The sequence below is a fragment of the Arachis hypogaea genome, chromosome 13 (genome assembly GCF_003086295.3).
Source record: "Arachis hypogaea cultivar Tifrunner chromosome 13, arahy.Tifrunner.gnm2.J5K5, whole genome shotgun sequence".
Lineage (NCBI taxonomy): Eukaryota > Viridiplantae > Streptophyta > Magnoliopsida > Fabales > Fabaceae > Arachis > Arachis hypogaea.
In genome coordinates this window covers 45,669,137-45,741,225 of record NC_092048.1, presented here as the reverse complement: position 1 = coordinate 45,741,225, position 72,089 = coordinate 45,669,137, and the positions used below count along the sequence as shown (strand labels likewise).

General features: G+C 36.9%; 1 protein-coding gene and 2 non-coding genes across 3 annotated transcripts; 2 read left to right on the top strand and 1 right to left on the bottom strand.

Moving 5' to 3' along the window:
• Positions 1–11,360: 11,360 nt before the first annotated feature.
• Positions 11,361–11,750, top strand: LOC112733951 (uncharacterized). Its single transcript, XM_025783093.1, has one exon. The coding sequence runs from the start codon at positions 11,361–11,363 to the stop codon at positions 11,748–11,750; it is 390 nt and encodes a 129-aa protein (XP_025638878.1).
• A 7,905-nt stretch (positions 11,751–19,655) lies between these two features.
• Positions 19,656–19,759, top strand: LOC112739513 (small nucleolar RNA R71). The gene has a single exon (XR_003170448.1). It is a non-coding gene; the product is annotated as a small nucleolar RNA R71 (small nucleolar RNA).
• A 22,866-nt stretch (positions 19,760–42,625) lies between these two features.
• LOC112738794 (small nucleolar RNA R71) lies at positions 42,626–42,733 on the bottom strand. Its single transcript, XR_003169744.1, has one exon. It is a non-coding gene; the product is annotated as a small nucleolar RNA R71 (small nucleolar RNA).
• Between the last annotated feature and the right edge of the window lie 29,356 nt (positions 42,734–72,089).

Here is a 72,089-nt window from a genome sequence, read left to right as displayed (position 1 = left end):
CCCCTATGTCTTTTTTCATGCCTTCCCACCAAAACAATTGTTTCAAATCTTGATACATCTTATTGGAGCCCGGATGAACGGTATACTTAGAATTGTGAGCCTCCTCCAAAATAGCTTTCTTCAAGTCGTGGTTATCTGGCACACATAAGCGTTGACCACAACGCAAGACATCTTGATCAAGAGAAAGGTTTGAGTTCCTCCCATTGCGAACATCTTCTATAAGCTTTCTTAGTTTCGGGTCATCACGTTGTGCAGCCTTGATCTGTTCTATTAGGGAAGATTGGGCTCGAACATGTGCTAAGAAAACTCCTGATTCTCCAAGGTCAAATTGAATTCCACCGGCCTCCAATTGATGGACTTCTTCAACAATTGGTCTCCTTGCAAGAGTGATATGGGCCAAGCTACCCATAGATTTTCTACTGAGGGCATCTGCTACAACATTTGCCTTTCCAGGATGATACAAAATAGTACAATCGTAATCTTTTAGCAACTCCATCCACCTCCGTTGTCTCAAATTTAAATCCTTCTGTTGAAATATATACTTCAAACTCTTGTGATCCGTATAGATCTCACAGGTCTCACCATAAAGATAGTGTCTCCAAATCTTCAAAGCAAAAATGACTGCTGCCATTTCTAGGTCATGAGTTGGATAATTCTGCTCATGCTTCTTGAGTTGTCGTGAGGCATAGGCAATAACGCGGCCATGCTGCATCAATACACAACCCAGTCCTATCCGAGATGCGTCACAAAAGACTGAGAATCCCCCAGACCCAGAAGGTAAAACAAGAACTGGTGCTGAGGTTAGACAAGCCTTAAGTGTCTGGAAACTTTCCTCACAAGCTTCTGACCATTGAAACTTCACATTTTTCTGAGTTAACTTGGTTAATGGTGCCGAAATTCTGGAGAAGTCCTTGATGAATCGCCGATAGTAACCGGCCAATCCTAGAAAGCTACGAATTTCCGTCACTGTAGTAGGCCTTGGCCACTTCTGAACGGCTTCCACTTTCTTTGGATCCACCATGATTCCATCTTTTGATACCACATGCCCCAAAAATGTCACTTGATCAAGCCAAAACTCACATTTAGAAAACTTAGCATAAAGCTTGTGATCCCTTAAGGTTTGTAACACAATCCTCAAATGATACTCATGCTCCGTATCATTTTTCGAATACACCAAGATATCATCGATGAAGACGATAACAAAGTGATCTAAGAAAGGTTTGAAGACTCGATTCATTAAGTCCATGAAAGCTGCAGGCGCATTCGTCAGACCAAAGGACATTACTAAGAACTCATAGTGGCCATAGCGAGTACGAAAAGCAGTTTTCGGAATGTCTTCCTCTTTTATCTTCAATTGATGGTACCCTGAACGCAAGTCGATCTTTGAGAAACAGGTAGCTCCTTGAAGTTGATCAAACAAATCATCAATCCTTGGCAATGGATACTTGTTGCGAACAGTTATCTTATTGAGTTGACGATAATCTACACATAGTCGCATCGTTCCATCCTTCTTCTTTACGAATAGAACAGGGGCTCCCCACGGAGAAGTGCTAGGACGAATGAATCCTTTCTCTAGCATATCTTCCAATTGAACTTTCAATTCTCGTAACTCAGTTGGAGCCATACGATAGGGAGGAATGGACACAGGTTGGACTCCCGGAGCTAATTCTATGGAAAACTCAACTTCGCGGTCAGGTGGCATCCCTGGTAGCTCATTAGGGAACACGTCAGGAAATTCTCTAACTAAAGGAACCTGATCAAGACTAGGCACTTCGGCATCAACATCTCTAACAACTGCCAGAAATCCTTGGTTTCCCTTATCCATCAATTGCATAGCACTCATAGATGAGATGATGCTAGCTAAAGTGGGACAGTCATCACCCTTAAAAACAAAAGGTGAGATACCCGGTATGTCAAACTTCACAGTTTTGGAGTAACAGCCCACATCAGCATGACAAGCTGCTAACCAATCCATGCCTAAGATGACATCAATATCTTCCATTGGTTCTAAAAGGATCAAATCAGCTAAGGTTTCAACCGTATTAATTCTAACAATACAAAATCGAAACACGACTCGGACCACCGTGGAGACTCCAAGTGGAGTGCCAACATGAAATGGGTGGGATAACAGTTCAGGTTGTTTATCGAAATGAGATGCAAGATGTGGAGATACATATGAATAATGAGAACCCGTATCAAATAACACTCGCGCATCTAAAGAACAAACTTGTAAAGTACCTGCCACCACAGCATTAGAAGCTTGAGCATCTTGACGTGTTAAAGCATACACACGTGCCTGACCTCTTCCTCTTTGACTCCCTCCTCTGTTATAAGTCTGACCCCTGCCACCTGCTCCTCTGCCACTAGGACCAGAAGAATTTCCAATAGACATAGCTGAAGATGATGGCATTGGTATTGTAGGACGTGCAATACTTGGGGCAAAGCCTCCTCTAGGATTTGGACAATCTCTCCTAAGATGACCAGATTGACCACAACCAAAACATGCACCAGTAGCCTTGAAACATATACCGGAATGGTAGATCCCACACTGCTGACAGTAAGATTTAGTTGGTCTTGTCTGATTAGAACCATGTCCGCTAGATTGAGGGGTGCCCCCAACAAAAGGTCTTGGACTTGAAACACTCATAGGAACAGATCCAGAAGAAGCAACCCCACCGAAAGATGTTTGAGGACGAGCTCGATACCCCGAATAACCTTGTTGATTAGTCTGACCATGATGAGACTGAAATCCTCCTGAACTAGCTCCACCAGAAAATTGTCCCTTCATCTTAGGCTTCTTACCAACATCCTTAAAAGCATTTCTCTCTGCTATCCCAGCTTCAATTCCATAAGCAGAGTTTAGGACATCCTTAAAAGACATGCGTCCGACTTCAGGCATAAGAGTAGTGAACATAGGTTCTGCCAATCCACGAACGAAACGACGAACTTTCATCTCTTCTGAATTCACCAAGTACGGAGCACTCTTAGAAAGTCTAGTAAACTCCTTAGCATACTCAGTCAATGTCATGTTTTCTTGCCTTAATCTTTCAAAGGCAATTGCATCTTCTGCTTGCTTGTTAGCTGGATAAAATCGAGCGAGAAACTCTTCAGTGAACTCTTCCCAAGAAGGAGGAGGAAGTCCGGTTGCTTCTTTGCTCTCAAGAAGAGACTCATACCAATATCTTGCCGAACCACGCAAGTTGTAGGATACTAACTCAACAGCCCATTCCTTGGTGCACTTGAGAGCTCGAATAGCTTTCTTTGCGTCCTCTAGGTATTGTTGTGGATCTTCATCCAATGAATCTCCATTGAATGTGGACGAATTCAACTTTAAATACTTCTCAATTGGTGGCTCTTGATCCCCAAACAATTGATGAACTCTATGAGGCTGAGAATTTGGCATACTAGGAATACCTGCTCCGCCCCTATTTTGATTTGTTAGGGCCTGTAATACCGCATTAAGGGTTTGATTCATTCCCCTTAATTCAGTCGCTAAGTCCGGTTGAGCCTCTCTTACTGCGGGGTTCTCTCCTTCGCGCCTATCAGCTATCCTTTGGCTCCTTGGCCTTTGTCGAAGTGCTCCAAGTGGCGGAGAAGCTGCCCTATTAGATTCAGCAGTATCAGGAGCATTAACAGCTCCACCACGTATTTTCTTAGGTGGCATCTTCCACCTATTGAGTAAGTAAAGCGATTGGATCACCAACGACATATGTATATGCAGTTCAAAGACAATAGGACAGACAGAAAGAATTATGAGATCAAAAGATTGAGGATGACTTCCTATAGGCCTCTAGTAACATCACACTTTGTGAAAATGGGCCGGCTTCCATTTGCACAATTGTGATCTTACTAAAGGACACTTGCTCCATATTACACAGGAAAACCTAAGGCTCTGATACCACTTTGTCATGGCCCGAACCTGGCCATGACTGGCGCTCAAGGGACAAGTCCCTCAGCAAGCCAAACGACCAAAATTTCAGAAAAACGGACAGAATCTCCTCTGTTTCTAGGACCTTACCAACATGAATATTAATTCCCTGTATCAATAATAAACATCTATTTCCATAGACAACAACAACAGCACATTCCAACTATATCCATAACCACATATATCCAAAATACGCATCATATATATATATCAAGTTGATAACTAGAGTATATAGTTAAATCCATAAGTCTTACCTAACTAACTTATAATTACTATATAAACAGTTCGAGATTCAAAATAGCATAACCCACACGAGGATCCTGCCTGTGACATATGGAGCATTGACATAATCTAAATTTTGAGCAAAGGTTCCATTACATAATACTTAGCCCTTGGAAAGAAGAAGGGCTCACCAAAATGACTATGATCTACTGAGGGGCAGGTGGAATGGAACCTGGAATGACTCCTGTATCTGAAAAACATGAGAATATAATAGGGTGAGTTTTGCAACTCAGTGAGCAAACATTATATCTATAACCCACACGAGACAATACAAGTTTTACCATGAAAATTTATACTTCTTTTCAGAGATGAGGAATCCATATTAAGTAACTATGCAAATAAATAGATAAATAAGTAAGCAGAATGAACTGAAATGGGAGTTCTCATTCCAGAAGTCAAATCAAATCGAATATTACACATCTAGGGCGGCTCCACCTCTAAGGGTAGCCCTTTCCTCTAGTGTGCCCGTACGGTATAACAGATCCAACGTGTGGCCTACACGTTGGGCTAGCAACGCCCCTGCTAGCTGAGGTCTGAGTTAGATGCATCTAAGTTAACGTCATAACCGCCGTTAACTACGGTTTTCTAGTCAGAGTCTCCCAAACCAATCCAAACCAAATCATTTATAACAAATCTCTAATAATTATAACATATTACTAAATTTTCATATTAAGTCAAAAATATATATAAGAATGCATACTAAAATTTAATTAAAATTTAATAAAGTCAAATAAAAAAAACATGTATGCTTTACAAAATATATAAATATCGTCTCGTGTGTATTTTTATAAAATTGTGAGTTTCACGAATCATTATTTATTTCAAAAATTCAAAAATCACAATAGTAAAATATTTTCAAACTCTAAAATTAATGATTCAACAAAATATTGATAATAATATATTTAAAAAAACAATTATAGATATAATATCCACTCACAACTTGATTCCAAAGAACCGGAAGCAACTCTGAGCGCGTCAACGAGCTACCAATTGATGTCCAATAATTCTACAATTCTAGAAATAGGACAATAATAATATTTGTGAGCTACTAATATTGTCAATTAACATAATCTTGCTCACCTTAACAAAAGCCCCAAATTTTCTAACCCTAATAACCCTAATTCGGATTTATACATACCCATAAATATAGAGATGACAAGAATTGGGAATATGGCTAATTATTGAGTCAAAGAGTTACCTTAAAGCCTCAATAATAATTGGAACTCAAGGATTGAATGGTTCCTTCACTCATCAAGATGAAATCACATGATTTGGAGGTTTTGAGAAAATAAGATTTTGAATAAAAAGAGGTAGAGTAGAGAAGAAAAGAAAGCAAGACGATAAAGGTGAGTTTGATGATATAGGGTAGTTGATGCAAGGAGAAGAGATGAGGAATTGTAGTTGAGAAGGAAAGAGAAGAGAGGATTTTTAGTGTTGTTGTTAGGAAGAAATAAAAAGAAGAAATGAAAGAAAGAAGGGGAGTGTCGAAGGAGGGGGGGGGCACGGAGAAGAGAAAATAAATGTTTAAGTGGGGGCATGTGCCCCCCACGTGCTCTCCCCCCTTTTCTTTTTTTTTTTTTTCTTGTCGGTTACTACAGGTAACTTGCAAATGAAGCAAGGGAAAAATGAATGATCAATGAGGATCAAAGATGATTATGTGAGATGCGGAGGATGGCGGTGGAAGTGCTTGTTATGCCATGGACCGAAGGGCCGTAATTGTTAATGAATTGGTTGGTTATGGATTTAACCGTGAACCGGATGGCTGGATCATTGTCGTGTTACGGCGGAGCCATGATTATTGCTAAGTATAAATGCATATATGCTGTTGAATGAATTGTGAATATTTGCACTTCCACTATCGGAGATGAGGGTTTCCCTGGGAGGAAGCAGTGGCTAGCCACCACGTGCTCCAGGTTGAGACTCGAAGCTCTTTTGACCCTATGTCGTCAGGGTGGCCGGGCACTGTGAAAGCCCCGGATGAGCTCACCCCCATAAATATTCACCAGTGAGGGTGATGGATATGGATCATGATTATGATCACGATTTGTTGAGTATAACTCGAGTTGGGGAGACACGATAGAGGGACAGTCCAATGGTTAGCTACCAGGACTTATCGGGTTGGCTTTATAACCGACAGATGATATCATCAGCCACTAGGGACAGGCATTCATCATATGCATACTATATGAATTGTTTGAGATTGCCTATTTGACTGCATATTACTTGCTAATTGTCTAAATACCTTATCTGTTCCTATTTGTATATCTCTTGTTTGATTTAGCTGTGTTTGCTACATTATACTCCTGCTGGTGGTTGGGAGGTCTGAAGGAATTGGAAAGGGAAGTATTAGTTAGACTGAAGGATCTTTAGTCAGTTGTCACTTATGGTTTAGCTTGTTTATAAGCTTTGATATTATCTGGAGGAAGTCCTAGGATTGCCTTCGGCTTTCCTCTATTATTACATGTTATATATGGGGAACTATTACCATGCTGGGGACCTCTGGTTCTCACCCATGCGGATTTTGTGATTTTCAGATGCAGGACGCGAGGCTTCTCGTTGAGGCATGCTGGAGTCTTCTGGATTAGCGAAGATCCTTGTTCCTGGAACTCTGTTTTGATTTTATGATTTCTCTTGGATACTTTTATCTCCATTGAATAATACAAAATGTGATGACTCCTCTTAGAGGGGATTTTGGAGACTAGGTTCTCTGTTTTTGTGTCCCTTTGGGTTTCCTTTGGGGTTTCCTTATTTTATTATATGTATATATTGCTATGCTCGGACCGGTTATCTTCGCATCCGGATTTGAGTTTTGATATTCCCGTTTTTGACACTCTTTGTATATATATAATCTTGCGTTAGCTTATCCCTGTTCGTTACGTTATCGATCGGAGTGTTGTGCTTTCGAGTTACAGTTTTTGTTTACCCCTTTTTCTACAAAGGCTCCTAGTTATAATCAATCATTCATACTACTATACGTACTAAATTTTAATTCTAGAGGTCGTAATACCTTGCCATCTCGAAATTATGACTTAAGCATAAGACCCTGTATGGTAGGGTGTTACAATTATCACCTCTAAAAATATTTTTATCTTCCAAAATTTGGACAATGAAATTAGGAGATAACAATACTTAAAGATAAAAATTCATATTGTTAAAATACCAACAAAAAAATTAAAATTTGCATAAATTGTCTTGACCTCTTAAAATTAAATGATATTGTATTTAATACTCATGAATTATTATTTTTAAACTAATCTTTCCAAAAATAGATTAATGTTGCTTTTGCAAAAAAATAAAAAAAATAAAAGATCAAAATTTTAGATATAAAAATGTTGGGTATAATATATGGTGTTTGCTTCAGTACGATGATAAATTTATACGTACTGATACGTTTAAAATATGGACAAATAATAATAAGCCATGTGAAATTTATTTTTCACATTAGCATCTAATTTTTTTAAAATATATATTATATCACTACTTTTACTAAAATACCCTTTTAATTAAATAAAAATAAAAAATATTTTTTATTTAATTTTACAAAGTTTTAAACATCCTTACTTTATTCGATTAGACAAAAATATCCTTTTAAATCAATCAAATTTTAGAATTTAACTAATCCTAATTTTATATTTTCAAATAATTTAAATAACAAAACAAAAACATATCTAAGAAACAAAAAAAAAATTGTTCTTTCATCGTTCTTCATCTTCTCAAGCTTGATCTCTCTCAGCTGTTTCACTGTGGCGTCGCACTCAAGCTCTCTGTTGTCTCTGGCCTCGTAATCAAGGTCGGCGTCTTTGCTCTCTATCTCGTCATTGTCTTTCACTCAGTCACACACCTTCGTTGTGCTCTTCATCGCCGGCGGCAGAAGTAGCAGGTCCTGGGGCTCGTCGTCTTCTTGCTTCGAGTCTCGCTGTTAGCTTCCTTCGTGCAATCAGAAGATGCTTCATGATTTGGTGAGTTCTAACAAATTTTCCTGTTCTTTTCATCTGTAATCGAGAGCTTCATCGTTTTTCATATGACTCGGGCATATAACCTAATGGGGTTTCTTGTCAAAAATCAAAATTCCTCATTTCACATACACATATTTGGTAAAGAAATCCATCAATCAAAATCAAATCAATAATCAATAATAATCATAAAATCCTAATCACTAAAAATTTCTTCAGACCCTTTTTTCTCTTTTGTGGAGCTTTACCAATTCTTAATGGAGGTAAATCCCGTAACTATCCGGTTATTTTGTTGAATTTTGATCAAAATTTGTGTTTTCTTATTTTTCAATTTATGTTTCAAAGATTAATCATTTATTATACTGAGTTAATTCCAATTGCATCCTTACATGATTCCTTTACTCTGAGCTATTGTTTTCACTTCCATTTAATTTATTTTTTGGGTATTGTTATGATTTTCATATTCTGGCATATATTTGGTACATGTATATAAAGATTAACACATGTTTCAGGGATAATTTTGAAGGTATTTCTTAAGGAAAAAATGATCAAATTTGTATAGATAGATCTAATAGATAAAAAAGTAACGTTATTACTCCAATGACAGCACAACTGCTGACAAATTTTTCATCCTATAATAAATTAAGTAATTAATTAATTAATTCATATATTATTATTATTATTATTATTATTATTATTATTATTATTATTATTATTATTATTATTATTATATTTTTGAAAATTTTCATAATCTACTGCTCATAGTTTAGAAAATTAAGGTTGGCAATAGAAGTGTTTAAATATAGAAGTTCCTATAGTGTATGTATGATAAGCATGTTACATCAAGAACCTTTATGCATTTTTAAAAAGCCTTGAAACAATGAGACCCTGAATCAACACTCACATCTGAGCATTAATAACTGGAAAATTATTTTGTGACATAAATAATACTGAAAGAAGGCATGAGTTAACCCATGGTTTAATTTTTCTTTTTTAAGTTAACTTGAAGATGAAAGTAGGGATGTCAATGGGGGCGGGACGGGGGTGGGGATGCCTCCCTGCTCCCCGTCCCCGCCTCTAGAATTAATCCCCGTCCCCGCCCCATTTCCCGTCATGGGAGAATAATTGTTCCTATCCCCATTTCCCGCATTTTTCGTATTTTTCGCGGGGCCCCATTCCCCATTCCCTATGTTTAACATTCATATAGAAATTATAATAAAAAATATAAAAAAAACCAAAAAACAAACTACAACATATTATTATAAACACACAAACATATCTTATCCAAGATTATAAATCCAGAAATATAACATAGCAAATCATAGTCCATAAAATAAAATCTTAAACAATAGGGTTAGGGTTTTTCAATGAGTGAAATTACTAAAAAAACCCATATATTAGAAATAAAGTAAGGGTTATTAAGTAAGTTCAAACATTCGGGGAATTATCGGGGATGGGGCGGGGATCCCGCTCGAGTCCCCGCGCCTATCTCAGAGGAATTTCGCTCCCCATCCCATCCCCACGGAAAAAATTCCCCACCATTAGGGCCCATTCAGAACAGTCTCCGCGGGATTCCCGCCTCCTGGAGATTTTTGACACCCCTAGATGAAAGGCAATTAAGGGTTGAAGAAGGACATTTAGAATTCTTTTAGTGTTGGTTGTCTTATTGAATTAATTAACTCCAGTGAAATTCTACAAATAAAGCACCCGAAAAAAAGTTAAAAAACAAAATAAATAAGAACATATAGATTTGGTTTTAGTTTATGATAATGCGTGCTTAATGAGCAATTGGTATTCTGCAAGTGTTAATTTAGATTAAAAAATATTAAATGTGTCATTTCTTTAGGTGGTTTATATATATATATATATATGATCCTTATGATTTTTTAATCAATGTGAATATGTAAAAATATCAATCTGATTAATGTAATAATGATTATAGCTGGAGTGTTTATGTATAAAAATTGTAGAGTTATTTAAATACAGAAATATGATGTTGAATTTTTGTTGCTATAAATTGTGTTTGATAGTTTTCACACTTTGAGTGGCTTCCTGCTCATTGGCATTATTTAGTAAATACTTTAGAAAGTGCTGGAAAGCAAGACATCAAAATAGAAAAATGAAGCCTGAAAATTATGAGTTAGTTGTAATCACCACATACAACTGGCTAAAGACATATATGAATAAATAAGTAAAAATAAAGAGAAGAGGGTGAGAGTGGCAGAGGGAACCAATTTACTAAATAATCAAATTTGGAATCAATCTATTGCTTGTCTCGTTGAAAGTTCTTTCTTTAGGAGTGGCTTGTCAAGTTTCTAACTTGTCTCGTTGAGCCCATTCATGTATTCATTGAACTAATAAGTTTACTATAGATCTTATGGTGATATGATTAACAGTTTATGCAAGTAAGGAAATTTCGTGATAATTGATCAACATATAAAAGAAATGGATGAGAGGGGATTGAGTGTCAAGTGTATAATAATATTATTGATGCTCAACACAATCATGGTCTAGTGGATTAATAATAATATTATTGTTCTTTGGCAATAAAGGTCATTTGAATTGGGAGTTTGGCACAACCCAATATTTTTCATTGTATGATAATTTTTTTTTTCTTTTTTAATGTTCATATAAGGTGCAAGATTTATACTTTATTATTCCTAATTATTTCTTTTGAGTAGGGCAGTGATACACACCCTCTTTCTTATCAGCATGTTAGTATTATGTACATTAAGATCGCACATTCATATATATTCTGATATGCTAAAAACCATGAGAGTAGACTGTTAATTATTTATTTATTAGGAATATATATCAATTTTATAGATAAAGATGATTTTTCTAGATATATAGATAAAGATGCTCCTAGATAATAAGTCGGATCATTTTTATTTGAATGCGTTGTATTCTTGTTTTCAAAAGAAAGACCGTAGAAAGTTAATAAGTCAGAGAATTTTTTTTTCTGTAACTCTTGGTTGTCATATAAATAACATTCTTATGCACTAATAGCTCTTAGATTTCATAGAATTTTATTGCCCAATAATTTTAGTAATAAAAAATCTAGTTTATTTTGCTTATTCCATTCTCCTAACATTTATTTAAGTAGCTAACATGTTAAAATTTAAGTTCAGTCATGGAGAATGAAGGCAAAGAGTCGTATAAGGATGGTGATCAATCTGAGGATTTAAGTTTCGAGTATGAGTGCAATTCCGATGAAAGTGATCGATATGGTGGATGTAACTGTAGATAAAGCAGAGGCAGATACAATTAATATTGATGGTTTTAAAAAATTGATAACTGATTTGACCATCAAAGACATATGGGGATTGGTGTTTGATACAAAATCTCAAGTTTGTGAATTTTATGCCAAATATGCCAAGTGCCATGGATTTGTGTCCCGAAAAGACTTGAAGACGGTAGATGCAAATGGCAACATGAATACAATGCAATTGGTTTGCAATAAAGCAGGAGAAAGATATTGGAAGCACCTTAATAGGGACAATCGGCAAAGGGAGCATAGGGCAATTACTCGTGTCAATTGCAAGGCTAGGATTCTTTTCGTTCGTCACTGTAGGATGGGTAAGTGAAAAGTCAGTGTATTTGAGAGTGAACACAATCATCCACTTTGTCCACCTATGTACAAACATTTCATTGATGCGAATCGTGGGCTTAATGACGCCAATAAAACACAAGTAGACAGCTTGTGAGCATGTGGTGTTAAAATCTGTCACATAATGGGTCACATGGTTTTCCAAAAGGGTAGGTACGATAAAGTAGATTTTACCAGTAAAGACCTACATAACCACATTAGTAAGACTAGGCATGGCAAAGTGAAATATGGTGATGCATTTGTTGCGTTGGCCTATCTGTTATCCAAGACAGAAAGTGACCCATTATTTCTAGGAAAGTTTACCTTAAAAGATGGTAAGTTGGATCATTTGGTGTGGGCTGATGGAGCAAGCATTGCTGATTACGAATGTTTTGGCGATGTACTGGCTTTTGACACCATTTACAAGAAAAATGTCTACAATAAGTCCTTAGTTATATTTTTAGGGACCAACTACCATGGCTAAACAACTATCTTTGGATACACCTTGCTTTCGGATGAGAGGTCCGATACTTTCAAGTGGGCACTAAAGGAATTTTTGGAAATCATGTTCGGCAAACTATCTGGAGGCGTTATGATAGACGGGGACCGTGCTATGAGAGACGCCATCTTAGAGTATTTCCTGGTATACCACACCGCCTTTGTGCATGGCATCTCCATCGTAATGCGGTAAAAAATATAAAAAACAAGCATTTTTAGGACGACTTTAATGTATTATTGTATGGACAGTTTACTGCAGAGATATTTGAATAGAGATGGAGCGAGATCATATCGAAATATGGACTTGCTGAGAATGAATGGGTCCATGACATTTATAATGACAAAATGAAGTGGGCTACAGCATATTTGAGGGAGCACTTCTTTGGCCGCATAAGAACTACATCACAGTGTGAGGGAATTCTTTCATTATTGAAGAACTATGTTGACAGTAAAACCAGTCTCCTTGAATTCATGCAAAAGTTCATTGAAGTACTAAGGCATTACCGAAACAACCATCTTAACTGCTGACTTTGATACCTTTTATAAGTTTCCTATTTTGATTATGTGCTTGGAAAGTTTTGAGAAACAAGCGGCTGAACTTTATACTAGAAATATTTTCAAACTTGTGAAAGATGAGATAGAAGCAGCAGGTGCCTTAAATGTGATTGAATGCCCAAACAGTGGAGATATTGTTGAGTACAACACAAGTGAGTATTTTAATCAGCAATGGCTATTTAAAGCATGTTACAATAAAGACAAGGACCTGTTTGCGTGTGAGTGCAAGCTATATGAGACTCGTGGATTACCGTGTGGTGCACGAAATTGTGATCTCAACTGCGCTAACAACTTGGTACGCACAATCGTAATCTTAACTCTTTTTTACAATTTCGCACAACTAACCAGTAAGTGCACTGGGTCGTCCAAGTAATACCTTACGTGAGTAAGGGTCGATCCCACGGAGATTGTCAGCTTGAAGCAAGCTATGGTCATCCTTATAAATCTCAGTCAGGCAGATTCAAATGGTTATGAGGTTTTGATAATTAAAAGATAAATAAAATAGAAAATAAAATAGAGATACTTATGTAATTCATTGGTGGGAATTTCAGATAAGCGTCTGGAGATGCTTTGTTGCTTCTGAACTTCTGCTTTCTTATTACCTTCTTCCAACCATGCGTTACCTCCTTCCATGGCAAGCTATATGATCCTCTCGGATGAAAACAAATCCATATGCGCTGTCACCGCACGGCTAATCATCTGTTAATTCCCGCTAGCGTCGGAATAAGACCATTGTCCTTTTGCACACTGTCACTTGTGCCCCACATTTGCAAGTTTGAAACTCGTCACAGTCATCCCTTTCCAGATCCTACTCGGAATACCACAGACAAGGTTTAGACTTTCCGGATCCCAGGAATGGCTGCCAATAATTCTAGCCTATACCACGAAGGTTCTAATCTTAGATTAGAAACCCAAGAGAATATACTCCAGCTGTCGTCCAATGACTACGTTGAACATCATGTAGATCGCTTTGTGTTTGTCAGGCATGCGACCTTGGCTAAGCGAGTAACGAAGATTGGGTGATTGTCACGGGTCATCCCTTCATTCTGACTTAACTGAATTAAGAATGAGAGTATATCTTAGAGAAGAAGTAGGTGTGAATTGAATAGAAAACAGTAGTAATTGCATTAATTCATGAAGAACAGCAGAGCTCCACACCTTAATCTATGGGGTGTAGAAACTCCACCGTAGAAAATACATAAGTGAAAGAGGTCTAGGCATGGCCGTGAGGCCAGCCCCCTAAACGTGTACAATGGTCTATGATAGCATAAAACTGATCAAAGATTTAGGTCTAAGGACTAAACATCCAAAGATGTAAAATAAATCACTAAAAGTAGTTTTTATACTAAACTAGTAGCTATGGTTTACAGAAAATGAGTAACTAAGTGCAGATAGTACAGAAATCCACTTTCGGGGCCCACTTGGTGTGTGCTTGAGCTGAGAATTGAAGCTTTTTCGTGCTTAGGTTGTTCCTGGAGTTAAACGCTAGCTTTGGTGCCAGTTTGGGCATTTTACGCCAAGATGTTTTAGGCTGAATTTGAACGCCAGTTTGGGCCATCAAATCTCGGGAAAAGTATGGACTATTATATATTGCTGGAAAGCCCAGGATGTCTACTTTCCAACGCAATTAAGATCGCGCCAATTAGGCTTCTGTAGCTCCAGAAAATCTACTTTGCGTGCAGGGAGGTCACAATCCAACAGCATCTGCAGTCCTTTTTCAGCCTCTGAATCAGATTTTTGCTCAGGTCCCTCAATTTCAGCCAGAAAATACCTAAAATCACAGAAAAACACACAAAATCATAGTAAAGTCCAGAAATGTGATTTTTGAATAAAAACTAATAAAAATATAATAAAAAGTAACTAAATCATACTAAAAACTATGTAAAAATAATGCCAAAAAGGGTATAAGTTATCCGCTCATCACAACACCAAACTTAAATTGTTGCTTGTCCCCAAGCAACTGAAAACAAAATAGGATAAAAGAAGAAAATATACAATGAATTATAAACTTATCAATGAAAATTAGCTTCAGTTAGATGAGCAGTAGCCTTTTTGCTTCTGAACAGTTTTGGCATCTCACTTTATCCTTTGAAGTTCAGAATGATTAGCTTCTATAGGAACTTAGAATTCAGATAGTGTTATTGATTCTCCTTTTTCAATATGTTGATTCTTGAAAACAGCTACTTTATGAGTCTTGGCCGTGACCCTAAGCATTTTGTTTTCCAGTATTACCACCGGATACATAAATGCCAGAGACACATAACTGGGTGAACCTTTTCAGATTGGAACTCAGCTTTGCTAGAGTCCCCAGTTAGAGGTGTCCAGAGCTCTTAAGCACACTCTTTTTTTGCTTTAGACTACGACTTTAACTGCTTAGTCTCAAGCTTTTCACTTGACACCTTCACGCCACAAGCACATGGTTAGGGACAGCTTGGTTTAGCCGCTTAGGCCAGGATTTTATTCCTGTGGGCCCTCCTATCCATTAATGCTCAAAGCCTTGGATCCTTTTTATTTTACCCTTGCCTTTTGGTTTAAATGGCTATTGGCTTTTTCTGCTTGCTTTTTCTTTTCTTTTCTTTTTTTCTTTTATTTATTTTTTTTTGCCAAAGTTTTTTTTTTCTGCAAGCTTTTCACTGCTTTTTCTTGCTTCAAGAATCAGTTTGATGATTTTTCAGATTATCAAATAACATTTCTCCTTTTTCATCATTCTTTCAAGAGCCAACAATTTTAACATTCATAAACAAAAAATTCAAAAATATGCACTGTTCAAGCATTCATTCAGAAAACAAAAGGTATTGTCACCACATCAAAATAATTAAACTAATTTCAAGATAGAATTCAAAACCAAGTACTTCTTGTTCTTTTGCAATTAAAACATTTTTCATTTAAGAAAGGTGATGGATTCATAGGACATTCATAGCTTTAAGATATAGACACTAGACACTAATGATCATGTAATAAAGACACAAATATAGACAAACATAAAGCATAGTAAACAAAAAATAAAAAATAAAGAACAAGGAAATTAAAGAACGGGTCCACCTTACTGATGGCGGCTAGTTCTTCCTTTTGAAGATCTTATGGAGTGCTTGAGCTCCTCAATGTCTCTTCCTTGCCTTTGTTGCTCCTCCCTCATGGCTCTTTAGTCTTCTCTAATTTCATGGAGGAAGATGGAATGCTCTTGGTGCTCCACCCTTAGTTGTCCCATGTTGGAACTTAATTCTCCTAGGGAGGTGTTAATTTGCTCCCAATAGTTTTGTGGAGGAAAGTGCATCCCTAGAGGCATCTTAGGGATTTCATGATGAGGAATTTCTTCATGCTCTTGTTGAGGTCCATGAGTGGGCTCTCTTGTTTGCTCCATCATTTTCTTAGTGATAGGCTTGTCCTCTTCAATGAGGATATCTTCCTCTATGGCAATTCCAACTGAATTACATAGGTGACAAATGAGATGAGGGAAGGCTAACCTTGCCAAAGTGGAAGACTTGTCCGCCACCTTGTAGAGTTCTAGGGATATGATCTCATGAACTTCTACTTCCTCTCCATTTATGATACTATGGATCATGATAGCCCGGTCTATTGTAACTTCAGACCGGTTGCTAGTAGGAATTATAGAGCATTGGATAAACTCCAACCATCCCCTAGCCACTGGTTTGAGGTCAAGCCTTCTTAGTTGAACCGGCTTGCCTCTTGAATCTCTCTTCCATTGAGCGCCTTCCACACAAATGTCCCTAAGGACTTGGTCCAACCTTTGATCAAAGTTGACCCTTCTAGTGAAAGGGTGAGGGTCTCCTTGCATCATTGGCAAGTTGAATGCCAACCTCACATTTTCCAGACTAAAATCCAAGTAATTCCCCCGAACCATTGTGAGCCAATTCTTTGGGTTCGGGTTCATACTTTGGTCATGGTTTTTAGTGATCCAAACATTGGCATAGAACTCTTGAACCATTAAGATCCCGACTTGTTGAATGGGGTTGGTGAGAATTTCCCAACCTCTTCTTCGAATTTCATGTCGGATCTCCGGATATTCACTCTTTTTGAGCTTAAAGGGGACCTCGGGGATCACCTTTTTCTTGGACACAACTTCATAGAAGTGGTCTTGATGCACTTTTGAGATGAATCTCTCCATCTTCCATAACTCAGAGGTGGAAGCAATTGCCTTCCCTTTCCTTTTTCTAGAGGTTTCTCCGGCCTTAAGTGCCATTAATGGTTATGGAAAAACAAAAAGCTTTAGATTTTTTCACACCAAACTTAGAAGATTTGCTCGTCCTCGAGCAAAAGAAGAAAGAAAGGAGTAGAAGAAGAAGAAATGGAGGAGATGGAGGGGGAGTGTAGGTTTGGCCAAGGTGTGTGTATGTTGTGTGAAAATGAAGTTGGTAAGGAGGGGTATTTATAGGGTAAAGGAGAGAGGGTATTCGGCCATGTGTGAGTGGGTTTGGGAGGGAAATGGTTTGAATTTGAATGGTGAGGTAGGTGGGGTTTAATGATGGATGGATGTGAGTGGTGAAGAGGTTGTGGAGAAGAGGGTAAGATTTGATAGGTGAAGGGTATTTGGGAAAGAGGTATTGAGGTGATTTGTCAATGGTGTTTGGGGAAGAGTGTTATAGAAAGGTGTGAAGAGGAGAGAAGAAGGGGTGGGGTAGGTGGGGATCTTGTAGGGTCCACAGATCCTGAGGTGTCAAGGAATTTGGGTCCTTGCACCATTCTTGCGTTCAAACACCCATTCTGTGCCAAATCTGGCATTTAACGTCAGCTCTGCTACCTTTCCTGGCGTTAAACGCCAGTCCTGCTACCTTTCCTGGCGTTAAACGCCACTCTGCTTCCCATTTCTGGCGTTAAACGCCAACCAGATGTCCATTTCTGGCGTTTAACGCCAGCTTGTGCCAGACAGCCCTTTCTGGCGTTAAACGCCCAGAGTGCTGCCCATTCTGGCGTTTAACGCCCAAAATGATGCCAGGCTGGGTGTTAAACACCCATTCTGCTATCCTTACTGTTAAACGCCAGTAAGCCTATCCTTCAGGGTGTGCTGTTTTTAATGTTGTTTTTCATTTTGTTTTTTATTTTTCAGTTATTTTTGTGACTTCACATGATCATCAACCTAAAGAAAACATAAAATAACAATGGAAAACAAATAAATATAATTAAATAACATTGGGTTGCCTCCCAACAAGCACTTCTTTAATGTCAATAGCTTGACAGTGAAGCTCTTAGAGAGCTTCACAGAGACTCAGAGCTTGATGTTGGCCTCCCAACACCAAACTTAGAAGTTGAGTGTGGGGGCTCTGTTTGACTCTGCATTGAGAGAAGCTTTTCATGCTTCCTCCACATGGTTACAGAAGAAGATCCTTGAGCTTTAAACACAAGGTAGTCCTCATTCAGTTGAAGGACTAGCTCTCCTCTGTCCACATCAATCACAGCTCTTGCTGTGGCTAGGAAGGGTCTTCCAAGGATGATGGATTCATCTTCATCCTTCCCAGTGTCTAGGATTATGAAATCAGCAGGGATGTACAGGCCTTCAACCTTTACCAAGACATCCTCTACAAGTTCATAAGCATGTTTCCTTGAATTGTCTGCCATCTCTAGTGAGATTCTTGTAGCTTGTACCTCAAAGATCCTTAGTTTCTCCATTACAGAGAGGAGAATGAGGTTTATACTTGACCCAAGGTCACACAGAGCCTTCTCAAAGGTCATGGTGCCTATGGTACAAGGTATTAAGAACTTTCCATGATCCTGTTTCTTCTAAGGTAATTTCAGTTGAACCAGATCACTTAGTTCATTGATGAGCAATGGGGGTTCATCCTCCCAAGTCTCATTACCAAATAGCTTGGCATTCAGCTTCATGATTGCTCCTAGATATTGAACAACTTGATCTTCAATAATATCTTCATCCTCTTCAGATGAAGAATACTCATCAGAGCTCATGATTGGCATCAGTGAGTTCAGTGGAATCTCTATGGTCTCTATATCAGCCTCAGATTCCCTTGGTTCCTTATTAGGGAACTCCTTGGAGGCCAGTGAACGTCCATGGAGGTCTTCCTAACTGGAAATCACTGTCTTTCCCTCCTCTACAGGTTTGGCCATATGGGACGTGTTTATGGCCTTGCACTCTCTTTTTGAATTTTCTTCTGTATTACTTGGGAGAGTACTAGGAGGGAGTTCAGTAACTCTTTTACTCAGCTGACCCACTTGTGCCTCCAAGTTTTTAATGGAGGACCTTGCTTTAGTCATGAAACTGAGAGTGGTCTTAGATAGATCAGAGACTATAGTTGCTAAGTCAGAGTGGCTCTGCTTAGAATTCTCTGTCTGTTGTTGAGAAGATGATGGAAAAGGTTTGTTATTGCCAAACCGTGCTCTCCCACCATTATTATTATTGAAGCCTTGGTTAGGCTTCTGTTGATCCTTCCATGAAAGATTAGGATGATTCCTCCATGAAGGATTATAGGTGTTTCCATAGGATTCTCCCATGTAATTCACCTCTTCCATTGCAGGATTCTCAGGATCATAAGCTTCTTCTTCAGAGGAAGCTTCTTTAGTACTGCCAGCTGCAGCTTGCAATCCAGACAGACTCTGAGAAATCATATTGACTTGCTGAGTCAATATTTTGTTCTGAGCCAATATTGCATTCAGAGTATCAATCTCAAGAACTCCTTTCTTCTGAGTTGTCCCATTATTCACAAGATTCCTTTCAGAAGTGTACATGAACTGGTTATTTACAACTATTTCAATGAGTTCCTGGGCTTCTGCAGTCGTCTTCTTCAGATGAAGAGATCCTCCAGCAGAGTGGTCCAATGACATCTTGGACAATTCAGACAGACCATCATAGAATATACATATGATGCTCCATTCTGAAAACATGTCAGAAGGACACCTTCTAATCAATTGCTTATATCTTTCCCAAGCTTCATAGAGGGATTCACCTTCCTTCTGTCTGAAAGTTTGGACTTCCACTCTAAGCTTGCTCAACTTTTGAGGTGGAAAGAATTTGGCCAAGAAAGCATTGACCAACTTTTCTCAAGAGTTCAGGCTATCTTTAGGTTGTGAGTCTAACCATGTCCTAGCTCTGTCTCTTATAGCAAAGGGGAAAAGCATAAGTCTGTAGACCTCAGGATTAACCCCATTGGTCTTAACAGTGTCACAGATTTGCAAGAATTCAGCTAAGAACTGATGAGGATCTTCCAATGGAAGTCCATCAAACTTGCAATTCTGCTGCATTAGAAAAACTAATTGAGGCTTAAGCTCAAAGTTGTTTGCTCCAATTGCAGGAATTGAGATGCTCCTTCCACAGAAGTCAGAAGAGGGTGCAATAAAGTCACCAAGTATCTTCCTTGCATCTACACCATTGTTGTTAGGTTCGGCCATCTCCTCTTCTTTTTCGAAAAATTCTGTCAGGTCCTCTCCAGAGTTTTGTGCTTTAGCTTCTCTTAGCTTCCTCTTTAGAGTCCTTTCAGGTTCCGGATCAGCTTCAACAAGAATATTCTTATCCTTGCTTCTGCTCATATGAAAAAGAAGAGAATAGAAAAGAATAGGAATCCTCTATGTCGCAGTATAGAGATTCCTTTATGTGAGTAGAAGAATAGAATAGTAGAAAGAATGAGAAGAGAAAAATTCGAACATAGAGAAGGAGAGAGGGTTTGAATTTTAAGAAGAAGAGAAGTGTTAGTAAATAAATAAATAAATAGAAAGAGATGAGAGAAAGAGAATTCAAATTTTAAATTGAAATAAAAGGAAAATATTTTTGTTTTTGTTTAATTAATTAATTAGAATTCGAAAATTAGGAAGAGAAATAAAAAAAAATTAAAATTTAAAACAATTAGTTAATTAAAATAAATTTTTGAGAAAGGGATTAGTAATTTTCGAAAATTGGAGAGAGAGAAGTAGTTAGGTGGTTTTGAAAAAGATATGATTGAAATAGAAAACTTTTAAAATCAAACAAAAAGTCAAGTAGTTAATTGAAAAAGATTTGAAAATCAATTTTGAAAAGATAAGAAGTTAGAAAAAGATTTTGAAGTTGATTTTGAAAAAGATATGATTGAAAATCATTTTGAAAAAGAATTGAAAAGGAAATTAAAAAGATTTGATTTTTGAAATTAAAGTTGATTACTTGACTAACAAGAAATTAAAAGATATGATTTTAGAATTTAAAGATTGATCCTTTCTTAATAGGCAAGTAACAACTTGAAGTTTTTGAATCTAAATATTAAATGTTGGCATTAATTTCGAAAATTATGAAATAAAAATAAGAAAAAGATTTTGAAAATCAAATTTTTAAATTTTTAAAAATATTAAGAAGAAAATTGAAAAAGATTTAATTTTTTTGAAAAGGATTTGGAGAAGATAGAATTTTTAAATTGAAAATTTGACTTGACTAATAAGAAACAATTAAATTTTAAAATTTTATGACGAAATCAATTCAAATTTTTGAAATTTATGAGTGAAATAAAGGAGAGAATATTTTTTTGATTTTTGAATTTTTAATGAGGAGAGAGAAAAACATAAAAATGATGCAAAACACAAAAAATTAAGATCAAAACTAATAATGCATGCAAGAACACTTTGAATGTCAAGATGAACACCAAGAACACTTTGAAGATCATGATGAACATCAAGAACATAATTTTGAAAATTTTTAAGAAGAGAAAGATATGAAAGACACCAAACTTAAAAATTTTTAACTTTTAGACTCTAATAATTCTAAAATGCATATGAAAAACAAGAAAAGACACAAAACAAGAAAAATTAAAGATCAAATAATGAAAATCATCAAGAACAACTTGAAGATTATGAAGAACACAATGCATGAATTTTTTTTTCGAAAATTTTTAAGATAAATTAAAAATATGCAATTGACACCAAACTTAAAATTTGACACAAGACTCAAACAAGAAACACAAAATTTTTGGTTTTTATGATTTTGTAAAATTTTTTGAATTTTTTGAAAATTATTTGGAAAAGAAAAATAAGGATTTCAAAATTTTTAATAAGAATTCCAGGAATCATACAATGTTAGTCTAAAGCTTCAGTCTAAAAAGATTAGACTTGGCTAGCCAAGCTTTAGCAGGACATTATATACAACAGCCAAATTGATGAGAATCAACTAGCTCTTGTGATGATAAAAGTATCATATGAAACTCTAGAATTCATTCTTAAAAATTATGAAGAACATAGAATAATTTATTTTATTATTTTTTTGAATGATTTTTCGAAAATAAAATAAAATAAAATAAAATTACCTAATCTGAGCAACAAGATGAACCGTCAGTTGTCCAAACTCGAACAATCCCCGGCAACAGCGCCAAAAACTTGGTGCACGAAATTGTGATCTCAACTGTGCCAACAACTTGGTACGTACAATCGTAATCTCAACTCTTTTTCACAACTCCGCACAACTAACCAGCAAGTGCACTGGGTCGTCCAAGTAATACCTTACGTGAGTAAGGGTCGATCCCACGGAGATTGTCGGCTTGAAGCAAGCTATGGTCATCCTTGTAAATCTCAGTCAGGCAGATTCAAATGGTTATGAGGTTTTGATAATTAAAAGATAAATAAAATAGAAAATAAAATAGAGATACTTATGTAATTCATTGGTGAAATTTTCAGATAAGCGTCTGGAGATGCTTTATTGCTTCTGAACTTCTGCTTTCCTATTACCCTCTTCCAACCATGCGTTACTACCTTCCATGGCAAGCTGTATGATCCTCTCGGATGAAAACAAATCCATATGCACTGTCACTGCACAGCTAATCATCTGTCGGTTCCCGCTAGCGTCGGAATAAGACCATTGTCCTTTTGCACACTATCACGTGTGCCCCACATTCACAGGTTTGAAGCTCATCACAGTCATCCCTTTCCAGATCTTGGATCCTACTCGGAATACCACAGACAAGGTTTAGACTTTCCGAATCTCAGGAATGGCTGCCAATAATTCTAGCCTATACCACGAAGGTTCTAATCTTAGATTAGAAACCTAAGAGAATATACTCCAGCTATCATCATGTAGATCGCTTTGTGGTTGTCAGGCATGCGACTTTGGCTAAGCGAGTAACGAAGATTGGGTGATTGTCACGAGTCATCCCTTCATTTTGACTTAACTGAATTAAGAACGAGAGTATATCTTGGAGAAGAAGTAGGTGTGAATTGAATAGAAAATAGTAGTAATTGCATTAATTCATGAAGAACAGCAGAGCTCCACACCTTAATCTATGGGATGTAGAAACTCCACCGTAGAAAATACATAAGTGAAAGAGGTCTAGGCATGGCCGTGAGGCCAGCCCCTAAACGTGTACAATGGTCTATGATAGCATAAAGCTGATCAAAGATTTAGGTCTAAGGACTAAACATCCAAAGATGTAAAATAAATCACTAAAATTAGTTTTTATACTAAACTAGTAGCTAGGGTTTACAAAAAATGAGTAACTAAGTGCAGATAGTGTAGAAATCCACTTTCGGGGCCCACTTGGTGTGTGCTTGGCCTGAGCATAGAAGCTTTTTCGTGCTTAGGCTGTTCCTAGAGTTAAACGCCAGATTTGGTGCCAGTTTGGGCGTTTAACTCCAATTCTGGTGCCAGTTTGGGCGTTTTACACCAAGATGTTTTAGGCTGACTTTGAACGCCAGTTTGGGCCATCAAATCTCGGGTAAAGTATGGACTATTATATATTGCGGGAAAGCCCAGAATGTCAACTTTCCAAAGCAATTGAGAGCGTGCCAATTGGGCTTTTGTAGCTCCAGAAAATACACTTCGAGTACAGGGAGGTCAGAATCCAACAGCATCTGCAGTCCTTTTTCAGCCTCTGAATCAGATTTTTGCTCAGGTCCCTCAATTTCAGCCAAAAAATACCTGAAATCACAGAAAAATACACAAACTCATAGTAAAGTCTAGAAATATGATTTTTGAATAAAAACTAATAAAAATATAATAAAAAGTAACTAAATCATACTAAAAACTATGTAAAAACAATGCCAAAAAGGGTATAAATTATCCGCTCATCACCGTGCTCCCACATCTTTGGGGTCTTGAAGCATCGCAATGCAAAATGTGTCCCTACATCGCTTATCCTGAAAAGATGGACAAGAGATGCAAAGAGTGATTTTATATGCTCAATTGGATAGCAAGAATCCACTGATGATATAGTGCACACATTTAGATACAGTGCAATGGTATCAATTTGTTGGAAGCTTTGTGATATTTCTTCAAAAAATTCAGGCGACTATAGGAAAATCTATAGTGAGTTACTTAAGCTAATTTCAAAGGTGCAAAAGAAAAGTGATGCACAAGTGAGGCTTTCCCCCACGTCAACGCTAATAGGTGATCCAGTTGTTGTGAAGTCAAAAGGTGCTTCAAGAAAGGTTCCGAAAGGCCAAAAGAGGCGAAGATGTTCACATTGTAAGTCAAGAAGGCATTTCATTAGGACATGTCCATTACTCGTCAACAAAAACTCACCCGCTGAATACTCAAATACAGAAGATGAACTAACGGTATTAATATAATGATTTTTTTATTAGTTACTTTATGCTTAACTATTATTTTAGTGTCTTTTGTAGAACTATTAAATAATACTATCTTTTGAGAAATTTTTTCTTTTTTAGCAAGTTGAAGTGTGATGCGAGCAAACAGACTCATTCTCAGGACACAAAATCAGTAGAAAATTCACTCATGCACAATAACAATAATTTTAAAGTAAGCACTTGTCTATGTTATACCATGTATCAAATTTGCAATAGATTATTCTCATAGTACTTATATTATTTCTTCTTTTTCTGTAACAAAAAATTCAAGGGTAGTGAAAACAAGAAGTTTGTTTCTAAATTTACAACAACACCGAAGATTAGAGCAAATGGCAAAAAAGGTCGACAGAAGGTAACATTTCACATATCTAATCATTTATATTAGGGTGTTCAAGAGGAAAAATTAAAGTCTTATTTTGACTTTAGATGGTTTTAATCCAATAGCATAAGTGCAACTGAGAAATTAAGGGAGAGTGAGATCCAAGACTTTGAGAAAGTCTTACTTGACATTAACTTGTCTTACTAGTGTATTTTTTTTAATTTTGTATTATAATTGTTTGAAAATTCTGATTTATGTTCAGACTGAAGAGATAAATGTCACTCAAGAGATATTAAAAGAAAAGACCAACACACCAGGAATAGAAGTGTCAGAAGTTGCAGGTGCAGCCACAACCAAGAAACCAGGATTGCCACTGTAACACCCCGTTACCCTAAGCCTTATCTCTAGTCGTAAAGCGAAGGATAACAAAGCGTTATGACAGTTCTAAGGCTCATATAGTAATAAATATAGAAGAAAATAGCAATACTGGAAGCCCGATAAAAGAATAAAAGCTCAAAATCCCATTGCACGGATTTACAAAACGCAAAGCGTTCACACACGACAACTAAAAACGTAAAGGCACGAGGTACAACATGAAACTTAATATAATAATAGTCAAGATAGATATATGTAAGTATGATAAACAAAAGAACTCTAGTCGTAGCCCGTGGTGTTTAGGCCGACTAGTTACATACAGAAAATATAGAGTTTCTAAGTTAAAATAGCTTATACAACTTATCTCTCAAAGTAAGCCTCTAGGGCAACAGAGTTTGATAACAAAAATGAGAGAACTACAACATAATAACCAAAACACAAAGACAACAAAAGATCCTCCGCTCTGTCACCATCTGCAAACTCACCGAGGTGGGTTGCAACCTGCATATGAAAAACAATAACAATATATGGTATGAGAACTGGAGGTTCTCAGTATGGTAACAGTGTCCAATATATAAGATATAAGGTTTCGGGACGCCAAAAGCAATCATAGAACTTCACATCAAATAGATATTCAAGCTTAATAAAATAAATAACTTAAATTATAAACCATAAACAGGGTTATCTAAACTTAGGATATTTTTAACTAATACCAATCACACTGTTGTATCCCACAGCCTTCGCCAACTTACCCTCCACACTATCTCATTGCCACCGCCTACCGAGCCTCCTCAAAACCAGTAGAAAACATAAGTAACGAAAACAAGTAAAGTACAAGTAAAGTACATAAATGGCATGTAGAACACTTAACAAGTAGGCACATGATACATTTAGGCACAATAGAAATTAAACAAAGGAAACAAACAGGTAGAAAATACATATGATGAATGCCTGTCATATTAACTCGTGATATCGCTTGTCGGTCCATAAATGCCAATCCGACACCTCCTTTCGGATGTAGCTTTTTTGGCACACCAGGGATATAGTGTCCTGCACACTCTCATCTTAACCCAAGGATATAGTGCCTGGTACACTCTTGCAGCAGAAAAGGTTATCAATCATCATTCAATTAAGGGATATAGTGCCCTGCACACTATCGTACTTAACCCAAGGATATAGTGCCTGGCACACTCTCAACATTCAACAAGTTCATCATTCCTTTCAGAGTCCTCAACTCATCACAACCATCATCAGTTTTCATTTTCTCAAATTTACCATCAACTACCATCACCTCTCAAGTTCTGTTAGCCATCCCAAATATAGTATTCCGCCCGCTCACCCACAACTTCAGAAACCTAAGTCTCCGTCTTCTAAACTCATAATAAAAAATACCCCTTTTAATTCACTTATTGTGTTCTCCCTTTATTCAAAGTCTAAATACTAGCAAAAATATTTTAAACAAGTGTTACGGAAGTTTGCAAGCTTGCTGGGAAGGTAAAGCAGTTAAAAATAGGGTTTTAGATGAAAAATAGGGCTTGTGCGTACGTACGCACCAGAAGAGTTTCTCAACTTGTGCGTACGCATAGAGGTGTACGTACGCACACAAAGTAAAATGTTCTATTTTGTGTATACGCATGAATACGTGCAGACGCCCTCGACAGAAGGCTCTTCCCAGCTTGTGCGTACACATGATGTTGTATGTATACACAATTTGCAAATTTCACCGGGTGTGTGTGCGCACCCCTTGTGCGTACGCATGAGTCACAACACTCGTTCTGCTCATAGCATAGGCACAGGTGTGTGCGTGCACACAAAAACCAGAACTCACAATTTTCTGCAACATCACAAATTTCAGATTTTTGACACCAACTTTTAACGATCATATATTTTTCTACAAAATTTTGATTTCCACAAAATCTATACCGTTTTAAAACTCTTTGAATTATCTTTTATTTAATACAAAATTTGATCAATTTCAAAAATTGAATCTCAAGATATGATCTGTCAAAGTTGGCCCAAAATCCGTTTTTACCAAAAATCTTAAAAACTCAAATTTACCAAATTCCTCAAATCACAACCCCAACAATACCAAAATCACTCAAGAATTCATACCAAATATTACTCAACCTAATCAAGCATTCAATCATCTAAACCAATTAATACTCACCTCATCCAACTCTAAATTCAACCTAAATTCATATCACAATTCCTCAATATCACCATTCAATATTTCCAACAATCATCAATGCTACAGCCTACATATATCAAATCTTTCATCCAATTAGTCCCATTATCATCAATCAATCCATCCAATTTATCAAACCTCCTCACTCATTTATTTTCAAAATGAACTACAATAACCAACAATCAAAAATCATCATCAACATACATCTTCATGCCTCAACACCCACCATCATAACTCATCAAAGTTATCATACCCATCAATAATCATCATCTACCAACATATATGTCCTCACATTCAAACTCATTCAACCTCCATCTAAACCATTATCAAGCATAACATTTATATACAACTAATCATACAATCACATTCATTCAAACCTAACTTAAGGGCCACTAGCCTAAGTTTCACGAAATATTATATATTACATAAAGAAAACTGAAATCATACCTTGGCCGATTATCCTCCACGCACAAAACCACCTCACCACAAGCTTTCAAGCCTTCACTAAACACCAAACAACACCAAGAGCATTCTATATCTTGAAAAACAACAAGAATCAAAGCTAGGGTTTATGACATACAACTAAACACAAGGATTCAGTGATATCTTATCTTGTCCCACGAGTTTTGGGGTAAAACCCACTACTCACCCAAGCTAGATTACACCTAAACAACAAGAACACAAAGAAACTCAACACCCCAAAAGACATTTTTGAAAATGACATAGGGCAAAGAAACTGAGAAGGTAAGAGTGATTTTCTTACCACTTTGTTTATCTAGAAATGACGGACTCGACGAGAGTTTTGCGTAGCCACAAACGGCTCGTCAATCCGAGCACCGTAGCTCAAGTTATGGCTCAAAGAAGAGAGAGTGAATAGTGTTCTTCTTCTTCCTCTCCTCTCTAAAAACCAGGTCCCTTTTTGTGTGTGTGGGTGTTATGAGTTGAAAAATGCTCATTAAAGGGTGTATATGTGTTAGGCTTGGGCCTAACTTGGGTCCCGTCTAACCGCGTAGCATTTTTTGTTCATTTGGCTCGACTTTGGGCCAAAACTTTTAGAATAAGTGCCCGGTTTGCTATTTTAAAAACTCTTCTAAGGTTTTCTATTGTTTTATTCTCTCTCATGCAGTACTGGACAGACTTAAGCCGGTACTGCCGGCTAATATATCGATACGCATTTTTAGCGAAAATTTTCAAAAGAGGACATTTTTTCACTCAGAAAAATCCACTAAATCTGAATCTCTCCTTTATATTTAAAAAAAATTTATATTTTGGAACCTAGTCCAGGCAAATTAAATTATTCTACTCTACTTAAGCGGTTTTACATAAAAATTTTGGTTCTTATATCCTCCCCTCCGAAAAAAATGTTTTCATCCTCGAAAATGCTAATCACTACGCTTTTGCTGCACCACTCTAATCCTTGGTCATCACTAATCCGAAGTCCTCGGTTACACCTCATCCAATTTTGTCTTCTCTGACATCTGCATTATTTTTGCCATTTGTTTATATGCGCAATACAAATAACAACTACCAATATTATTTTAATATACACTCCTATATACTTACTGCAAAAATTGAAGGTAAAAACCAATAACCACTTTCTCTGGTCAATTTTGTCTTCATCATATCTGCTACTAAGTCTAGCACAAGAGAATCAATTGGCATTCCTGGTATCAAGCTCCTGAATACATCTCTGCGAGCTGTAAGCCCTAAAAATATTATATCTTCCTCATAGCTGCCAAAAATATATTAACATAAATAAAAATAGCTAAACAATTCCACAACATCATTAAAAAATTATATTCTTATTGAGCTTACTTACTTATCCATCAATAGATTACCATATAAGTATCCTGCAACTGTAAGTTCAGTATCATCCAAATCCATCGAAGATGTTGGTCTAAAATACACTTGCATCCACTAAATATATAAAAAAAACTATTATTATTGTAATAATAATAATAATAATAATAATAATAATAATAATAATAATAATAATAATAATAATGATAATGATAATAATAATAATAAACTACTTATTACTTAGTACTCAAAATAGGTAGCTCTAATCCAGGAACATTGATTGAAGCAAGTGAGTCTGTTCTCCTTTTTTAGTAATGGACAGATCCATCTTTGCCTTCTCAATAGAGCATAGCAACAATGGATTATTCGACGCACTACTTTGTTGGTTAAGAGTCCTAGAATTGGAACCAAAGACCTTAAACACCTTAGAGGGGGAGCTGACATTATTTTCCAACCGTTGAACAAGAGATTGGACTATTTGAGTCAATTGTTCCACAAAATTAGCTAATGAGTCTAAAGTCACTTTATCCTTCAATGATGGATTGGGTTCACTATAACATAAAAAAAAGTTAACAAGGATGCTAAAATAAAGATAATAATGAGATATTTATTAAATGACAAATTAAAATTTACAATAAACAACTAAATCCAGAGCATAACAGATCATTCATCAAATTACAAATTCAAATTCACTGTAACCATATGTAACATTATAATGAAATACATCATCAATTATTAGAATTGATGGAAGCATCTAAAGAGAAATATTTATTGATATTAAGCTTAAAAAAACCCTGAAGGAGAGTCCCTGAGTAGGAAAAGTATTATTGCTGGGTTTGACTCTTTAAGCTTTGAGGTGAGAGAGACCCTATTTGGGTGAAGTTTGGTGATGTACTAGAGTAATGAAGACCATATTCTATTCGATGAGGAATGAAGACCATATTAAGGTGTCAATTATCTACTGTGGTGACTCTTGCAGGGAGTGAGAGAGGAATGTGTGAGGAATGAGTGAGGAAACCTTAAACGTGAGGCTATTCTCTCCACTTTTTTTTCTTGGCCCAAAACGCAGTTTTTTTAAAGAGAGTTCTTTATAACTCTAAATTAAAAATATTGCAATATAATTCCTATTTTATTTTTTTAATCGAAGATGTGAATAAATAGAGTCATTATCAAAAAATAATAGAAGACCATTGAGAATAAATTTATGAAACATGAACAATAAAAAAATAATTAGTACGTAATTGTTCAAAATTTCAGTTGGTTCTTGACAGATCTTCATGTTAGGAATAGAACTTTCCTCAACAGAAGCAGCTCAATTATTTTTACCATTGTAATTAGCTTGTAATGTTATGTGTTTGAGAAAAATACATAACAATAATAAAAGAGAGTTGTTATTAAATATCAATTTAAGGTAAATCTATATTAAATACAATTTCAATCTAATTAGTTTGTAATCAACATGAATCACAAATTATATTATTTATAAGTAAATTATATATTCAGCCAAAATCAATATTATATATAAGTAAATATTATAAGTTTAAATGCTAATATTACGTAGAGTAATAAGATAGAATAAATTAGAATAATAATATCTATTTTAAATCATGTCTAAATAAAAATAACAAGTTTTCAGTTATATATGATATAAAAAAAATATATTTATTATTACGTTGAATAATAAATTTAAATAATAATATCTATTATAAATAATTTTGAAATAAAATAATAAGTTTACAATAATATATTATTTTAAAAAAATATATATTTATTATTAAATATTATGTATTTATTTTCACGTGAAATAATAAATTTGAATAAATATATATACTATGAATTTTTAAATAAAAATAACAAGTTTTCGGTAATATATGATCTTTAAAAAAAATTATATATTTATTATTAAATATTATGAATTATATTATCACGTAGAGTATAAGTTGGTACTATAATATCTACTATAAATGTTGTCTAAATAAAAATAATAAATTTCCAATTCAAAATTATTTTTTAAAAAATATATTTATTATTAAAAACTATATATTTATTATCACATAAAATAATAAGTTTGAATAATAATATCTATTTTAAATAATTTTTAAATAAAAATAATATCTACTTTGAATAGTAAATCTTTTTAAAAGATGCACATACCTTGTAATTATATATATGATATAAATATAAAATAATAAAATCTTTTTAAAAGATAATTTTTCAATAATAAAGAAGGAACAAACAAAATTTTATTCTATATATAAAGACACTGTTCAACATGTGTAAATCCCGTGAAATTAACGAATAATTATACAATAAATTAGCGAATAATCCCGTGAATTTCGACACTAATTTCGAAGAATTTGGCATAAGATTGGACCGGACGGGTCGAACCGGTTGAACCGGGTCCAAACTGAGCCCGTAGGCCCAACTCACTCACTTAATAAAGTGAGCTCAGATCCCTCTCTCTTCATTTTGTATGCTGAAAAACGTAGAAAGCAGCCATGGGAGAAGGAAGAACAATTCCAAAACACCAAACCCTCACTTGCTAATCAAATTGCCATAACTTTTGATCCGGAGCTCCGATTGACGATTCGTTTGTGGCCACGCGACCGCGACGTCCAGCTCTACAAAGCCTGGTACATTGTAAGGTAAGGTATTCACTTTTTCTTCCTCAGTTTCCCCATTTACAGTTTCGAAAATCATTGGGCTTTGGTATTGAGATTTTGTGTAATTTCGATGTTTAGGATCAAATTAACTTGGTGGACTTGCCGAGTCTTGTCCTAATTCTCCATTGGTAAGGTGAGAATCCTCAAACCCTATTATATTTCTTGGTTATGTATGTTGAAAATTAAGTGTGTGTGTGTATGGGTATTCATGATATGATATAGGTGAGGTATATATATGTGGTATGAAGCTAATTGAGAATGTTGGAAGCTTAATTGGAAGCTTGGAGTTGAAAACTAGATGCTGAATTTTGGTGTTGAGGCTTGCAATCTTTCCTAGTAGGTTGCCTTGGAAAAATATGCGAAAATCGGCCAAGGTATGGTTTAGGTTTCGCGCATTAATATGTAAGGCTCTGTGAAAACTTAGGCTAGAGAACTATAGGATATGTTGAAATGGTTAAATGTGTTAAATGGTTAGTTTTTGTGATGTTGATGGATAAATTGATGTTGGGTTTGTGTTGAGCAATTGAATATATATATATATATATATATATATATATATATATATATATATATATATATATATATATATATATATATATATATATATATATATATATATATATATATATATATATATATATACAAGTATGATGATGATGAATGAAGGATTTATGGTTATGGTAAGGTAATGATATGGTTGAGATTGAGTGGTGTTTATTTAGATTTGTTAGTATTGATATAATGAATAATGTTGTAATGATGGTTGAAGAAGTTCATGATAATGACAATATGTGTATATAGAGCAATATGTTAGTTTGTGACTAAAACTTGTAAAGTTGCGTGAAATGTGATGTTATTGAGCTAAGGTTGAAAGAATTGTTGTGCTATGGTTAAGGAAAAGTTATATTGATGGTTATGGTATGTTGAGTTGAGTAAAAATGAGTTTTGAAAGGAAAATTTGATTTTGGTAAAAATGGGGTTTGGTATGATTTGATAAAACTTGATTTTTGATTAACTTTGGCAGTCCATAACTTGATCCTCAAATTTTGGATGAAAATGAGGTTTGTTTTGAATTAAAGAATGTTTTATAAGCTTGAGAATGATATAAGGTTTGCAGAAAACCGAATTCTGTAGAGGAAGTTATGGACGCCGGAAATCTGGTGCGGAAAACTGAAATTTTCAAACTTGAAGCAAAATCAGGTTTTCTGGTGTGTGCCCACGCACACTGTTGTGCGCACGCACCCCACAGAAGCCAAAATTTAACCTGTGCGTACGCACGCCTTTGGGCACATGCACACCTGGTGTTTTTAGAAAGTGTACGTACGCACGCACTTGTGCGCATGCACACACCAAGATATGCCTTCTGTTGGTGGCGCTCGCATAGGTGAGGCGCACGCACACCAAGTAATTCCTAGTTGGTGTGCGCACACACAACTGTGTGCATCCGCACATATTCTGATTTTTCAGCACTTGTATTTTTACAATTCAAACATGGTTTCGAACCTCTAAGCTCTAATTTTTATCCTTTTAACCCTAGAACTTATTAGTAAGCTTAGTAATTAGTTGGAGATAGGAAATTAAGGTAACTTGAGGATGAAGTAAAGGTTAAAATGATGGATTTATGAATAAGAAGGGTGAAAATGTTATGAAAATGATGAACATTTGTAATAGTGATATGTTGATGGATGATTGAACTCATTTGGAATAAACGAATGTATGCTTGAGATACCTGTGTAGTAAGGATGGTGGTTTGTCCCGCTTGCTCCAGGTTAATATTTTGAGAATTGATAATGATCATGCTTGATTTAAATTGAATAAATGTATGTTTGTGACGCCTGGGTAGTAGTAGCAGTAGTGGATCTCCCACTTGCTCCAGGTTGAGCTTTTAAACACCCGCCTGGGTAGTAGCCGCAGTAGAGGTTTTGGATAGTGACACGCACACGTCATCCACGCGCACGCGTGACGCTCGGCACGTGACCCACTTAAAGTGAAATCGTTGGGGGGCGATTTCTGAGCTTCCCATACCCAAATCCAACTCGTTTCTGATGGTATTTCATGCAGAGTTCAAGATTGAGCAAAGGGGGAGCACTTAGTTGTAGCTTGGCATCATGTAGTTTAGTTTATAGAGAGAGAAGCTCCCTCTTCTCTCTAGAATTAGGGTTCTTATGCTTATTTTCATCTTAGATCTAGGTTCAATCTATTGTTCTCATCTTGTTTTCTTTACATTTTCATGCTCTAGTAGTTTGATTCTCTTAGTTTTCATGTTAATTTCCCCTTCATGCCTCTTTTATGTTAATGAACTCATGTTGGATTTGGATCTCTTTTAATGCAATTTAATGTTTGATGTTCTTTTATTGTGAATTGAGTTGTGGATTTTACTTTCCTTGCAATTGGTAGTTGGTAGATCTTATTATTCTTGCACATTTATTATGCTTTCCTTTTATGCCTTCCAAGTATTTGACAAAATGCTTGGTTGGATGTTAGAGTAGCTTTTTGAGCATTCTTGGCTTGGAAAGAGACAGTGGGCAATCTTGAGTCATTAATACCCAATTTAGATTGGTGATCTAGAGTTGTTAGTTAATATTGTTTACATTGACTCTAACCTCTTGCTAATTTAATTAGTGAGTTTATTAGGATTTTTGGATTGAGATTAACTAGTCTTGTTTGACTTTCTCTCATGGAAGATAACTTACACCTTCTTCCAACATTGGAAATGACGAAATAAGATAAATTCTTGTTAATTATTGTTATTAGTGACTAGGATAGAAAGCCTATATTCTCAATCCTTGCCATGAATGTCTCTCTTTATTAATTGCTTTCTTTAGTTGCTTGCTTTACTTCTCTTGTCATTTATTTTCTTGCTCCTTTCATCAAATCAAACCCCATAGCCAATAATTGACCACTTCATTGCGATTCTTTGTGAGACGACCCGAGGTTTAAATACTTCGGTTAATTTTCATTGGGGTTTGTACTTGTGACAACCAAATTTTTTATGCGAGAATTGTTTGTTGGTTTGGAGCTATGCTTACAACGAAGTTCTTATTTCTATAAAAGAAATTCTAGACCGACACAACAATTCTTCATTATCAAAATGGCGCCGTTGCCGGGGAATTGCAATGGTGTTATGTTATTGGCTATTGTATATTTGTGAATATGTTTGCCTTTTGCTTCTTTGTTAGTTGTTGCTAGTTGTAGGACTTTATTTTCTTTATTTCTTGTTAGCTTTTGTTTTATTTTCTCTTTCACTATGAATTCTCACCCTTTTGGCTATGAGTGTGGTTACAACTATGTTGTAGGAAATGGAAGCTTTAATGAGGATTTGTATCAAGGATTTGGAGATCAAAGGTGGGAGGAACCCCAAGCTTATGGACAACCTTCTTGGCAACAACATCCTCCGGCTTCTTATGGGTACAATCCAACTCTTAATGCATACCAATCTAATGTGTGCGATGACCCTTATTGTGATTGTCAACCACAATCATCATATGCATATGATCCCACTCCTCAACATAGCCCTCCACCATACTTACAAGCCTCATACCACCATTCACCTCCATATGATCCTAATCCATATCCACCGTACCGACCACCATATTTACCATATCTAGAGCCACCACCATTCCAACACCAATACTCCCAAGAACCACAAATTCCATATACACCACCTCAAGACTTTCACCAATATGAACCACCTTCCAACTATAATACCTCCCCCTCAAGAAATGAACCCTCTTTTCCACCACCACCTTCATCGGAAGACCTATGGTAAGAACAACTGAGAACTTCTAATTCGTTGCCAAGAGCAAGAAGAGGTGTTGACTAACTTAACTGAAGCGATGAACTAAATGGCCTCTTTGTGCACAACTATCCAAGACACCCTCATTGCTAAATGCGGAGGATTAGTTGAGGAGCACAATGAGAAGGAGAATTTGGAACTTCAAAGGGGAGATGAGTAGTTAAAGCAAGAAGTCTAACAAGAGGAGGAGGTAGAGATTATTTAACAAGAAGAAGTAGTGGTTGGAGATTTAGGATATGTTGAGTACATGGAAAAATCACAAGTTGAAGAGCTTTCTGCCATGAAGTGTGAAATTGGTGTTGAGGAGGAGAGTGTGCAACCTCCAAATCATATCATGGTTGAAGACTTTGAAAGGGTTGATCAAGGGATGGATTCAATCATTGATAAGTTTCTATCTACAATTGAATCATCTCCCATTGGGCTTGACATAGGGATTAAAGAAGAAGATACCCCACTTCCCACTCACTTGGTGAGCAATAAAGAAGAAAAGAAATAGGAAGAAAGCTACCAAGAAGAAAGATTGGAAGAAGTGGTACAAGCAACTAGCCCCCTTATACATGATGATTCTGCATCAACATATGATCCTTTTGAGCTTGATGAACCCTTCCCCACTGGACTTGGAATTGATGAGGATGTCGATTTTACTAAACCTCCCATTTATTACTTGAGTGATGGGGAAGAGCTAGAGGACATTGGTGAAGAAGAATGCGAACTTGAGGAAGCTTGGCAAGAGGAAGAGCTTGAAGAACCTTGCCAAGTGGTGGAAGCCTCTAGAAGAGGATGGACAGGAGTGGAATGCGCTTTATCAAGACCATTGGGAACTCCTCTACCTAAGTTGCCATATAATCCTTCATTTGAGTGGGTAAACTTCTCACTCTTAGCTTTCTTATCCCACTTGAATATGGTATTCTTGAGACGGATGGCCAACTTAGGACGCTTTGTGGAATTAAGCGTAAGAGGAGGATGTTTAGTGGTTGGCGGTGTAAATCTAGGCCCATTATGTTTGGAAGCTCAAAATTGAGGAGCGTGGATTGGTGTAGTGCTCAAATGGATGGGTCTAGGAGGATATTTTGGTGCCTTCATAAGAATTCACCTTACTTACCACCCGGACGAAATTACTATGATCGACTTGAAGATAGGTGTCAAAACAAAGTGCGGGATCCCGGATTACAATGTAAGGATCAACTTTGGGAGCTCATGGTTTGTGAAGAACTCCATCAAGGCTTGGAGCTATTAATTTTGAATAATGGAGCCTATTGGAAGTCCAAGCATTGGTGGATGTTCAGGGATGGATTCAAGCACAAGCCACCTTGATGGAGAGCTCCCCATAAGTCCAACTTAAGGACAATAAACAAAAGTGCTAGGTGGGAGACACCCCACCATGATAACATCTTTTCCTTTTCTCTTTTGTAAATATTGGTAAATTAGGTTTAATTTCATGTTTTGTTTAGTTAGTTGAGTTTATTTGGAAGTCTAGTAGGTTAAATAAGGTTTTATGGTGTTTTGGTATCTGTTTGGAAGTTGGAATGCTTGGTTTAGTGCAAGAACTTGGAAAAAATTTGAAAAACAGAGCACCAACCACGCGTACGCGTGACACCAAGCTTTTCGACCATCCACGCGTACAGTCACCCACGCGTACGCGTAGATCTCAAATTTTTACCTCCCAGCCAAAAACTCGAGAGTTGTGCGTGAAGTGTGCCAGATTTGTGCTTCCACTCACGCGTACGCGTCACTCCACGCATACGCGTCGCCTCTCTGAATAACCCATCATGCGTATGCGTGACCCACGCGTACGCGTCGATCACCTTTCACCAAACTACGCGCACGCGTTACTCCACGCGTACGCGTGGGTTGCCCTGCACCACCCATATTCTTTTCTTCCCTTCTTTCCATTTCTTTCTTCCTTCTTTCTTCTTCCTTTTTCTTTCCACCCTTCAATCATCATCCAAAACTACCATACACCATCAACCATTAGTTAGTTTAGTTAGTTTGTTAATTAGTTAGTTTGATTTTTGTTTATTTTTCTGTTTTTCGTTATAGGTGTTGGATTATTAATTTTGTTTACTGTTTATTGCTACTTATTATTAACTGAATGCTATTTTAGCATAACTATTTTTGATATTCATTGTTGGATCTCTTTTGTCAAGGTTACAAATTATTACTTGGTTTTGAACTTTTATGTTTAACATTTTTGAATGCTAAGTAAATGTGACAATGCCTTCAAGCATCTTAACTCTTTTGAATTGCATGTTTTGGCCACCCTGCATTCATCATCCATTGTTAGGAAATTGTACATTATCAATGCATTTTTTGTTAGGTGATGCTTGTTTATGATTGCCCCTTATTTACATCACCTATTTCATGCATTGAGATTTTGGAATTGTGAAATTGGATTGAAAGCTTACCTAGTGACATATTTTTGAGCTTTCTAAGCTTTGTGGACCATGCTTGCTGTGTGATTGATTTTCACTTCTATCTTCCTTTTCCTAAGTTCCATAGCACTCATGTGTTCCACCTCTATGTCACTTAGGTGTTGCAAATAAACTTCAATATGTGTCATTGTTTGATGTGTAAGTTTCACATTCCATCTTGTTCATTAAAGTTACCTTGCACATCAACCAATGTCCATGCATTATCTAATTTCACAATTGTTTGAATTCTGCTTGAATGCTTTTATGCTTCTTCACTACTTGTTTGTATCTTAACTTACAAGTCTTTTAAAGTATCTCAGGCACACTAGAATGAGTGAAGTGCACCTTTCTTTTTGATTAATTGTGACATAGTTTTTATGCTAGTGTGTGTGCTCTAAACCACATGCAACTTAGAACCCACACACTATTCATTAATGTCATGCTAATTCACTCACTTCATTCTAGTGATTTATCTCATTCCAATAATTTCTGCTTCTTTGCTTTTGTATTTTCTCATCTTATGGTGTTATTTTCTATTTTTCATGACTGATGCACCATAAGCAAAAATGGAAGCGAGAGAAAGAACACTGATGAGCAGATAATTTATACGCTTTTTGACATAGTTTTTAGTATGTTTTAGTAGAATCTAGTTACTTTTAGGGATGTTTTCATTAGTTTTTATGTTAAATTCACATTTATGGACTTTACTATGAGTTTGTGTGTTTTTCTGTGATTTCAGGTATTTTCTGGCTGAAATTGAGGGACTTGAGCAGAAATCAGATTCAGAGGTTGAAGAAGGACTGCTGATGCTGTTGGATTCTGACCTCTCTGCACTCAAAGTGGATTTTCTGGAGCTACAGAACTCGAAATGGCGCGCTTCCAATTGCGTTGGAAAGTAGACTTCCAGGGCTTTCTAGAAATATATAATAGTCCATACTTTGGCCAAGAATAGACGACGTAAACTGGCGTTCAACGCCAGCTCTCTGCCCAAATCTAGCGTCCAGCGCCAGAAAAGGATCCAAAACCAGAGTTGAACGCCCAAACTGGCACAAAAACTGGCGTTCAACTCCACAAATGGCCTCTGCACGTGCAACACTCAGGCTCAGCCCAAACACACACCAAGTGGGCCCAGGAAGTGGATTTATGCATCAATTACTTACTCATGTAAACCCTAGTAGCTAGTTTATTATAAATAGGACCTTTTACTATTGTATTAGGCATCTTTGGATTACCTTATGATCCTTTGATCACGTTTTGGGGGCTGGCCATCTCGGCCATGCCTGGACCTTCACTTATGCATTTTTAACGGTAGAGTTTTTACACTTCATAGATTAAGGTGTGGAGCTCTGCTGTTCCTCAAAGATTAATGCAAAATACTACTGTTTTCTATTCAATTCTTCTTATTTCGCTTCTAAGATATCCATTCGCACCCAAGAACGTGATGAAGGTGATGATTATGTGTGACGCTCATCATCCTTCTCCCTTATGAACGCGTGCCTGACAAACACTTCTGTTCTACATGAAATAAGCTAGAATGAGTATCTCTTAGATCTCCTAACCAGAATCTTCGTGGCGTAAGCTAGAATGATGGCGGCATTCAAGAGAATTCGGAAGGTCTAAACCTTGTCTGTGGTATTCCGAGTAGGATTCAATGATTGAATGACCGTGACGAGCTCCTAACTCGCGATTGCAGGGCGTTAGTGACCGACGCAAAAGGATAGTAAATCCTATTCCAGCATGATCGAGAACCGACAGATGAATAGCCGTGCCGTGACAGGGTGCGTGAGCATATTATTCACTGAGAGGATAAGATGAAGCCATTGACAAGGGTGATGCCTCCAGACGATTAGCCGTGCCGTGACAGGGCATTGGATCATTTTCCCGAGAGATGACCGAAAGTAGCCATTGATAGTGGTGATGTATCACATAAAGCCAGCCATGGAAAGGAGTAAGACTGATTGGATGAAGATAGCAGGAAAGCAGAGGTTCAGAGGAACGAAAAGCATCTCCATTCGCTTATCTGAAATTCCTACCAATGAATTACATAAGTACCTCTATCCCTAGTCTTTTATTTATTATTCGAAAACACCATTATCACTTTATATCTGCCTGACTGAGATTTACAAGGTGACCATAGCTTGCTTCATACCGACAATCTCCGTGGGATTCGACCCTTACTCACGTAAGGTATTACTTGGACGACCCAGTGCACTTGCTGGTTAGTTGTATCGAAGTTGTGAACCATGGTATTGGCACCATGTTCTTGGCGCCATTACCAGGGAAAGAAAGAGCCATGAATTTTACATAATTAAAGTGTAATCACGATTACGCGTACCAAGTTGCTCATGTTGCCAGGGATTGCTTGAGCCTGGACATCACAATTTCGTGCACCAAGTTTTTGGCGCTGTTGCCGGGGATTGTTTGAGTTTGGACAACTGACGGTTCATCCTGTTGCTCAGATTAGGTAATTTTCTTTTTGTTTTGCTTTCAAAAATATTTCAAAATTTTCTCACCTGTTTTCGAAAAAAAAAATGTTTTCAAAAATAAATTATTCTATGGCTTCAAGATTTTTAAGAATGAATTCTAGTGTTTCATGAAACATGTTGAATCCTATCTGGCTGTAAAGCCATACCCAAACTACTTTGGGATTGGTATTCAACTAATCACTCCAGTCCATGTAATTATATGCTAAAGCTTGGCTGGCTATTAAGCCATGTCTGACCCTTTGATTGGAGCTTTAGAGCATAAGATTCCTGGAATTCATATTAAAAATTTTGGAATCCTTATTTTTCTTTTCCAAAATAGTTTTTCGAAAAATATAAAATAAAAAATCCAAAAAATTTAGAAAATCATAAAAATCAAAAATAATTTTCTGTTTCTTGTTTGAGTCATGTGTCATGTTATAAGTTTGGTGTCAATTGCATATGCATCTTGCATTTTTTCGAAAATATCATGCATTCATAGTGTTCTTCATGATCTTCAAGTTGTTCTTGGTAAGTCTTCTTGTTTGATCTTGATGATTTTTTGTTTTGTATCTTTTCATGTTTATCATATGCATTCTTGAATTCTTAGTGCGTAAGCATTAAAGAATTCTAAGTTTGGTGTCTTGCATGTTTTCTTTGCATTAAAAATGTTTCAAAAATATGTTCTTGATGTTCATCTTGACATTCAAAGTGTTCTTGGTGTTCATCTTGACACTCATATCATTCATGCATGCATTCATTGTTTGATCTAAAAATTTCATGCATTGCATCATTTTTCTTGTTTTTCCCTTGCATCATAAAAATTCAAAAATCAAAAAAATATCTTTCCCTTTTTCTCTCATCAAATTCAAAAATTTGAGTTGACTTTTTCAAAAATTTTTAAAATCAAGTTGTTTCTTATGAGTCAAATCAAATTTTCAATTTGAAAATCTTATCTTTTTCAAAATCTTTTTCAAAAATCAAATCTTTTTCAAATTTCTTAGTTATTTTCGAAAGTTCTAAAAATTTTTTTCAAAAATTTTTTTCTTATTTTTATATCAAATTTTCGAAAATAACATAATCAATTAATGTTTTGATTAAAAAATTTGAAGTTTGTTACTTGCTTGTTAAGAAAGATTCAAACTTTAAGTTCTAGAATCATATCTTGTGATTTCTTATGAATCAAGTCATTAATTGTAATTTTAAAAATTCAAATCTTTTTCAAAAACTAATTTCTATCATATCTTTTTAAAAATATCTTCTTATCTTATCTTTTTCAAAATTTGATTTCAAAATATCTTCTCTAACTTCCCAACTTCTAATCTTTTCAAATTTGTTTCAACTAACTAACTAACTTTTTGTTTGTTTCTTAACTTTTTCAAAACTACCTAATTAACTCTCTCTCTCTCTAATTTTCGAAAATATATTCCCTCTTTTTCAAAAATTTCTTTTTTATTAACTAATTATTTTTATTTTTGAATTTAAAAATTTTTCGAAAAAAAAATACTAACCTTTTTCAAAAACTATTTTCGAAAATCACTAACTCTTTTTCAAAAAAATTGTTTTCGAAAATTCACCTCCCCCTCTCATCTTCTTCTATTTGTTTATTGATATACTAACATCTTTCCTTCAACTCTCCAAAAATCCGAACCCCCTCTCTCTCTGAGTTCAGATTTTCTTCCCTTCTTTTCTTCTACTAACACAAGGATCCCTATACTGTGATATAAAGGATCCATATTATTATTACTATTTTTTCTGTGCCTTCTTCTTTGTCATATGAGCAGGAGCAAGGATAAGAACATTCTTGTGGAAGCAGATCCAGAACCTGAAAGGACTCTAAAAAGGAAACTAAGAGAAGCTAAAATATAACAATCCAGAGATAACCTTTCAGAAATTTTCGAACAGGAAGAGGAGATGGCAGCCGAAAATAATAATAATGTAAGGAAGATACTTGGTGACTTTACTGCACCTAATTCCAATTTACATGGAAGAAGCATCTCCATTCCTGCCATTGGAGCAAACAACTTTGAGCTGAAACCTCAATTAGTTTCTCTGATGCAGCAGAACTGCAAGTTTCATGGACTTCCATCTGAAGATCCTTTTCAGTTCTTAACTGAATTCTTGCAGATATGTGATACTGTTAAGACTAATGGAGTAGATCCTGAAGTCTACAGGCTCATGCTTTTCCCTTTTGCTGTAAGAGACAGAGCTAGATTATGGTTGGATTCTCAACCCAAAGACAGCCTGAACTCTTGGGATAAGCTGGTCACGGCCTTCTTAGCCAAGTACTTTCCTCCTCAAAAGCTGAGCAAGCTTAGAGCTGATGTTCAAACCTTCAGACAGAAAGAAGGTGAATCCCTCTATGAAGCTTGGGAAAGATACAAACAGTTGACCAAAAAGTGTCCTTCTGACATGCTTTCAGAATGGACCATCCTGGATATATTCTATGATGGTTTATCTGAGCTATCAAAGATGTCACTGGACACTTCTGCAGGTGGATCCATTCACCTAAAGAAAACGCCTGCAGAAGCTCAAGAACTCATTGACATGGTTGCTAATAACCAGTTCATGTACACTTCTGAAAGGAATCCTGTGAGCAATGGGACGCCTATGAAGAAGGGAGTTCTTGAAGTTGATACTCTGAATGCCATATTGGCTCAGAATAAAATATTGACTCAGCAAGTCAATATGATCTCTCAGAGTCTGAATGGAATGCAAGCTGCATCCAACAGTACTCAAGAGGCTTCTTATGCAGAAGAAGCTTATGATCCTGAGAACCCTGCAATAGCAGAGGTAAATTACTTAGGTGAACCTTATGGAAACACCTATAACTCATCATGGAGAAATCATCCAAATTTCTCATGGAAGGATCAAAAGCCTCAACAAGGCTTTAATAATGGTGGAAGAAACAGGTTTAGCAATAGCAAGCCTTTTCCATCATCCACTCAGCAACAGACAGAGAACTCTGAACAAAATACTTCTAATTTAGCAAATCTAGTCTCTGATCTATCTAAGGCCACTGTAAGTTTCATGAATGAAACAAGGTCTTCCATTAGAAATCTGGAAGCACAAGTGGGCCAGCTGAGTAAAAGGATCACTGAAATCCCTCCTAGTACTCTCCCAAGCAATACAGAAGAGAATCCAAAAGGAGAGTGCAAGGCCATTGACATAAGCATCATAGCCGAACCTGTGAGGAGAGGAGAGGACGTGAATCCCAAGGAGGAAGACCTCCTGGGAAGTCCAGTGGTCAATAAGGAGCTTCCCTCTGAGGAACCAAAGGACTCTGAGGCTCATCTAGAGACCATAGAGATTCTATTGAACCTCCTTATGCCCTTCATGAGCTCTGATGAGTATTTCTCTTCTGAAGAGAATGAGGATGTTACTGAAGAGCAAACTGCCAAGTTTCTTGGTGCAATCATGAAGCTGAATGCCAAATTATTTGGCATTGATGCTTGGGAAGTTGAACCTCCCTTGTTCATCAATGAACTAAGTGATCTGGATCAACTGACATTGCCTCAGAAGAGACAGGATCCTGGAAAGTTCATAATACCTTGTACTATAGGCACCATGATCTTTAAGGCTCTGTGTGACCTTGGTTCAGGGATAAACCTCATGTCCCTCTCTGTAATAGAGAAACTGGGAATCTATGGGGTGCAAGCTGCTAGAATCTCATTAGAGATGGCAGATAATTCAAGAAAACAGGCATATGGACAAGTAGAGGACGTGTTAGTAAAGGTTGAAGGCCTTTACATCCCTGCTGATTTCATAGTCCTGGATACTGGAAAGGAAGACGATGAATCCATCATCCTAGGAAGACCTTTCCTGGCCACAGCAAGAGCTGTGATTGATGTTGACAGAGGTGAAATAGTCCTTCAATGGAATGAGAACTCCCTTGTGTTTAAAACTCAAGGATCTCCCTCTGCAACCATGGAGAGGAAGCAGAAAAAGCTTCTCTCAAAGCAGAGTCAACCAGAGCCCCCACAGTCAAACTCTAAGTTTGGTGTTGGGAGGCCACAACCAAACTCTAAGTTTGGTGTTGAACTCCCATATCCAAACTCTAAGTTTGGTGTTGGAGAGTCTCAACAAAGCTCTGCACATCTGTGAGGCTCCATGAGAGCCCACTGTCAAGCTATTGACATTAAAGAAGCGCTTATTGGGAGGCAACCCAATTTTTATTTATCTAACTATATTTTTCTTAGTTATATGTCTTTGTAGGTTCATGATCATGTGGAGTCACAAAATAAATATAAAAATTGAAAACGGAATCAAAAACAGCAGAAGAAAAATCACACCCTGGAGGAGCATCTGCTTGGCGTTCAAACGCCAGAACAGAGCATGGTTCTGGCGCTGAACGCCCAAAATGCGCAACATCCTGGCGCTGAACGCCCAGAACAAGCATGGTTCTGGCGTTCAACGCCAGAAAAGGCAACAAATGGGCGTTGAACGCCCAAAATGGGCACCAACCTGGCGCTGAACGCCCAGAGTTGTGTGCAAGGGCATTTTGCATGCCTAAATTGGTGCAGGGATGTAAATGCCTTGACACCTCAAGATCTGTGGACCCTACAGGATCATCTCAGGATCTGTGGACCCACAGGATCATCTCAGGATCTGTGAATCTCACAGGATCCCCACCCACCTCACCCTCTATCTCTTCATTCATGACCATCCCTTCTGTTTTCCATCCACCACTCACATCCATACACACATCCCTCCATCTCCTCCATATCTTCTTCTTCTTCTATTCCTTCTTCTTTTGCTCGAGGGAGAGCAACATTCTAAGTTTGGTGTGGTAAAAAGCATAGCTTTTTTGTTTTTTTCCATAACCATTGATGGCACCTAAGGCCAGAGAAGCCTCCAGAAAGAGGAAAGGGAAGACAAAAGCTTCCATCAAGGGTCTATAGCTCAGTGGTAGAACATTTGACTGCAAATCAAGAGATCCCTGAGATACCTCAGGGGATACATTTTCTTCCACACAATTATTGGAAGCAACTAAGGGTGGAACATCAAGAGCACTCCATCATCCTTCATGAAATCAGATAAGATCTAAAAGAAATAAAGGAGGAGCAACAAAGACAAGGAAGAGACATAGAAGAGCTCAAGGACATCACTAAGGTGGACTCATTCCTTGTTCTTACTTTCTCTGTTTTTTCGTTTTATATGTTATGTGCTTATCCATGTGTATGTCTTCATTACATGATCATTAGTAGTTAGTAACTTTGTCTTAAAGTTATATGAATCCATCACCTCTCTTAAATAAAAACTATTTTAATTCAAAAGAACAAGAAGTACATGAGTTTCGAATTTATCCTTGAACTTAGCTTAATTATATTGATGTGGTGACAATGCTTCTTGTTTTCTGAATGTATGCTTGAACAGTGCATATGTCTTTTGAAGTTGTTGTTTAAGAATGTTAAATATGTTGGCTCTTGAAAGAATGATGACTAGGAGACATGTTATTTGATAATCTGAAAAATCATAAAAATGATTCTTGAAGCAAGAAAAAGCAGCAAAGAACAAAGCTTGCAGAAAAAAAAAAGAAAAAAAAAGTAGGCGAAAAAAAAAATAGAAAGAAAAAGAAAAAGCAAGCAGAAAAAGCCAAAAGCTCTTAAAACCAAGAGGCAAGAGCAAAAATCCAATAACCCTTAAAACCAAAAGGCAAGGGTAAATAAAAAGGATCCCAAGGCTTTGAGCATCAGTGGATAGGAGGGCCTAAAGGAATAAAATCCTGGTCTAAGCGGCTAAACCAAGCTGTCCCTAACCATGTGCTTGTGGCGTGTAGGTGTCAAGTGAAAACTTGAGACTGAGCGGTTAAAGTCAAGATCCAAAGCAAAAAAAAGAGTGTGCTTAAGAACCCTGGACACCTCTAATTGGGGACTTTAGCAAAGCTGAGTCACAATCTGAAAAGGTTCACCCAATTATGTGTCTGTGGCATTTATGTATCCGGTGGTAATACTGGAAAACAAAGTGCTTAGGGCCACGGCCAAGACTCATAAAGAAGCTGTGTTCAAGAATCATCATACTGAACTAGGAGAATCAATAACACTATCTGAACTCTGAGTTCCTATAGATGCCAATCATTCTGAACCTCAATGGATAAAGTGAGATGCCAAAACTATTCAAGAGGCAAAAAGCTATAAGTCCCGCTCATTTGATTGAAGCTATGTTTCATTGATAGTTTGGAATTTATAGTATATTCTCTTCTTTTTATCCTATTTGATTTTCAGTTGCTTGGGGACAAGCAACAATTTAAGTTTGGTGTTGTGATGAGCGGATAATTTATACGCTTTTTGACATAGTTTTTAGTATGTTTTTAGTAGAATCTAGTTACTTTTAGGGATGTTTTCATTAGTTTTTATGTTAAATTCACATTTATGGACTTTACTATGAGTTTGTGTGTTTTTCTGTGATTTCAGGTATTTTCTGGCTGAAATTGAGGGACTTGAGCAGAAATCAGATTCAGAGGTTGAAGAAGGACTGCTGATGCTGTTGGATTCTGACCTCCCTGCACTCAAAGTGGATTTTCTGGAGCTACAGAACTCGAAATGGCGCGCTTCCAATTGCGTTGGAAATTAGACTTCCAGGGCTTTCTAGAAATATATAATAGTCCATACTTTGGCCAAGAATAGACGACGTAAACTGGCGTTCAACGCCAGCTCTCTGCCCAAATCTGGCGTCCAGCGCCAGAAAAGGATCCAAAACCAGAGTTGAACGCCCAAACTGGCACAAAAACTGGCGTTCAACTCCACAAATGGCCTCTGCACGTGCAACACTCAGGCTCAGCCCAAACACACACCAAGTGGGCCCAGGAAGTAGATTTATGCATCAATTACTTACTCATGTAAACCCTAGTAGCTAGTTTATTATAAATAGGACCTTTTACTATTGTATTAGGCATCTTTGGATTACCTTATGATCCTTTGATCACGTTTTGGGGGCTGGCCATCTCGGCCATGCCTGGACCTTCACTTATGTATTTTTAACGGTAGAGTTTTTACACTCCATAGATTAAGGTGTGGAGCTCTGCTGTTCCTCAAAGATTAATGCAAAATACTACTGTTTTCTATTCAATTCTTCTTATTTCGCTTCTAAGATATCCATTCACACCCAAGAACGTGATGAAGGTGATGATTATGTGTGACGCTCATCATCCTTCTCCCTTATGAACGCGTGCCTGACAAACACTTCTGTTCTACATGAAATAAGCTAGAATGAGTATCTCTTAGATCTCCTAACCAGAATCTTCGTGGCGTAAGCTAGAATGATGGCGGCATTCAAGAGAATCCGGAAGGTCTAAACCTTGTCTGTGGTATTCCGAGTAGGATTCAATGATTGAATGACCGTGACGAGCTCCTAACTCGCGATTGCAGGGCGTTAGTGACCGACGCAAAAGGATAGTAAATCCTATTCCAGCATGATCGAGAACCGACAGATGAATAGCCGTGCCGTGACAGGGTGCGTGAGCATATTATTCACTGAGGATAAGATGAAGCCATTGACAAGGGTGATGCCTCCAGACGATTAGCCGTGCCGTGACAGGGCATTGGATCATTTTCCCGAGAGATGACCGAAAGTAGCCATTGACAGTGGTGATGTATCACATAAAGCCAGCCATGGAAAGGAGTAAGACTGATTGGATGAAGATAGCAGGAAAGCAGAGGTTCAGAGGAACGAAAAGCATCTCCATTCGCTTATCTGAAATTCCTACCAATGAATTACATAAGTACCTCTATCCCTAGTCTTTTATTTATTATTCGAAAACACCATTATCACTTTATATCTGCCTGACTGAGATTTACAAGGTGACCATAGCTTGCTTCATACCGACAATCTCCGTGGGATTCGACCCTTACTCACGTAAGGTATTACTTGGACGACCCAGTGCACTTGCTGGTTAGTTGTATCGAAGTTGTGAACCATGGTATTGGCACCATGTTCTTGGCGCCATTACCAGGGAAAGAAAGAGCCATGAATTTTACATAATTAAAGTGTAATCACGATTACGCGTACCAAGTTGCTCATGTTGCCAGGGATTGCTTGATCCTGGACATCACAATTTCGTGCACCAAACACGCAGCACCGGTTGATCTGCCAACTGAAGGTGGCAATCCGGAAAGTCACCGTACCCCCTTGCTCATCTTTGAGTGCACCGAGGACGGTGCAAACTTTTAAGTGTGGGGAGGTTGTCCGACCAGTCGGCGTTTTTGGGTGACAAGTTTCTAATCCCAACACTTCTGCATTTTATTTTTTATTTTTAGGTCTTTTTAGGATTTTTAGTGCATTTTCTTGTTTTGCATATATATATATAATAAGCTTAGTCAAAATAATGAAAATTTTCAAGGATTTTATCTACAGGGCACCCCAATTGATTGAAAAAAATTAGAACTTGCTTGAATTATATATTGTGGATCATGATTTTTGAGCTAAGAATACAAGCATGTGAGATTTGAGCCTAATTATGTGGTTACATCATATGACCACTTATTTTCATTCTTGTGTGCATTATTCTCTTTCTATGATTGTAATCTTTGATTTGTTTGATTCTTTATGTTCATTACTTTGTGTATACATGCACTTATATGATTGAGGCCATTGTTTCAATTAGCTCACTTACCCAAATAGCCTACCTTTTATCTTTCATTGTTAGCCAACTTTGAGCCTATGCTAAACCCATTTGTTCTTAGTTTTAGCACATTACAAGCCTAAAGTGAAAAACAATAAATGTCCCTTGTTTGGATCTTTGATTAGCTTAGGCTAGTGAGAGTGTTTATCATTTGATTTTGGAAGAGTTAGGAACATTGGGTAGAGATAAAAGTGTATTTTTGTGTTTTTGTTAAAAATCCTAGGAATTGGGTACATACTCATGTATCAATTATGTTTAAACCATATGCATTGATGCTTTTGTGTGTATTTTAGTTTGAAAAGAAAAAAAATGAGAAAAATAAAAAGAAAAAAAAATATATATATATATAGAAAAAAAAAGAAAAAGAAAGAAAAAAAGAAAAGCAATAAAAAGGGGACAAATTTCCCCAAAGTGAAGTTCAATAATAATCAATGCATATGGAATGTGATTAAAAGAGAATGCATGAGTATGTGAAAAAGTGAAGAATGGGTAGTTAGGTTAGCTTTGAAATTGTATAGGTTGCTATATAGGTTAGGTGGGAAGTTTAAGTTAATCAAAGATTCAAATTTCAAGCTCACTTGACCATATGCATCCTACCTTGACCCTAGCCCATTACAACCTATGGGAAAGTCCTCATGATATTTGTATGCATGCATGAAATAATTGTTGATTGTTAGATGAAAAACAAATCTTGGAAAGCATGATTAAGGGAGAATTGAGTGAACCAACCCTATACACTTGAGTGACTAGAGCGGATACACATCCGGTGAGGGTTCGATTGCTCAATTACATGTTTTCACCTATGATAATCTTTTCTTTCAAGTTTGTAAAATCTTGTCAATAACTCAATTCAATTGTGGGTTTGCTTTGATTGATATTGCTCTAGCCCTTGTGTTCATATATGTATTCTTGGGGATTAATTTATTTTGACTAAGTAGTTGCATTCATTTAGATAAATTGCATATAGGTAGATTGCATATAGATAATTTGCATTGAATAAATGTTGATACTCTTTGTCTCTTTCTTGAGTTTAGCATGAGAACATGCTTAGTTTAAGTGTGGGGAGGTTTGATAAACCCCAATTTTGTAGTTTATCTTGTGCTTAATTTGGGGGATTTTATCACATTTTCCCACATTTATTCAATGAAATGGCATGATTTTGTAATTCTCCCTTAATTTGTGCTTAAGTGTAAAAACATGTGCTTTAGGCCCTAAAATTGGTAATTTTAATTCACTGTAATTCTATTCGATGCCTTGATGTGTTTGTTGAGTGATTTCAGGTTCATAAGGCAAGTATTGGATGGAAGAAGTGAAGAGAAAAGCGTGAAAAGTGGAAAATTCATGAAGAAATGAGCAATTGGAGAATTGAGGACCACACACACGCGTCAGTCACGCGTACGCGTGAGTAGAGGTTTTGGCCAGCGACACGCACGCGTCGTCCACGCGCACACGTGATGCTCGGCACATGATCCACTTAAAGTGAAATCGCTAGGGGCGATTTCTGAGCTGCCCAGGCCCAAATCCAACCCGTTTCTGAGGGTATTTCACGCAGAGTTCAAGCTTGAGCAAAGGGGGGAGCACTTAGTTGTAGCTTGGCATCTGATGAGTCCATATTTGATGATATATTTCGACTCAATTTGATTGGATTATAGCACATGAACTCACATATAAGCACCAAAATAGCATACTTTTGTGTTTTGTCCCCAATTTGACCCTAAATGTGAAAACATGAAATTTTGTGCTTGAAATGAACAATTTAATTCCGCTTTTATTCCATTTGATGCCAAGACATGTTCGTTGAGTGATTTCAGGCCTTGGAGGCAAGAATGGATAGCCAAAAGTGGAAGAAAGCATGTACAAGGGAGAAAACATGAAGAAAACGAGGAAAAGCACACACAGCGAAGTGTGCGTGCGCACAAGTAAGCGTGTGTGCGCACAAGCACCTGTGCGTACGCACAGGTCAACTTTCAGCCAAGTGTGCGTACGCACATATCTGTGCATACGCACAGGTCCCTGCATGTGGTTACATTAATGAAACACGTGATGTGCAATTTCTGAAGGCTTTTGGCCCAATTTTGGAAGTTCCAAGGCTGAATTGAAGTGCTATATGAAGGGGATATCAACACATATGAAGGCATTAGAGTAGAAGGCCACATTTTTACATTTTCTTAGCATAGTTAATTAGGAGTAGGAGTAGGAGTAGAGTAGAGAGCTCTCCTAGGGTTTATCAATTTCCTTTGTAGCATTTTATAGCAAGCTTAATTTTGGATTTTGATCATCTTTAATTGTAAGTACTTTTTAATTCCTCTTAATTACATTGTCGTTATTTTCAATTTCCTTTGGTTCAAATTACTTTGTTCATATTTGCAATTTTGTGTTTCTTGAAGTTTTGATCAATGAATTTTATGTTTCATGCTTCCTTTATGTTTGATTGCTTGTTAATGTTTGGTATTGTTGATAGTTGGTTATAGTTTGTTATTTTCCTTGCAATTTCCCATGTTTTACTTTTATGCACACAAGGTGTTTGTGAAAATGACAACTCTAGATTTTGAGTAGATTTTTCCACCTTGGCTTGAGATTTGAGTTCCTAGGATACTAGAGTCATAATATCCGATATTTAGTGGTAATTCTTGGATAGTTAGTTGACTCTTGTTTCCATTGACGCTAGCTTTTTATCAACTAGTTTGGTAAGTTAGCTAGGACTTATGGATTAAGGTCAATTATGCTTGCTTGACTTATTCCTCGATGTTAGGGGTTGACTAAGCGAGATTGACTCATCATAATTACCATAGTTGTGGTTATGGCAATGATAGGCTTCTTAGACTCTCATTCCCAAGTCAAGGCTTTCATTGTATTTATAGCATTTTCACTAGTTTTGATCTTGTTTCCTTTTTGCTTGCATTAATTTCAATTTTGATCATCTCTTGGTTCTTTTATTACTTAGTTCTTTGAATATTTTGTTCTTTGATTTCAAAACCCCCTTTTTGTGAAACAAGACACCTGTGCGTGCGCACCACCCTGTGCGCGTGCAGAAAATTGCATTTTCCAGCATCTGTGTGAGCGCAAGCCTTTGTGCGCTCGCACACTCCTCGCAGCGCCCTCTGGCCGCAGTGCCCTCTGGCCGCAGCGCCAGCACAGCCTGTGCATAGGCGCTGCCCTGTTTCCCTTGATCTGTGCGTGCGTACTGCTTTGTGCGTACGCACACGTCTTCCTTTTCGCGCCAACTGTGCAGCCGCACCGACGTGTGCGTCCGCCCGCCAAGTTGCGGCCCCTCTGGTAGGAGCGCTGGCTCAGCCTGTGCGCCTACACAACCAACCCTTTTCTCCCCTGTGCGTGCGCACGGACCAGTGTGCGCACGCACACATGATCCTCATTTAAAAAAAAGTGTTTTGTGCGTGCGCCCAATGCTGTGCGCACGCACACGTCTTGACACCCTCTCTGCCAGCAGTGCTCGCACGTTCTGTGCGTATGAACGCTCCCAATAATTGCTAGTGTGCGTACGCACACTACCCTGTGTGTACGCACAGGTCGCATTCTGGGTGTAAATAAGAAAGGACGTCCTGTTCAGCCAGTAGCCTTCCTCTCTCTTCTCCTTGCTGCTGCTGCTCGCCCAACCCAACCATCTCTCCGGCGACCACCACCGTCACCACTGGAACCACCACCGTCTCTATCTCTCTTCTCTTTTCTCCTTTATTCTTCTTTCTTCCTTCTTTTTCTTCTTTCTTTCTTCTCTTCTCCAGCGAAGCTCCACCGCTGTGAGCTTCGCAGTGGCTAACACAAGTGCCACTGTTACCTATCTTTTTCTTTTCCATCCTTCAACTTTTCAATTTTCTTATTTTAATCTTCTTTGTTATGATTAGTTGCTTGCTTAATTTCTGTTTTCTTTATTTCATTTTGGTATTCATTCTTAAGTTTTGCCTTGTTGTTTGTTTGTTGCATTGCAAGTGTTCAATTTGGACTAATGGATTGTTCATGTTTGAATCTTTGCTCGAATTTGTTGAATATGTGCACTGCACTCCATGTGTTGGACATAATGCCTGAATGATTTTTTTGGTTAATTCATATGTTGTCATGACCATATGGGTTAAACTATATCTTTGTTTGGCATTCTAATTAAGAATTGAGCACTTTTAAATGATTATGATGATTGAAATTTCAATAATGTACTTGTTTAATACTTTGAGTTGCTAACACCAAATGGATATGGACATTGACATTTAATTTCTTGTTTGGTGCAATTTGTAACAAGTACATATTGAATTTAGTGAATTGAATGGAATTGCTTGTTCATCATGGTTTTAAGTCAATATAATCACATCACAAGGTATTTGCTCCTTGTTAATGCTTTGCATTTGTTTGAGTTGACTTGACTTGATTCTTATCAAGACTTGTCACTTTTTGTAGCAAGCACCTTCCCATGTGATTATTGCCTTATTCTTAAGGATGAATAGGTAGTTTCTCTTCATCATTGAATTGGTTATTGCTTGTTATGCTATTTTATTAATCTTGCGCTTTCACTTGCACACCTTCAATATCCAATATTTCCTAAATTCAATTCACTCTTGTTGCAATTGCCTAAGCTTGCTTGTGTTTAATTGATGCTCATCTCTTAGTTGCATCTTAGGCCATTTAATTGAGGAACTCATTATTACTTGTGATTGTGTGGATGCCATTTTAACCGGCCATTGCGTGTATTCTAACCGCGCACATAATTGGAATACACACATGGCTAATCCATTTTCATCATACCACACCACTATGCAAACTTCCTCAATTAGATGCTTATTAACATAATCCTTTACCTTTTTGTGCTACTTGCCCTATGCTTCCTAATTATACTTTATTCATTCTTTTTGAGGATGAGACGTGAGGCAAGGAGCCAGGAGAGGAAGAGAAAACCGAGGACGGAGATGCCGAGCATACATTGGACTTGGCAATTTCTATACAACCCAAGCCCCCGCATCCGTCAACTAAAGGTGGAGCACTTGAGAGTCATTCTCCCCGGATTGTGTTTATGTACGAAGGACCGTGCAACGCTTAAGTGTGGGGGAGGATTCGTCATTTTTGGGGCATAAATTCTCTTTTCTGAACACTTTGCAGTTCATTTTTGTTTCTTTTTATCATGTTTCTTGTAGATATTTGGAGCGCTTTTGTTTGTTGCATTGCTTTTTCTTCTAGTATATATATCTTAGCTTATGCATAGTTTATTTCTAGTTATTGAATGTTGAATTTTTGCATATTTTTCTTAGTATATATTTTATAGATAGAAGTTGTGATTGGATGATGTGAATATCATAGCACCTAGTTCAATTTTGTCCTAATTGTTCATGTTAATTTTTGGCGATGTTGAAAATTAGGAATAGAACTAGAGAAGTTTTTGAAATTGCATCCATCACATCATCATACATATAGGAAATAATTTTGGTGAAAAACAACAAAGATTTCCAAGAATTTTGTTCAAGGGCATTCTATTGAATTGATTTGGAAAATTATTTTTACACTTGCTTGAATGAATTTTTGTAGAACATAGAAGAGGAAAGAACAAAATACCTTGTGAGTTTTGAGCCTATATTGAGTGGTTACACATTTTAATCACAAATTTTGTTCGTTGTGTGATATATCTCTTCTATGATTATAATCTTGGTTTTGCTTGATTCTTTATTTCCAATGATTGATGTTTTGAATTGCATTGAGCATGATTGAGGCCGTCTTTGAATTAAACTCACTCACCCATATAGCCTTACCCTTGCATCTACCCTTGTTCACCCCTTTTGAGCTTTTTAATCCCCTTTATTCTAATTGTTAGCACATCACAACCTTAAACGGAAAACCATGAATAACCTTGAATTGCTTCTTTGATTAGCTTAGGTTGAGGAGTATGTGTCATTTAAGTGTGGGGGAAATTTTGGGAAGCATTGGTAGAGAAAAATTTTATTTTGGGGAATTATTAAAAATTTGGAAAATGGGCACACATTCATGTTTCAATTTGCTTTAACCGTATGTATTTGTCATAGAAAAAGAAAAAAAAATATAATAGAAAAGAAAAAAAATGAAAAAAAATAATAAGAGGGGACAAAGGTTGCCCCAAAGAAATGAAAAAAAAAAATGAATAAGAAATGCATATGTGTTTTTAATAGAAACTAAAGCATAAATGTGTGTGTGAAAAGAAGTAATGGGTGGTTAGAATGTATTTTTGTGATATAGGTTGAGTGAGATACTTGAGCTAATCAAAGATCCAATTCCTTAGTCCACTTAGCCATATCTATCCCACCTTAACCCTAACCCCGTTACAACCCTAATAAGTCCTCATGATAATTGCATTCATGCATCACATGTTGTTGATTGTTAGATGAAAAGCAATTCCTTGAAAGCATGATTAGAGGATACTTGAGTGATTTGACCCTTAGACACCGAGTGATTAGAGTTTATACACACCTAGGGAGGGTTCAATTACTCAATTCTATGTTTCCATACGTCTACCATGCATTCTTGTAAGTTGTTTCTTTTTTTTATGAGTTAAATCAATTCTTTAGATTTTGATTGCATTGAATTAATTCTTTGCTTAGCCCTATATGTCTATATACTTGCTTGGGAATTTGATTGTTTGTTTTCACCAATTTCATAGAAAATTGTAATATAGATAGATATATAGGTATAGATAGTACATAGTATACATTGCATGCATATAGATAGTTGCATTCAATAAGTTGATTACCCCTTTGAGTACTTTTCCTTGTTAGTTTAGCATGAGGATATGCTATTGTTTAAGTGTGGGGGAATTGATGAGTCCATATTTGATGATATATTTTGACTCAATTTGAATGGATTATAGCACATGAACTCACACTTAAGCACCAAAATAGCATACTTTTGTGTTTTGTCCCCAATTTGATCCTAAATGTGAAAACATGCAATTTTGTGCTTGAAATGAGAAATTTAATTCCACTTTTATTCCATTTGATGCCATGACATGTTCGTTGAGTGATTTCAGGCCTTGGAGGCAAGAATGGATAGCCAAAAGTGGAAGAAATCATGTACAAGGGAGAAAACATGAAGAAAACAAGGAAAAGCACACACAGCGAAGTGTGCGTGCGCACAAGTAAGCGTGTGTACGCACAAGAAAGAATTTCCATGTGTGCGTGCACACAAGCACCTGTGCGTACGCACAGGTCAACTTTCAGCCAAGTGTGCGTACGCACATATCTGTGCATACACACAGGTCCCTGCATGTGGTTGCATTAATGAAACACGTGATGCGCAATTTCTGAAGGCTTTTGGCCCAATTTTGGAAGTTCCAAGGCTGAATTGAAGTGCTATATGAAGGGGATATCAACACATATGAAGGCATTAGAGTAGAAGGCCACATTTTTACATTTTCTTAGCATAGTTAATTAGGAGTAGGAGTAGGAGTAGAGTAGAGAGCTCTCCTAGGGTTTATCAATTTCCTTTGTAGCATTTTATAGAAAGCTTAATTTTGGATTTTGATCATCTTTAATTGTAAGTACTCTTTAATTCCTCTTTAATTACATTGTCGTTATTTTCAATTTCCTTTGGTTCAAGTTACTTTGTTCATATTTGCAATTTTGTGTTTCTTGAAGTTTTGATCAATGAATTTTATGTTTCATGCTTCCTTTATGTTTGATTTCTTGTTTATGTTTGGTATTGTTGATAGTTATTTATAGCTTGTTATTTTCCTTGCAATTTCCCATGTTTTACTTTTATGCACACAAGGTGTTTGTGAAAATGCCAACTCTAGATTTTGAGAAGATTTTCCCACCTTGGCTTGAGGTTTGAGTTCCTAGGATACTAGAGTCATAATGTCTGACATTTAGTGGTAATTCTTGGGTAGTTAGTTGACTCTTGTTTCCATTGACGCTAGCTTTTTATCAACTAGTTTGGTAAGTTAGCTAGGACTTATGGATTAAGGTCAATTATGCTTGCTTGACTTATTCCTCGATGTTAGGGGTTGACTAGGCAATATTGACTCATCATAATCACCATAGTTGTGGTTATGGCAATGATAGGCTTCTTAGACTCTCATTCCCAAGTCAAGGCTTTCATTACATTTATAGCATTTTCACTAGTTTTGATCTTGTTTCCTTTTTGCTTACATTAATTACAATTTTGATCATCTCTTGGTTCTTTTATTACTTAGTTCTTTGAATATTTTGTTCTTTGATTTCAAAACCCCTTTTTGTCCTCTACAACCAAGGAAATAACATTTCAATTGCATCCGAGGGAAGAACGACCCGAGGTTGAAAGACTCTCGGTTATTTTGTATTGGATTTAACATTTGATCTTGAGAATTCATTGTTGGTTTGGACTATGCTACCAACGAATTGATTCTTGTTTTGATTGATTCCAAACTATACAATAATTCTCTTATCAGCATCATGTAGTTTAGTTTCTAGAGAGAGAAGCTCCCTCTTCTCTCTAGAATTAAGGTTCTTAGGCTTATTTCCATCTTAGATCTAGGTTCAATCTATTGTTCTCATCTTGTTTTCTTTACATTTTCATGCTCTAATAGTTTGATTCTCTTATTTTTCATGTTGATTTCCCCTTCATGCCTCTTTTATGCTATTGAACTCATGTTGGATTTGGATCTCTTTTAATGCAATTTAATATTTGATGTTCTTTTATTGTGAATTGAGTTGTCGATTTTACTTTCCTTGCAATTGGTAGTTGGTAGATCTTATTATTCTTGCACATTTATTATGCTTTCCTTTTATGCCTTCCAATTATTTGACAAAATACTTGGTTGGATGTTAGAGTAGCTTTTTGAGCATTCTTGGCTTGGAAAGAGACTTTGGGCAATCTTGAGTCATTAATACCCAATTTAGATTGGTGATCTAGAGTTGTTAGTTAATATTATTTTCATTGACTCTAACCTCTTGCTAATTTAATTAGTGAGTTGATTAGGATTTTTGGATTGAGATTAACTAGTCTTGTTTGACTTTCTCTCATGGAAGATAACTTACACCTTCTTCCAACATTGGAGTTGGAGATGACGAAATAAGATAAATTCTTGTTAATTATTATTATTAGTGACTAGTATAGAAAGCCTATATTCTCAATCCTTGCCATGAATGTCTCTCTTTATTAATTGCTTTCTTTAGTTGCTTGCTTTACTTCTATTGTCATTTATTTTCTTGCTCCTTTCATCAAATCAAACCCCCCGTATTCCTTCATAGCCAATAATTGACCACTTCATTGCAATTCCTTGTGAGACGACCCAAGGTTTAAATACTTCGGTTATTTTTCATTGGAATTTGTACTTGTGACAACCAAATTTTTTATGCGAGAATTGTTTGTTGGTTTGGAGCTATGCTTACAACGAAGTTCTTATTTCTATACGAGAAATTCTAGACCAACACAACAAATGCTCATTATCAGCGTGCCAAATAGTTTCCTGCCGTACCTTTTTTAATCTATTTGACGTACTCCATATTTCGTAACTTCTAAAACACGCTTCTAAAACAAATTCATGTCTTACAACCTAAGCCAGTTTAAATGAAAGGAGATGGTCGTTTCGAGTGACGAGGTGTAACACCCTACCACACAGAGTCTTATGCTTAAGTCATAAAGCTGAGGTGGCAAGGTATTACGACCTCTAGAAGTAAAATATATATAACAATAATATTGAAAGGAAATAGTATACTAGGAGCCTTGAAAAATAGGTAGAACGAAATCGCAAAATAACTAAAGCTCAATAATATATATATATATATATATATAACACGAGTAGAGGGTCAATAATACAAAATAACGAGCTCCTAACTTAACCTGCGAAGCCAAGGCTGGCCGGAGAATATTTATATACATATACGAGTATCCCTAGTACCCAAAATACAGAATTAAGACCCTATCTCTCCTGTAACCTCTATGAGGAACAAAATAATCAAGTTTCTTGGAGAGAAAGCTATATATAAGCTGATAAACCAAAATATCCTAGGAACTACTTCACTTCAGAAATCCAGATGCTTCTCAAGGAACCTTCCGACCTGCATCTGAAAAACACAACATAGTATGGAATGAGAACCGGAGGTTCTCAGCATTGTAAAGGTGCCATGCACTTAATATATAAGGTCTTGGAAATGCCAGCGGCAATCCTAGAACACCGACAATCAGATTATAAAGCTTAGAATACTAAACAGAAACCATAAAAAGGTAGGGGTTCTAAGAAAATCTAAACTTACTTAAACCTAACTTTGTCACTAAACCAGTCCACCTTTCCTCCGCTCCTCCATCACCAATGATTTAACAGAGACAAACAACCAAACAATTTCAAGCAAAAGTAGAGAACAGGTAGAGCAGGTAGCAAATATAACAATTTTTAGCATAGTATATATGTTCAGGTAGACAATCCCAAGTAATGCAAAGCAAACAAAACAAACAAAATGCACATGATGTATGCCTATCCTATGGCTGATGATATCATCTGTCGGTTATATAGCCAACCCGACATGTCCTGGTAGCTAACCATGGACTGAAACACCCATGCAGATCAAGTGGGTTTGAGCTACGACCCCCTTGCTACTACCCGCTTAACCCAAAGCCAGTGGAATAACCACTACTGCGGCTACTACCCATGCGGGTGTTTAAAGGCTCAGCCTGGAGCAAGTGAAAGATCCACTACTGCTGCTGCTACCCAGGCATCATAAACATATATTTATTCAATTTGAATTAAGCATGATCATTATCAATTCTTAAATATTAACCTGAAGCAAGCGGGACGAGCCACCATCCTTGCTACTACCCAGGTAACTTAAGCATACATTCGCTTATTCCAAATGAGTTCAATTATCTATCAACATATCATTATCATAAATGTTCATCATTTTCATAACATTTCCACCTTTCGTACCTATAATCCATCATTTTAACCTTTACTTCAATTTCAAGTTATCTTATTTTCCTAGCTTCAACTAGCTACTATACTTAGTACTATACCTTCTAAAAGGATGGAAAATGGAGGTTTAGAAGTGAAAATCTGCTTTAAAACACCCAAAAATCTAGTTTTGCAGCAAACAGAGGTCACGCACACGTGTGGTGACAATAGCACGTCACGCGTACGCGTGAGTCATGCGTACGCGTGATCATGCGCACTGGCTTCTCACGCGCACGCATGGCTACCCGCACATGCACCGTTTAAAGTGCCATGCCACGCATACGTGTGGACGTACGTTTTTCCAAAAAAATGGCAGATTGCTCAAAAAGCTGCTAAAACTCAGTTTTGATATCCTGCAAACACAATTTTCACCCTAAATTTCAATCGTCCATAACTTCCTCTACAGGTTTTCGTTTTTCTCAAACTTTATATCAATCTCAAGCTTATTAAACACTTTTTAATTTTGAACAAACCTCATTTTTATTCAAAATTTAAGGAGCAAGTTATGGACTTTCAAAGTTCATCAAAAATCACTTTTTACCAAACTTTGCCAAACCTCATTTTCTTACCAAAACCACATTTTCCTTTCCAAAACTCATTTCCACTCAACTCAACATGCCATAACCATCAATACCACAACAATCTTCACAATTCTACCATTTTTTTCCATTTAACAATATCATACCCCAACCTCTCAATTCATCAATAGGATATCATTTGTTATTTCAATATATATATATATATATATATATATATATATATATATATATATATATATATATATATATATATATATATATATATATATATATATATATATATATGGCATCATCAATTCATTATTCATTAACTCATCATTCACATCATATCCTTACCAACTATAATACCCAAGCTTCCATCACTTTACTTTAGTCAATTACACAGCAATACATACATAAACCCTTTATCAATAACTCATTACCCTAGTCACAATAATTACCATCAAACCACTACAATTCATATTCATTCGCCTTCTCCACTTCACAAGCACCAAAACATCTTTAATTAGCATTCCAATTTTAGCAACAACAAATTAACCCAAAATTCAATATTTATCATCAAACACTAATCAATTTACATGCTTGTACATTCATCTCTATCTTATAGTCCACTAGCCTAAGTCTTCACAGAACATTATATATTAAATACATGAAGCCTAAACCATACCTTGGCCGCTTTTTCACATATTATCCAAAGCCAAATACAGCCCCAAAAGTCCAAGAATTACCAAAGCATTGACACCAATCCTCCACCAAGCCTCAATTATCCAAAATCAAATTCCAATATGTGCATATACATCTAAGTTCACATATCCATACACTAATTTAATACCCAATACCCAAATTCAAGAAATTAACTAGGATTCTCTAATCCTCACCTTATCCAAGCGTCACACAAGCAAGAGCGGATGTTTTCCTCAAGTTAATTTGATCCTAAATACCGAAATTGAACAATTTTCAACATAATTGCTCATAGATTTTCGAAACTGTAAATGGGGAAATTGAGGAGGAAAACGTGAAATCCTTACCTTAAAATGTATCGGGCTTTGTAGAGCTCAATGCCGCAGATGCGGGGCCACAAATGGTACGACGATCGAAGCTCCGATCAAAAGTTACGTGGATTTGAAGTTGAAGTGAGGGTTAGGTTTTTTGCTTTTGCTCTTCTCCCTCCATGAAATGTTTCCCAGCATGAATAATGAAGAAGAAGAAGAGAAATAAGAAGCTGTGTCTCTTTAATGGGTTGGGTTTGGTTGGGCCTTGGGCCCATTTTGGGCCTGGTTCAATCGGTCCGGCCCGTCTGGCCCAATCTTGGGCCAAATTCTTTGAAACTGGTGTCAAAATTCTCGTTTTGACGAGCTCTATCTTATTTTAATATTACATTTTCATTTTTAATTTTTCTTATTAAAATTTAATTTATTGACTAATTATTTACTAATTTTACGGGGTTTACATCCTACACACCTAATTAGGAATTTTGCCCTCAAAATTTAGATTCAATTATCTGAAAAGAGGTGTGGGTAGTCCTTCGACATATTCAGAGTTTCTTGAAGCTGACCTCATTACCCGAAACATCCATCTCCTTTCTTTTAAACTGGCTTAGGTTGTAAGACATGAATTTGTTTTAGAAGTGTATTTCAGAAGTTACGAAATATGGAGTACGTCGAATAGGTTCGAAAGGTACGGCAGAAAACTATTTGGCACGCCACTGACCATCTATACTCTCCAAAAATTGAAATGGGAAAACTTAGCGGGGTTTAACTTCTTAGTTTATGATTGCTCCGGTTATCAATCAACACAGAGGCTTTTAGCTTACCGTGAAACATTGCCTTCTCTCTAGTGTATAGTCTTGTCAATATTCCTGATAATCAGTTTGCTCTGATGGGCGGAATGCTTTGTGTTAACTGACCCACGATCACCTAAGAGCATTACTTCCTATCCCAATCATCAATAACCCCTTTTTACATTTAGTAGCAATTCCTTTTGTACTTTTATTGAGAAACCTTCCATAGTTACCACATCTCGGATGACTCTTGGTACTCGCTCCTTATATTCGAACATGTCAGATATTCAGTTACACGCGTCGCCACGTTATCCATCATTTCGGCCACTCAAATATATCTCCTACAATCGTGATACCTCTTAGTAGTTCTCGAATGAATCAAAATCCGCTCTTGAAGGCTTCAGACAATGGTTTACGTCTTTCTCGATCTCTTCTTGATTCCCTTTTATTTACCAAGCTCCATTTTTCTTGGTAGCTCTCGATTGTCTTCTTACACTTTCTGAATATCATCTTTTCCCATGTTTCAAAATTTCAATGGATTTAGCCCGACACCCCCAGTCACACTCTCAGTATCTAACCGAGGGTTTCTACTTACTTAACAGTCCTCCTTCTTTATCGTCCCCCAAACAGCCCTTGGAGACTTCCTGCTGCGGGCGTTTGCCATCACGTTGGCCTTTGTCACATCTGTACGTATCCTAAACTCTTTAACAATGCATCGCAATTATTTTGAATGGTTTATTTGGGTCCGGCGTCACAAATACTGGCATTAAGGATAATCTTTTCTCTCAAGTTTCGAAAGTTGCTATGGCATTTAGGTATTCCATACACATGGTGCATTTATTACGTATACTTAATCATAAGCAATACGATCAATGAAAATTAAGGCTTTATAATTCCTAGTAATGTCACAGGTTCGTTTTGCGTTCAAATGCTTGCTCTAAGAAATCAACGTCTCTCTGGTTACAGTTATGATGCATACGCAATAATAGTATAGGCTCGAGTTGATTTTCAAAGAGATATTAAGCTTGAAAGACGAATGAATAGTATGAACAGTATTCTTGAGAAATTAGAAAGAGTGTTATATACGGTCGATCAGAGTTGTAGCAAATAATAGAATGCACAAGAAAAGGAATCTAGGTGCATCTCAAGAAAGGAAACCGGACCAAAAACATTTGATAGTATGGATAAGACGTACTGAATCAAGTAAATTTCAGTTAAGCTTGAGAATTACAAAGTTGTGAAGAGTGCACCCAACCTTCAGCAATTTCTAAGGCTCAAGAATCATTTGCCTATACCAAAACAAGCTCAGGCTCACCCCTGGACGGACAGATTCAAATACAAATGTGTGCACGTAAGGGGGTTAGATTTTTAGGGGATAAACCATTTGTTTTTTGAGGGAAAAAGGACTCTAAAACAAAATTCCATTATAGGTTACACAGGAAAAGCTAGATCGAGTTGCGAAAATTTGCCAGTACTATCCCTCCCGCATACAGTCTACTACTATGGTCTTCCCTTTCTACTAACAAAATGGGTGTTCTCCACAAGATAGCACTCGGTCGAACAAATTTTTTCTTTCATTACTCCCTTCAACCAAGTCCTAGGTTTAACACTAAGCTGGTCACTTCCAATCTTACATCCTCATCCCTGTCGCAGGCTATAAATAAATGTGGTGTTTCAAAATCACATATTACAATTTAAATTTTTGGTTATCAATTTTTGCAATTACGTCAATCCTGCTGATTCGATCGTCTCCCATCTTGAGTCTTTCCCTGCGGACAGTTCCTAGATACGTGCCCTGGTAGACCACACTTATAACATACGCCCAAGCCAATGCAGCACAGCCTATTCAGATGGTAACGACCACACTTCTAATATGTCAGCTCCTTCGAAGTATCTCTTGTTTGTTTTCCTCTACCGTCTCCTTCGTGATCATCATCCATTCCAACCAGGTTCCGACCATGAGGAAATGGTTGGGCATATCCTCTTCGCTTGAATCCTTGACCCCTAGGTACCAAATTCCGGTGGTGGTCTCTTCGGTGGAATTCCTAGTTATCATTCTTTGCCACCGCTGCGTTCCTCACACATTCTTCAGCTATTCGGCTCTTGTTCACAAGTTCAGAAAATATCCTGATCTCCATAGGTGCAACAAAGCTTAGAATATCATTCCGAAGGCCTCCTTCATACTTGATACATTTCCACTCAGCAAATTCCTCAGGATCTCCCTGACAAATGCGTGAAAAATGGCACAGTTCCTCAAATCTGCTAGTGTACTCAGTAACAGTCATCTAGCCCTGTTTCAACTGAAGCAGTTCAAGTTCCTTGGCATTTCTAACTGAGCTGGAAAAGTATTTCTTATAAAATTCTGTTCGAAATAAGTCCCAAGAAATTACAAAACCATCAGGCTGCAGAATACTCCTCATGCCCTGCCACCAATGCTGAGCCTCACCTTGCAGCTGGTAGGTTCCAAACTCAACCCACTGTTCTTCAGGAACCTGCTGGGCTTGTAATGCTCGCTCTATGGCTTGAATCCAATTGTCCGCATCAGTAGGGTTCGAGGTTCCTCTGAAGGTCGGAGGATGAAACTTTAGGAATCATCGCCGTTGTTACCATTATCTGAGGGTTGCGCTTTTTAATTTTGCGATTTTGTTCTACCTGAGTAGAGGGTCAATAATACAAAATAACGAGCTCCTAACTTAACCTGCGAAGCCATGGCTGGCCGGAGAATATTTATATACATATACGAGTATCCCTAGTACCCAAAATACAGAATTAAGACCCTATCTCTCCTATAACCTCTATGAGGAACAAAATAATCAAGTTTCTTGGAGAGAAAGCTAAGTAACTAAGTACATATACATAAGCTGATAAACCAAAATATCCTAGGAACTACTCCGCTTTAGGAATCCAGATGCTTCTTGAGGAACCTTCTGACCTGCATCTAAAAAACAAAACATAGCATGGAATGAGAACCGAAGGTTCTCAGCATGGTAAAGGTGCCATGCACTTAATATATAAGGTCCTAGGAATGCCAGAGGCAATCCTAGAATACCGACAATTGATAAACCCCAATTTTGTGGTTTATATTGTGTAGAATTTGGGGAATTTTGTCAATATTTCTCACATTTATTCACAAGAAATGCATGGTTTTGTGTTCACTTCCTAATATTGCTCCATGATGAAAAAACATGCTTGTTTTGCCTTAAAATTGCCATATTTTAATCTCCTTCTATTGCCATTCGATGCCGTGAAGTATTTGTTGAGTGATTTCAGGAATTATAGGGTAGGAATGGCCTAGAAGAGAGAAAGAAAGCATGTACAAAAGGGAGGAACATGAAGATTTGAATTTTTGGGAAAAGCAGCATTGGCGCGCACGCGCACTCCACGCGCACGCGTGGATGAGGATGGCTGGAAGCGGTGCGCAAGGATGGACGCATCCGCGCGGATCAGAAGATTCCTATTGACGCGCACGCGCACTTGGTGCGCACACGTGGATCACAAAAGTAATCGGTGTGCACGCGCGGGAAACTGCACTTGACCTCATTAAAGGAAATCGTGCCTAGCGATTTCTGAGGCTCATCAGGCCCAAATTCAAGCTGTTTCTGCATGGAAAAGACCCAAGGATGATAGGGGGAAAGAGGGGATCATTCATTTTACACTAAGACACATTTTTAGCTAATTTTTGCTTTTTGTTCTTTTAGAGAGAGAAACCCTTGTTCCTCTCTAGATCTAGTTTTAATTTGATCTTCCCTTGTTGAATTGTGGATTGGATCTTGTTAATTACTAGTTTTAATTGTTCAATTTGAATTCCTTAGTATAACTTTGCTTAGATCTTGTGTTATTTTTATGAATTCTTGTCAATTGTCATTTTATACCCATTTCATGAATGTTGTGAATCTTGACTTGTTGATGTTACATTGATGATTTCTATGATTAATTGTGTTGTTTGGATGATTGTATGTTAATAATTGTTAGTGGGTACTTGTTAATTTCAATTTAATTGCAATTTGAACATGTCTTTTATTAATGCTTACCAAGTGTTTGATGAATTGTTTACTTTGATTATGGAGTAGTTCTTTTCACTCTTGGCCTAGGTTAATGGGATTGGGTAAACTTGAGTCATTGGGTCTAATGGATTTGATGATTTGGGAGCCCTTAGTGGTCAATTTGATAACCATTGACGCTAACCTTCTATTAAGTCAATTAGTAGTGAGGTTAGAACTTATGGGTTGATGTTGACCAAACCATTTGACGTACTTCAAGTATAGAAGTAGACTTAATGAGTTTGGTTCCTCATAATTGTCAAGATATAGTTATTAGACAAGGATGGTGACCCCAATTCCCATGCCTAGCCAAGAGTTGCTTTTATTATTCACATTTGAAAACTCAAATTCTTGATTACTTGTCTTAGTTATAGTTACTTGTTTAGTTTAGAAGTAGAATCATACTGGATGTTACTTGTTAGTTTGGAATTGCTCATGTCTTGTTTAGTTATTTGAATTAGTTTATTGCATTGTAAGATTGCTTGCTTGTTAAGATTCCCCTTTACATTCATGCTCATGACTCACAACCCTAGATTTCTACCCAATGTTGAAGCACATGTTTGTCCATTCCTTGTGAGGCGACCCGAGGTTTAAATACTTCGGTTATTTCTATTGGGGTTGAACTTGTGACAACCAAATTCCTCTTCTAAATTTGATGCCCGAGGCTTGTTGTTGGTAGAGCTATACTTGCAACGTAATTTTATTGAGAAAAAACTTTACCGAGCATCCTCGGGATAACATCAACAATCATATTATAAAGCTTGGAATACTAAACAGAAACCATAAAAGGTAGGGGTTTTAAGAAAATCTAAACTTACTTAAACCTAACTTTGTCACTAAACCAGTCCACCTTTCCTCCGCTCCTCCATCACCAATGATTTAACAGAGACAAACAACCAAACAATTTCAAGCACAAGTAGAGAACAGGTAGAGTAGGTAGCAAATATAACAATTAGCATAGTATATATGTTCAGGTAGGCAATCCCAAGTAATGCAAAGCAAACAAAACAAACAGAATGCACATAATGTATGCCTGTTGATGAATCCATATTTGACGATATATTTTTCTTTGATTTGAGTGGATCTTATCATATAAACCCACATTTATTCATTCAAATAGCATGCTTTCGTGTTTTCTCTCTAGATTGTGCCTAAATGTGAAAACATGCGTTTTTGTGCTTAAATTAGTTATTTTAATCCCACTTTTATGCCACTCGATGTCATGACATGTTTGATGAGTGATTTTAGGTCCCAAAGGCAAGTTTGGCAAGCCAAAAGTGGAAGGAAGCATGTACAAAAGGAGAAAACATGAAGAAAATATAGGAGAAGCACACATCGGAGTGTGCGTGCGCACGACCTAGTGTGCGTACGCACAAAAGCCACAAAACCATGTGTGCGTACGCACGACAACCTATGCGTACGCACAAGAGGAAAATTAACATGTGTGCGGACGCACACACCTGTGCATCCACACACGTCCCAGCGCGTGACTCATTTAATGGAAATCGCTGGGGGCGATTTCTGGGCCTCCTCAGCCCAGTTTTTGGACTTTCTAAAGCTGATTCTTCCTATATTAAGCAAGGCCTCACTCCATGTGAAGGGGGGAGCAATTAGGGTTAGATTTTAGTTATGTAGTTCATTTTCTAGAGAGAGAAGCTCCCCCTTCTCTCTAGAACCTAGGGTTTTAGTTTAATTTCCTTGTAATTGCTACTTTTAATTCTTGTTTTAATCTAGTTTCTTCTACCTTTCCTTGTTCTATTGTCTTAATTTCCTTGTTTATCTTGTTAATTTCTCACTTTAGTTGTCTTTTATGTTCATGCACACTCTTGTCACTTTAATTTACATTCAATGCAATTTTATGTTTCATGTCATTTATTGCTTTATTGAGTTGCTATCTTTATTTTCCTTACATAGTAGTTGTAGCATTTATTATTTCTTGTCATTTTACCATGCTTTCTTTACATGCCCACCAAGTGTTTGACAAAATGCTTGGTTGGGATTTTGCTTAGTTTTTCTCACTCTTGGTTGAGAAATTGTGTGGTTTGGGTGAACTTGAGTGGTGGATATCCATTCTACATTGTGTGAGGGTTGTTAATTAATTTGGTTTCCCTTGACTCTAGGTGACCCACTAGTGTTGACTTAGGACTTAGGGATTGAAATTAATTATGCCTAGTTGACTTATCCTCGATGTAGGGTTGACTAATTGGGATTAATTCACACACAATTACCATGTTTGTGGTCCACAACTAGGATAGGAATCCTTAATCACCCACTTCTTGCCAAGAGTCCTTTTTAGCTTTCAATTTCCATTTTCATTGCCTTTACTTGTCTTCATTTAATTTCTTGCATGTTAAGTTACTTTCTTACAATTTAATTTCTTGCCAATTGCTATCATCCAACCCCCATTTTCCTATAGCCAATAATAGACACTTAATTGCAACTCCTAGGGAAGACGACCCGAGGTTGAATTACTCTCGATTTAAATTAGAAATATTAAACTTTGATGTTTGGGATTTAATTTACCGGTTTGGTCTATACTTGCAACGTAAGTTATCTTGAGTGGAAAAATCCAAACCGGTACAAAACTTCATTTTTCGCCACCTGTGCGGCCGCACACTCCTTGACATGCCCTCTGGTCGCAGTGCCAGCACAGCCCGTGCGTGCGTGCTGCCCTGTTTTTCTTGACCTGTGCGTGCGCACCGAGCTGTGCGTCCGCACGCGTCTCCCTTCTTACGTTATCTGTGTGGACGCACAGATGTGTGTGTTCGCACACAATTGATAGCCCCCTGGTGGGAGCGAGGGAACGGCCTGTGCGCATAGACCCCTACTCTTTTTGCGTTCTGTGCGTGCGCACGGACCTGTGTGTGCACGCACACACGACCCTTTCCCAAAAAAAAAAAGAAGAGTCTTCTGTGCGTGGGCACGCTCTTGTGCGCACGCACACTTCTTCATTCCTCTTCTGCCAGGAGTGCTCGCATAGGGTGTGCGAGCACACACCTCTTTTTTTCCTCATAGTGTGCGTACGCACACGTACCTGTACGTACACACACCCCTGTTTTCTCACTTTTATGCTTTTTTCCCCCTCTTCTTTCTTTCTACTTCTTTCCTTCTTTTCTTTTCCTCCCTCTTCTTTTCCTTTCACCCTATTTGCTACTTGTTCTTCTTTGTTTTGCTTGTATTTCATTATTATTTTGATAATTATATTAGTTTTAGTTTGGTAGTTTATTCATTAAATAAATTGCAAGTGTTCGTTTGATGATTAGATTGCTTGTTGCTTGAAGTTTCTACCAATGCACTTGTACTTTGCCTTAATTTACTAGTACCTAGTGGATTTGGATATTCATGTTTTGATTGTACCACTAGAACGAATTATATAAGTGCATTGAATTAAGTGATTTGAGTTGAAACTTACTTGTTCATTATGATTCTCATATCAAATTCATCACATACCCGATACTTGTTTCTTGTTAATGCTTTGCATTTGTTTGAGTGACCTAACTTGATTTTTATCAAGCTTATCACTTTTTGTAACAAGTATCTTTCCATGTGACTTTTTCATTATGTTTCATGATGAATAAGAAGTTTTCGTTCATTAATGGATTGGTTGTTGTTTATTGTGCTATTTTATACCAATTTTGTGCTTTCACCTGCACAATTTCAATAACCAATATCAAATACTCAATTCACTTTTGTGGTTACCTAGGATTGCTTGTGCCTAAAGTTTTACTTATTCTTTACTTGCAACCTAGGCTACTTCATTGAGGAACATGTGCTATTTCTTTTGAATAGGTGGTTGTTGTTTTTACCCCGCCGATGTGGGTGTTCTAAATCGTGCACACTTAGAATACTACACATTGTCTTCTATCATACCACACAACTTACTTTTCCTCAATTGTTATTTATTTGTTTACAAAGCAACCGGAACCCCCGAGCCCCCCAGCTGAAGGTGGAGCCCCATAGCTCTTCACTCCCGGATCATGAGTGTGCACGGAGGACCGTGCATTATTCAAGTGTGGGGGAGGATCGCCAACTTCGAGGGGGGGTAAAATTCTTTTCTTAGACACTTTGCAATATTTTTTTGTGCAATTTTTGTCTTATTTTCACTTTGTTTGGTTTGGTTTATTTGTAAATATTTCTTTAATGCTTATAGTATTAGGGTAGTAAATATTTGCATGTTACATGTTAGATTGAATAATTTTGGTAAAAACAACAAGAAATTTTCATGAAATCCCTTTTAGGGCATGCCATTGATTGAATTGAGAAATTGTTTTTCAAACTTGCTTGAAGTATTTTTCATAAGAACATAGAAAAGAGCTAGAACAACATACCTTGTGAGATTTGAGCCTTAATTGTATGGTTGCACAGCTTCAACCATAAAGTTTATTCTTGTGTGATAAAGTCCTTTTATGATTGTAATCTTTGATTTGCTTGATTCTATATGTCCATTATTTTGTGTATGAATACATGTATATGATTGAGGCTATTGTTTCAAATAGCTCACTTACCCAAATAGCCTACCCTTCATCTTCCGTTGTTAACTAACTTTGAGCCTATACTAAACCCATTTATTCTTAATTCTAGCACATTACAAGCCTGAAGTGAAAAAAAATAATAAATGTCCCTTGTTTGGATCTTTGATTAGCTTAGGCTAGTGAGAGTGTTTATCATTAAAGTTTGGGAAGTTTGGGAACATTGGTCGGGATAAAGGGGTTTTTTATATTTTTGTCAAAATTTTGGGAATTGGGTACATACTCATGTTTGAATTATGTTAAACCGTATGCATTGATGTTCTAGAAAAAATAAGAAAAATAAATAAAAAAAGAAAAATAATAATAATAAAAATAGAAAAGAAAAGTAATAAAAATGGGACAAAATGCCCCAAAGTGAAGGCAATAAGAATCAATGCATATGTGTGATGATCAAAAAGAGAATACATGAGTGTGTAAAAAAGTGAAAAATGGGTAGCTTGGTTAGCTTTGAATTGTATAGGTTGTCATAGGTTAGGTGGAAGCTTAGGTTGATCAAAGATTCAAATTCTAGTCCACTTGACCATATGCATCCTACCTTGACCCTAGCCCCATTACAACCATGGAAGTCCTCATGATATTTGTATGCATGCACTAAATAATTGTTGATTGTTAGATGACTTGCAAATCTTTGAGAAATATGACTAAAGAAGAATTGAGTGATTAAGCCCTAAACACTGAGCGAATTGAGTGAATACACATCCGGTGAGGGGTTCGGTCGCTCAATTCTTTGTTCTTGTGCCTTATATTATATCTTTTTGCAAGTTGTTTGTTGGTTAGTTTTGAAAATCTCAATTCAATTCTTTAGACTTTGATTATAGTGTATTGACTCTTTGCCTTGGCCCTAAGGCTTGTTTCGGATTACTTGGAATCTCTTGTTTGTTTTGTGCCAAACTAAATAGGAACCATAGTGTACAGATATATAGATAGCTTTTAGTGTGGTTGCATGCATGTAGTTGGTTGTATTGAATAAATTGTTTTTCCCCTTTTTTTTCTTCTCCTTTGATTGTGATTAGCATGAGGACATGCTATTGTTTAAGTGTGGGAGAATTGATGAATCCATATTTGACGATATATTTTGCATTGATTTGAGTGGATCTTATCATATAAACCCACATTTATTCATCCAAATAGCATGCTTTTGTATTTTCTCTCTAGATTATGCCTAAACGTGAAAACATGCGTTTTTGTGCTTAAATTAGTTATTTTAATCCCACTTTTATGCCACTCGATGCCATGACATGTTTGATGAGTGATTTTAGGTCTAAATGCAAGTTTGGCAAGGCAAAAGTGGAAGGAAGCATCTACAAAGGGAGAAAACATGAAGAAAACAAATGAGAAGCACACATCGGAGTATGCGTGCGCACGACCAAGTGTGCGT

Coding starts and splice junctions, on each gene's coding strand:
- LOC112733951 (XM_025783093.1), top strand. CDS start 11,361: ATGAGTGCAATTCCGATGAAAGTGATCGATATGGTGGATGTAACTGTA.